Source organism: Channa argus, chromosome 2, assembly GCF_033026475.1.
Source record: "Channa argus isolate prfri chromosome 2, Channa argus male v1.0, whole genome shotgun sequence".
Taxonomy (NCBI): domain Eukaryota; kingdom Metazoa; phylum Chordata; class Actinopteri; order Anabantiformes; family Channidae; genus Channa; species Channa argus.
In genome coordinates this window covers 11,877,517-11,948,420 of record NC_090198.1, presented here as the reverse complement: position 1 = coordinate 11,948,420, position 70,904 = coordinate 11,877,517, and the positions used below count along the sequence as shown (strand labels likewise).

Below are 70,904 nucleotides of genomic sequence, written 5' to 3'. Positions count from 1 at the left end.
ACACTTAGCCTTTTACACCCAAGCTGGAAAACTCAAAAAGCACTATTATTTGTTATCGGGTACTGTTCTCTAGTCACTTATTAAGAGTTTTTGATGGAATTTTCAGATTTTTTATCCGATTTAGTGCTTAGTACAGATAAAGTCATTATAGTGGGTGAATTTAACATTCATGTAGATGCTGACAGTAACTGCCTTAGCACTTTGTTAAATTCATTATTAGATTCAATTGTTTTTCCCCAAAATAAACCCACTCATCGTTTTCATCACACCTTAGACCTTCACCTTACGTATGGAATTGAGGCGGATAATCAAAAAATATTTCCTCACAACTCTCATCTGTCTGAGCATTTTCTGATAACATTTGAATTTAAAATAATGGACTATACAGCAGTTATGGAAAAATTCCACTATAGCAGGTGATTAAATGAAAAAGCTGTAAACAAATTTAAATAAATAATAATTTCATCATTTGCTTCACCATATGTCAATACAATTTAAAGTAGCCACCTTAATGTTACTCCTGCACAAGTTGATTATATTGTTAGTGAGGAAGATTTTACCGCAGCCTCACTACGTTCAATAGTCGATAGTGTTGCCCCTCTGAAAAAGAAGGCAGTAAACCAGAAGAGGTGGTCTCAATGGTATAGTTCGCAAACAAGCAACTTAAAAAAAGCCACACAAAGTTAGAAAGGAATTGGCGTTCCAGAAATTTAGTAGAATTTCATTTAGCCTGGAAAATCAGTTTAAAAACGTGATGCCAGAACAGCATATTATTCATCATTAATAGAAGAAAATCTTCTGTTCGGTTTCTGTTCAGCACTATAGTCAGGCTGACTAAGAGCCATAGTTCTGTTGAGCCTTGTATTCTCTTAACTCTAAGCAGCAATGACTTGAATGAAATTGTAGCTAATAGAGAAAGAATTCACCAGATGCTCCCCCCAAATATTACAGATAGATCTTCACGTACAACATTGCTAGACACATCAATAAGGCCCCAATCCCTCATAGAATGCTTTACATCCATTGATCTCGCTGAGCTCACTTCAATTATTACCTCATCTAAACCAACAACCTGTCTGCAAGACCCTATTCCAACTAAACTGCTCAAGGAAGCTTTACCCTTAATAGATACGTTCCTATTAGATATCGTCAATCTATCTTTAGAAACAGGCTATGTACCACAGGCCTATAAGGTAGCTGTAATTTAATGACTACTTAAAAAACCTTAAAGGTGGAATGGGAGGCAAACCCTTTAGCTATCAAGCTCCTCTCCTGTGGAACCAGCTCACAGTAGGTTTCTTCAGGAGGTTTCTTCCATTAAAAGGAGTTTTTCCTCTCCAGTGTTGCCTAGGGTTTGCTCAAGGGGGAATTGTTGGCATCTCTCCATACATCTTTATAGTCTTGATTTTATTCTGTAAAGTGCCTTGAGATGACTTTGTTTTGAATTGGCGCTATATAAATAAAGTTGAATTGAATTGAAAAGATGATGGGAGCATTTTTGCAACATGTAAATTGTGTGCAGGTATTGGTGAGATTCTTTTCACTGCATAAAATAAGGCCTCAAACCTCTAGAAACACTTATTGAAACAGCACAACAATGTAAAGCTCCTGAATAGAAACCCCAACAAAGATGATCGCTCTGTAGCTGTGGAGGTCAGTTGCAGCCCTAAAATTGGCTAACCTACTAAAAGCAGACAATAAGATCCAGTAATGTTGCTGCATTCTCTGAGCCAGAGCTCAATTACAATGGAAAACCTGTCATCTGATATGTTAGGAAACAACACAAAAGCCAACATCTATGATGGAACTACACCTTTTCGTAATAGCTAAGTTGTCTTAAATGAAACTTGGAATGATCCTAATCATCACCCTCTAAGCACAGCATAAGTCTTCTTTGGCTTATGTGTAAACACTTCCATTTGTTTTACCTTATTTTTACAACGGAATCAATATGAATGTTAGTCTGTGACTCAAACCTTCTTTGTATTAACTTTGTATTATGTATTATTATTATGTTCCCAGCTGTTCCCAGCTGAATAATACAGAACATATGCAGTGTAGTCTACTGAGTGTGTCAACTGGTTTAATTAAGATCCTCATAGTAGGTCTTGCGTGTCAAAGACAGCTGCGTGCAGAAACGTTTTTGTTTTTTTACAGTAATTCAACAGAAAATCTAAAAAAAGTGCAGTTGGAGAGTCCAGAATGTATTTGTTATCTCTAGGAATATTTACTGGTGTATTATGTATTTTGTTATCTATTGTGTAGTCACTGATTGAAAGAGTGTAAAAGTACAAGTTGCGTTGTTTGAGGGATAAATATACTTAAGAGCACCTTGCAAACAGAAATCTGGTTCGTTATTGCCTAAAGAGTTAACCAGAAGGTAGGAAACAGTACTCTGAATACAGGGAATGGGAGCTTATATAGGACAGACTGGACTTTGTTTAGTAGCTTTCTTGTAAAGAGGTCTGACAGACTGCTTAACTAAGTACCTATGATTTTACTGCTGACTCTGATCATCCCATTTGATGATTTTCTTTTTATTTAACACTGGATTCCCGACTGAATCAATGTTGCTGACTTTCATTACACAGTATGTTTTTGTGTAGGAAAAATGGCAGTTTGTTGTTGATAATGACGGCTAAATATTCAACGGATATGACAGAACCCGGTACATTAGCTATAATAAATACAAGTTCTTGGTTTTAGATAGATTTAACTTGAGAGAGGATTCATGGCACCTTTTTAAAAAGTCAAACACCACATGACCATGAGGAGTTTCATTACTGTTCAGCATACTGCCCATGCACAACATTGGACACAGTATGAGTAACCTGCAGATCTGTGAATCATAGATACAGTTTTGTAGAAACATATGCCATCCAAATGACATCTTCGTTACACAAGACCTTGTTGTGTGTCATCGACACAAGGCCAAACCATTTAAAGACAAAGGTTCAACAACGAAGTTGTGGAACTGTTAAGCAGCTAAATTCCTATATCAAGGAAAAATAGAAAAAAGTTTTGCCCTCAAAATTAAAGTAGTTTGTCTTATCAGTTCCTGTGAGTGTCTTTAAGAGAGATCATTAAGAAATGACACAACTCAGAGGTAAACAGGTCTCTGTCCCAATTGTTTTGAGATTGTTTTAAGAAGTTCAGAGGAATAAAGGACCCCACAAGCTCGGCAATGTGGTGAGGAATTTATTATATGGTATTTAATGTGACAAGATAAGTGTGGTGAGGAGCTTTGCCTACCCGGGTGGTGGAGCGGCTTCTGTGGGGAGAAGAGCGAGGGCAGGGAGGGCTGCTGGACGCTCCTAATAAAACAGAGCACAGGATTAATCAGAGTCGCACTAGAGGAAATGTTGGCAAAAATGTAGAACATAACGAATTAATACTCAAGGAGGTGGATGATGTAGAGGAGGGCTGACTGGGGGCAAAGACAACCAGCAGTGTGTCGCCAATGAGATCTCATTGTTTCATTTCAAATTCAATATGTTGGTGTACAGAGGACAAATGTTTGTCATTGTTTAAATATTTATGACCTGACCGTAAATGTAACAAAAAATCCACTTTTACTTTCCTCTTATAAAATAATTGACAGGCACCCACATGATCACTGGAGTGGGCCTTGAAGAGATGTTTCTTATGTAGCCTTAAGTGATGAGCAACAAATGCATAGTCTTTCCTCAGTGCTAAGATGAACTATTGAAAATTGTCTTTGTTTATAAGGATTCAACCTTTCAAATTAATTATCTTATCAAAGTTGCAGCCTTCTTAGTGTCCATTTCCTTTTTTCCAGCATTTCTTCACTTGTGACTGTTCAGAGAATTACTGTCCTGGAAAACATTATGAGGGAATTTTATACTAACAAGACTTACTAACTTTGGAAGACATACTCATGCCTTGATTACCTTATTATCTTTAAAAACATATTTGAATACATTTTTGCACCGATTGTGGATTTTACCAGACTCACTCAAGATCAATACTTGACCGCTTCAAAAATAACAAATAACCATTGAAAGAAACAATTCCCTCATTGTTCAAAAAGGAACATAAGACAGAGCAGAGAACGCTGTGAAATTCCTTCATTGGAATGGCATTACTGATAATTGAACCTTGAGGAATGTCTGGTATGTGAAAGACTCCCCAGGCACTGAGGTATACATAACTCATTTGCTGGCACAAGGACTTTCCTGCCGTGGAATGGTGGAGGGTTTGTTTTTGTCCTGATTAAGGAAATTAATTGGGTTAAAGGTATTATATGCAATACTTTGTTGAATATAATACCTGTATGGGGCAATTTGAGATAAAAAACATCTCCAGTTGTGTGAAAAAGATCACTGAGGATGTCCCCAGAACTCTGGCATCTTGTCTGAATATTCAATAAAAAGGCCCATTTCAGTTAGCAGGAATACATTTTTGAGTTTTTGAGCAACCTGTTTGAATTGTATTCAGACAAACAGGTATTTTTGTAAATAAAACACAATGTAGCTTATGTAGTTAATGTGTGTGTATGTGTGTCTGAAATGTCTGCATAAAATAACGAATTACTAATTTGCATTGTGCCCACAGAGTAGGAGTATATATATATATATATATATATATATATATATATATATATATATATATATTCATAAATGTGCAGGTAGTCTTCTCCACATCCCAAAATGAACATTACACTACTTTTCATACATTATACATTCATAGTTACAAACAGATCAGTACAAAATATTAGTGAAAATATTATATGTGAGAGCAAGGTGTCCCTCACAGGGGTATCTATAAGGATTTGTTAATAATGGGGACCCAAAAATGTGCCAGACACAAACTGCTCAGTGTAGAAATAGTTCATTGAGAAGACGTTGAGAAGCAGGTGAATAGATGTATTTGGTTAGAGAACTTGCAGGGGTTCCTCCATCTCACTAGATGGTACTGTTGCTAATATCTACAGAAGAGTAGACAGACAAGTCAACCGGACAATGAAGTTTGTCTTCACTTGAATCAGATTGTCTAGATAGGAGGTCAACTTTACAATTCTTAGAATTAGGGCAGTAAACAAGTTCTCATTGAACTCATTGCCTGGAGTTGAGGTTGCACCCTGTAGATACTCTAGGTCTTGTGATCAGTCAATACAACAAAGGGATGCTTATATCCTATATCATAGTTCTTCGCAGAAGAAGACAAGCCGTAAGAAAAGAAAGCACAGGGATGAGTTTTGTTCTAATGTTTAGAATGTTGAGGGAGAACATCCCCTACTTCTGTGTCTAAGGAGTCAACATTAACAATGAATTGTTTTTTCTACATCAGGTCAGGATGGGTGCCAATGGGAAGTGTTTTTTTAGGGTTGTGAGTAGGACAGAAACCTCAGAGAGATGAGCTAATAGTGTTGGGCTACAATGTAGCTATATCCTCTAATGAACATTCTATAGAAGTAAAACCCAGGAATCTCTGAAGCAGTTTTTAGTTTTCAGGGGTTGGTCAGTTCTTAACCACCTCCACTTTGGCAGGATCCATTGAAATGTTGCCAATGGATAGGACAAAACCGGGGAAGGAAACAGTGGTTGCATAAAACTCAGGCTTCTCTGCCCTCACGAAGAGCCTATTCATGAGGAGGCCCTGGAGGACTACTCGCATATACTGGACATGTTTGGTCTCAGAAGATCAGGATATAATCAGAATACTCACAAATTTGTTCAGCATATCTCCCAAAACATGTGAGTGTTTTACTGTGACACCTTAGTTGATGCGTGTACCAAGATAGTTATACCCCTTACTGCTTAAATTTGCTTTCCCACAAAATGCCTTTTTTCATTTTTGTCAAGAATACCAACTTCTAAAAAGCACAAATTTTGTCATACTTAGATTTACTATCATACTAGAGTTCAAAATGTTTCCAGATGTGCAATTTGTTCCTGTAATCCCTTAACTATGTCTGCTATATCAGTCATAACTTCATCAGTCTCCCCTCACACATGATTTCAGTTGCAGTTGAAAATACGTGGACTTACAAGCAATTAAAGCTTTAAACAAACACCCTTCTGAATAAGAGTCAAAGACAAAATGCAAATGCTGGACACTGTCAAAATCTGTCAAAAGTGTTCTCTGTTATATAACAAGATCACTCCGCATTTCTTCCTAGCAAACAAGACTCATTTTCAATCATCCATAATTTTACCCCCCAACCTGTCGTTAGTGTAAAAGGCTAATTATGGCAGCATGTTGTGTTGTGTAAACAGAGAAAATCTTAGATACAAAATTAGTTTTATGACATGATGACAGTTTCACTGGAAAACCCCTTTTAGTACCAAGCATTTCCCTTTCTAACTTCCTTATTTGTAGGCCTGAAATCTGTCAAAAAAGTAAACTCCCCATTGAGATTTTCTGGCCTTTTAAATCATTTCATCACCATAGTTAATACTGAAATAAAGTTACTTGACACTTTCTCCTACAGTGGTTCCATCATGTTGACATTTAAGTGTTGTGTGCATAGCTCAACAACCACTGGATGAATAATCATGAAATGATTAAATCAATCAATGTTCCCTTAGGGAGTAACTGTACAACCTTTGGTGATTCCTTTACATTTCATCATCAAAAACTGAGAAATGTGTAAAATGAGCGAGAGAAATGGCCCACTGTAGTTATATTTAATCATCCTTTCCTCCTGTCCGCCCCTCCGAAGCTAAGTTCAGTCCCACAGCTCGGCCCTTCACTTTCAGTTTAGATTTAAAATTTTGTTAAACATATCAAAAGCTTTAAGAAATTTAAAAACTTTAGAATACAAAAAATAACACTGGCTGTTATTATTATATATGTTTTAGAAAAAGATTATAAAATAATAAATGCAGATGTTTCATAGGGGTTAACTACCTGTCAGCACGTACAGTCTTTAAAATCAGGTCCACCTTTACCAACAGTGACCTTTGACCCTTATTCTTAATTAGTTCGTGAACAAGTTTTGCCATATTTCCCATAAGCAATAATATTTAAAATACATGGTTTTCTTTTACTTTGTTACTTTGGGTAAAATGTTGATAATCTGCTTAGTACCTTTTCTTGAGTAAAATATTTTAAGTGACACTTGTGGTTGAGGACTTTATAGGCAAGTACTTAGTTTGTATTGAGTTTGTGTACTTTTACCACCTCTGCACATAGTGTATAACATTTTGTTGTGTATGGGGCTGGTTAACTGTAGACTGCTCAGAGTGTCCCAAGTCATCTATGACATTGTTGAGACACCTAACATAGTTGTTGGGACTGATAAGTGTAGGTATGCATCTGTCAGAAGTAACTCTGCACACAAAAGAGTTATTTACTTAGACCTAAAGAATGTTATTATAGAAAAATGTGGTAGGACTCAAGTAAAAGTGGTAATAGCCCACTTTCCTAAAAAATGTGCCCACTAAAATTAGCCTACCACATTGAATGAAAGTACTGAGTACCTGCTCTTAAAGTATTGAGTATGATTACTGCAGTAAGAAAATGATTTATCTGATTGTTTTAAACACTGATCAACATGATGCTGTTGATAGCTTGAATGTACAAGTCTACTCAATAGATTAGATTTTAAGTTTGATTAATGTATTGTTTCAAAGAGAAAACCACTTCGAAAACCTTATTTCTATTTACTGTAAAGACTCATTGGTTCATCAGTTCACTTCTATTATTTACTATTTCATCCTTTAATTGGTAGCATTTAGAATTAAAATGCTGGAGGCCACAATCATGTATCACTAGCCTACCTCAGATTATACTTAAGATCAAAAGATCCAATAAAGTTGCTTGTAATGTTGTTTTACTGTCCATTCAAAATTGTAATCTCCTAACTCTAAATGTAAATTAGAAATGTAAATTAGTAAATTAAAAATTTGATAATTGCAGGTCATAGCAACTTCCCTATGAATGTTGATTTGTGTTACTGAATTTTGTGGTTACTTTTGAGACTCTAGCTGTATCCCACTTTACCAATTGCATCTGGGGTAGGCTCCAGACTCCTGCAACCCTGCAGCGGTTAAAGATAATGCATGGATGGAAAAAGTTAAATATCAAATATACAAGTAAACCTTAAAGCTCAACACATGTAAAAAAAGAAAGTTATCAGAAAAGAAAAGGAAACAAAAACAAAGAAATGAGTTTCAAGTACAGAAAACAAAACAAAACAGAAATTGTATATTGTATTTTTTTTATGGTATATTATTGGTGGTGCCCACAGGTGGAGATGGTTAACAAATACACTACTAACCTTTAAACACAGTACATTTGCTTAAAATGTTAGAATCATTTGATTAAATGATTATGTTGTGGTTATACATATTAACAAGGACAACTATAGTATAGTGTGTAGTATTACTAATTACTTACTAATTAAACTAATTAAATTGTACAGATATTGTTAATAAAAATTAAAATCACGAGTTCATGTTTAATTTATTTCACAATTTGACTTTGTTAATAGTTTAACCCAACATAATAAAAAAACCTCAATCTCCATGGTCACGCCAACGCAGACAAGAACAGTCTTATCTACCAAGGGGCGGGGAACATTGATGGTTTTAGCATGATTTCGGCCAATCAATCTGTGTAGTTATTTAAAGGAGCTGACATCAGTGTGAAGTGCAAATCATTGTTTTTACAACATACATTCTCAAATTATGCTGACGTAAACTACATGAGTAATAGGATTGATGATAGAGAATATTTTTATCTTTAACAGTGATTCCCAGATGAAACACACCACCCAAGTTGTCAGGGCGGGATTCTTTTTCCTTGTCTGATGCAATTAATTCGTAATGGGAAACATAAACGAATCTCCCATAAAAAACCTGCTGGCCTTTATTTAAATAAACACCAAATATAAAGTGGGTGTTATGGAGCGGTCGGTCACAGTCAAATCTTTATTCGTGGACAAGATGAAATGGGTCTTTCTGCAAAAGGTAATGATAACTGTGAAGCAGAGGTATCGCACTTCGCTCAGAAGAAGTTTCATGTACCCACAGCCTGGTGTTCTTTTGAAACTTTGTTTTATTTTTAAATGTTTATAGATTTTCCTGCTGGTCTTCTATATCCAGTTTTCTTCAATTCCTGCTGCTAAGCCATTGAAATGCATCAGCGAGACCGAGGTGAAAAACCGCACCGACAAGTTTCTGCGGAAAGGCTGGGACAGGCTGAGGAACTCCCAACTCCGGCAGCCAGCGCCGCCGGACACGCGCAAGTGCGCACAAATTGCCAAAGAAATGTACGGTAACGTGAACAACAGATCCCTGTCACCGTGGAAGTACGAGTAAGTGAATTAATTATCAATCTAAATTAATTCCGATTTTTATGTTGGTTTATCTGACGGTAATGTGGAGGTGATTATAATCGCTTTATGTTCTGACGCCTAAAAGAGAAACATTTGTTAGTTGATTATCTATTGATTGAAATATATGTATGATTATATATATTTATACGAATATATAATCGTATTATATATTTATAAGACTCTACATTTGCAAAAGCAATCATGAACTAGCTGTAACAAAGCTCTCATGTGGATCAAAGTAGGCTTCAACGTCAAAGGCGCTGATTTGTAGTCAAGTTGAAGTATATGGAATTGAACTACTCCAGTAAAATACAAAATGGTACTTGAGTAAATATGCTTGGCTACCATCCCTGATTCTAATTTGCAAAAACTCCACTGGTTCTGTCTTCTCAAATCTGAATATTTAATTCAGCCTGGAAAATGAAGTAGACTTCACTAAACAAAGTGGAATAGATGGAGAAAATAGACACTTCTTCACAGAAGACAGGAGTGTGTAGTGGACATTGACAGACCAGTTTCATCAGTAATGAAATAAAAGTATTTTTAAACTTGTCAGCTTTCAGTTTGTGACACTAAGACTTCCTAACCCATCTTCATCCAGGTGTGTGTGTGTGTGTGTGTGTGTATGTGTGTGTGTGTGTGGCTGAAAATGTAAAAACCTGACTCAATCAGAGTTTCTGTTGTTTCTCTTTGTCTGCTTCAGGCTAAACCTCAATGACAGCAGGTACCCTCAGATTATCTATTTCGCAAAGTGCCTTTGTGAGGGGTGCATCATCAATGGGCGTGAAGACAAGACATACAACTCTGTGCTTGTGTTTGTTCAGTTGGTGGTCATGGAGAAGACCGCCTGCCGTACAGATCCAAAGACATACGAGGTCAAAAGGAACGCTATCGATGTCCCAGTGGCTTGCACTTGCGTTGTGCCCAAGTATGCTAAGAAATAAGAGAAAATATTCTAATCTCACATTAACATCAGTGCTTTTTTTCTCAAGTTAACTAACATCATAATCTATCTTGTAGCTTGAGTTTCTCAACATAATAATGCAAATGTTAAGTAAATGCTTAGATTGTTACATAATAGCACAGTGGTTACTGTAGATTTATTTTCACGGTCTTGGTAGTTTCAAGGTTGAGCCATAGACAGTGTTTCCCCAAGAATTTGCTTATACCTAAAGTGGTGGTTGACTGGGCAGAGGGAGGACAGAGGGGGACACAATAGACCACCACAGCAAATTTGCATTTGTGCAGTATTGCACAATATTTTTGCCAAAGTTGCTAAATGTAAATTAAACAAATATTGACACTGATACTGATATTGGTGCCACATGTTTCATGGTATTTACCTGACACCTGCATACTTCAAATAGATTACTGAAGGTAGTAAAGTTTGTTTTGTTTTTTATTTATTTATTTTTTATTGATAGGATGTTACAATGTAAACTGGGAGATTCTGAAAGTGATAAAAGATCAGCTGATGGTTTTACTAAAGAAGTTGTCTGGTGGTTTTCACAAAGCTCCACCAATGGCAGATAGCAAACACTTTGTAAAGCTCGTATCATTTGTCCTGTCATCAATTTAAATCATAGATTAATATCACTGACAGGTGAGCTGAGCTGCTGTTTGAAATGTTAAAAAGCAAATAAGTCATCTACAGGTGTGGTAGAGTGAGGAGAAGTAGTCCTCTAGATGCTTGATTGTGGAAAATGTCTTTGTTTGGAATAGTCCAGAAAAAAAGGACCAAACATACTTGGGCAGCTGTACAGTAGTTCAAATAAGATTCATTCATAGCATTCATGATTGAGCCTCTGGGCTCTTCAATAGTGCCACCACAAGGTTAATACCTGTGGTATTTGGTGAACTACTGATCTAAATTGTTTTTAGCTGTAAAAATACTGTGAAGTTTTAAACCCCTGTCTGAGTATTACACTGTGCCATGTACATATTATATAAAGTAAGCATCATTAAAATAAATGTCAGGATCCCTTTAGTATTTATTTTTAATATTGGGTTTACATTTACATTTATTTACACTTGTAGCATTTAGCAGACTCTTTTAATACAAAACACAATACAAAATATGATCAGCACATTGAGTTGGGTTGCATATTCAGAAAGGTAGAATCTGATCTTTCTAATGTCGCAGACATCTCTAATTGATCCTAAGCTTGGTTTTATTGTTTATTGCTTTTATTTTATGTATTGTTGAAGCTATATGTTTTTACATTGTTTTGTAACCTTTGACCTTGAGTGTGTACGTCTATTATTCGTAATTATATGTGAGAGCATCACGTTATACATCCAGTTATAAAATTATACATCCACTGAATCACACTGATGGTTCACTGTCCATCAAAGTTTTAGCTTCCTTTTTTGTTTTGTGACCTGTGAAAAGCATTGACACACTCCTTGCACTTTTACAGTGTTTTTTCAAAGTAAAGGGTCTCATTTATTTTTTGAATCATTCATCATTGTCTTTTGTACTGTAACTGTATCACCTTACCTCCAATTAAATTATAGCCAAGCAATTGGATTTTATTCTCTTGTATTATGTTTATGTATGAGCTGTAGTAGTTTTGTCACAAACGTACTTTATTAATGACACAGTAGATATTGTTTGACAAATCCGTTACATTTATGCACACAACGGCTTGGTTATGGATAGGTTTGGGATAGAATTCTACTTCATTAAAGGTAGAGATGACTGTGGGGTTAGAGTTAAGGGTTAATGATTCATGATTGTGTCCCTTTCTGGATGTTGTGGTTTCATGGGTGAGGTATTCTTTTGGCAACTTTTTTTCCAAAGGACAATATCAGTCAGTTTTGTAGCATTTAGGTGCAGTGCAAAAAAATGCCACATGGTGTCGTTGCATTACAACAGGAAGCTGTGATAAAAAATGAATATTTTCCCGACTTTTTTATAGTAACGTTTACAGTGTTATGTCAGTTGTTGTTTCAGCTGATATTAGTGAGACCATGACAATCCACAATTATTCTTTTATTCAATTATAATTACTCAATTATAAACAACAGCTTCCTGTATTTTTATTTGTAGACAAGCTGCTTGAAAAATTAGCAATTAGCATAAACATTAAAATTCTTGGAAAAGTGTATATCTTAATTTATAGAAACAAGTAAAGATCTGTTGATTTACAACATAAAAGCACTTATGAAACTACCTCTGTTTATTTACCCATTATAAGCAATATACAGTTGTTATACTATTTATGTTTTTCTATCTTTAAACTAGTTGTTCGATGCAAACACTGCTGCTTGCTGAATAACCTGTTGGGCAACAAAAACAGCCTCCAGTAAGATTTCTGAGAATAATTTGCATTTTTCTTACTTCATTTTTAATTTTAATTGTGGAGCACTGTAATGTTTGTCAATTTAATTCAAATTAATTTCTACTTTATTTCTACCATTTACAACAATAACAAAGTTGCCATTTGATGTGTTGTGCTGGTGTTAAACTAAAACCAATTTTTACCTGCAGACACTTGGTCGGTCAGATTTAAAACCAGAATCACAATGACAAAATACCCTTTATTTATCAGTTAACATTAAAATACATAAAACACACACAAAATCCTTTTGGCTTGTATCATTTCTATAAAGCATAACTTATAAAACAATATTTTTAATAATATTTTTTTATTGGTTTTCCCTTTGCTTCAGCAGACTGTACATTGACTTCAGATAACCTATAGCATACATTTTTTTTTCACAGTACAAAGATTGTGGATTTTCACTTACATTAAATACATTAGGAAGTGATAAGTAATTTACAGCAACACAAAAACTTGTTATTTTTCAAATTTAAGGCATATAGTGAACTTGTCTTTTAGTGTTTACATCCAACATTCAGACCCAGATTTGAGACACTCAAAAAAACTGACAGTAATACCTCCAGCTGGATTCATGTTGCTAGTTCAAATAAGATTATTCAGATAAGATCGGGACATACTATTTTCAACCCTATTCATCTAATCCTACTTGTCAAATAGGGCAAAAAGGCATATAGTTCCAACACCATTCCGGTTCTTGTGACATGTTGTAACACGTCTTGCAAAGACAATGGGGAAGGAGAAGAGGGTTCTTTTTTGCCTCAAGATTGTATAAAAACTGAACTAATCTACAGGAAGAAATTATGAAACTGTGCAATGTACATTCATTGTATTTCAGTACTGACAATAGTTGTAACATTTAGGCCCTTATCTGTTTGGGCATGGTAGCTGCATGCCTAATGTTCACTCGGTTTAACTAAATTAGTTTGTCTACCTCAGCTACTCATTAACAATGGTACTCTACAGCTTCTTGTTGTGAGCTCTTGTTACATAAATAAATGTTCTTGTGTTGCAACCCCTTACGTCCCTGTAACACCATTCACCATACATGAGAGTCTAGGATGTCTCATTCCGTAACATCTGTGTAGTCACTGACTGTGTAACAAATGGGGTGGGTGCGGTAACCTGAGAACAGAGTCCTTCAATCTTTCATGATCCTGGTGTGACTGAATTTGTTGTTCTCTCCAAAACGTTCATATACCTCTCAAATTGACAGTGTCATGTTGATAATTTAACCCTTTTTTCCTTCTTTACCATTTTTAAAGGATATTCGGTACATTTGGAGATATGTTTGAGAAACTCTGACATAAAGATTTAGGAAGAAAATTCCTAAAATGTAGTCAAATTATGTGCATATTTTACCCTTTTAACCTCTTATTTTTTGCCTAGGATTTAAAAATGTGCACATTTACTACATTTCTTATTCTAATATTCTTAGCTGCACTAGAATAAGGTATTTGATGGCTAGAACAGTATCTAGTTTTGAGCTACAGAGTAACAGGATGAGTTTAGCACATGTTTAACACTTACCAGGAATTAGATATTTGTATTTTTTTTATAAATATAATTAATGGAAACTACCAAAAAACAGACAAAAAAACAGTAATGCAGATCAGCAGTATTTGCCGGGTTTTGTGAAGTCTTGCCAAATCCACATACGATCATAGTTTTTAAAAGTTGTGGTGGCTATAAGCCTGGAGTAAGCACAACGACTGTATGTCACAGGAAAGACATGAAAATAATCCCAGTGTGGGGGGTCAGTGGGGGGGATGCCCAGGTATTGCATACACAACCCTAAATACACGTCCTCAATGTAAAGGGCTTTAATATGTTTGGATGCCTTAACAAGTTTTTTAGGCAGGTCCAAAGAAACAATGTAGCCCAGACCCAAAGCATAACGTGGGTACTGTGAGTCTGGGTAAAGCTCTTCAGGTACGTACCACTTAGATGTGTGATCTCTCAGGACTGCACCTCCTCTTGCCACGAGTCCTGTCATGTAGTTTGTCTTTGGAGCATTTAACAGTAAATTGATGAGATTGGGCACGTTTAAAAACATGTCCGAGTCAATCTTCATGGCATAAGAAGCCTCAGAGCAATAGGAGTCTAGCCACTCTAACATCACCATTGTCTTGATGGTAAGGTTCTTGTAGCAGTCAAGAAAGTTGCTCTGGATCAGGTCCTGATGCTCTTTGCTCTCCTGCAGCAGCTGCTGTTGGAGCCCCTCTGCTCCCTCTCCAGTTTGCTGCCCCAACAGGAAAAACAGCTTTACCACTTTGCCCTGTATCACGCTTTCAGCTCCCCAGGTGTTACGGATGATGTCACGATGAAGCCTGTTATTAGGTGCCAAAGGAACCATCAGAACCAGGAACGGCGTCTCCTGCTCACATTTCTGTGGCTCGTTTATACTAAAGTGATACTCATAGGGGTATTCCACTAAATATGGTCCTGGAGATACATAAGGGGCCGGTGTTGGTGGCATCATTTTGCTTTGTGTTGTCTGCTGAGTCACCATAATAACTAAACCATTTCCAGTCCGGGTAGTTTTATTCATGTTTGTCTCCTCTTGGGATGTGAAATTCGTCTGATGAAACATAGAAAGGTTCGCTTTATTGGAATTTGGAACATCCGTTTTCACTCCAGCATTGCTGCTGCTGCCGTTTTTCGTATTGGCAGAAGCATCATTTGGGAATCGAATCCACCATTTAGGGTTCCATACCGGTGTCATTTCCTCCAAGTTTATGTTGAAAAATAACAAAACTACTGTTGACAGCAGAACGAAGAAAACGCAGAGACGCCGTAAGAATCTACACCAACTCATACTTTTTGCCAGTTTGACACCATCCTTCATTTCCTGACTGAGAAGAGATAAGACCGTGTGACAGGTCAGAACGGAGAGTTAAATCGATTATCAACATGTATTATTTTAAATTACCATAGGTGTTTATTTAAAAAAAAAATACTATATAATAAAAACTACAAAATGTTACTGGCTAGCATAGGATATTAACTGAAGCACAGGTTCTCAAGGATTATAATACTTAAGGATTATTTCACAGGTACCACATAAAATGGTGCTTTAGCTTCTTATCTTTTTAAAATAAATGAAATTCTAACTATAAGGTTTTGATTACATTGAGCAGTGCCTTTCTTCCCTATTCTGTTTCCTCATTAAACAGTAATGTTGTATGAATCCAGAAAATAAAAGCGTTAAAAGCGTACATACCTTTGTCGTTTCTTGACAAAGCCACTTTCTACCATGATGATGTTCCTCTGCCTATAGATATAGGTGTCTGTCTTTTTCCATATGCAGCAGAAAAAAACCTACACCATGTTATTCCACTGAAAACTTAATAACAGGACCTGAGAGTCAGTTGCAGTTAAGGGAATGCTTTCCTGTCTGTCTCAGACTGGAGAAGCACAGAGAAATTATTCCGAATTTTTCCTGGATCATGTCTCTCTGTAACATGTTGTGATAGAAGCTACTCTAACTGACTAGCACTATGCCCTTCTTACCTGAACTAAAGCCACACCTGTGTTTGCTCCTCCCCCCTGGTTTGCAAGGATTTTTTTTTCCACAGCAAATGAAAAGGTGAAAATCCCCAGAGGCTTTAGAAACAGCTTTTCTTAGGTGAGTGGTTGCTCCTTTATCATATAAATGACACGTGTTGGTTGAATCAGAAGCATGTGTGTGAAAGAAAATTTTAAAAATGGCCTATAAATCATATGGATTTATTCTTACAAGTTACAGCTGTGCTCTCTACAAAGATTCAGGACTTGTTACCAAACCATTGGCTATTGTTATGCTTCACGTGTATTTTTTGTGGTAATTGTGGGCAATTGTAAAAATAATCCTCCTAATCAGTGGTTTGAAATTAGTCTTCTGCCTAGTCTTCTGGGTAAGAAAATATAATAAACGGTGTGCTTAGTTTATTTAAATTCGTTATTAAGCAGAGCACCGGGTACTTTGGACATGCATGATTGGTGACTCCATTCACAGCACCATGTGTCTATCTCTTTGTGTTGGCCCTGAGATAGACTAACGACTTGTGCAGGGTCTACCCTGCCTCTTGCCCTGTGACAGCTGAGATAGGCTCCAACTCCCTTTACTTTGAAAACCTGTGACATAATCAGCCTAATATAGCTATCTGACCAATCTGCACACTCTGTATTTGGTAACCTTGTCACCTACGCATCAACCTGATGTAAAGATGAAAACTTAAAGCTGCCACAATGCCTTTTTCCTTTTTTTGGAGTATGTTTACTCTTACCAAAACCGTATATATTCAAACCTTATTAAAACTGCAAGCAATACATACTAACAATCAAGTGAAAGTTGGCTGCATTACCAACTTTACCTGGCTACTAAAAAAAAAACATAGTCACAGGATCTTTTTTGAGCATAGGTGCTAAAGTTCTGCTCAAATAAGTCTCTGAATACAAGCAAACAGCTTTGACAAAAGGTGATTGTGTCACCTGCTCAGCTCATATAAAGACAGAATTATTGTCTTTGTAATTATAAGTTATTGTCTTGCCTGAAAACCCGCACAAACCACAGTTACAATTAAAATAAACACTGCTTATTATTTATTAATAGCAAACTCCAGTCCCTCACTACCTGTCTTTTGTGCAGGCTTGAGACAACAGCTCAGCCAACCTCGGCCAAGAGCATTATACAACCCAAGCCCAACACACTAGTGTCTTCAACCATGAACATCATCCAAAGGTAGTGAGCAGACTGAACAGTGGGAAATTACACAGCTTCACCATGTGTCTGGTTTACCAGTTTTTACCTCTGAACAGAAACATGACAAACAGGCTTACACAACCAACAGAACAGATAAAGAAGGAAAAAGGAAATAAAGTGTGGAAAGCAGAATACAAAAGACTGTATCTGTAGAATGTGCAGAATGACAGAGACACACACCTTTATACTATATTAAACAGCTGGTACTGGTTGTTCTGGACTGACTTGTCTGAGTTTCTGTAAACAAAGAGCATAGGCACAGAAATATAACAGTATACAGTAAATGAAACAACAATGTTTTCTCTTAGTGAACTATAAACTAAATGGAAGTAGTTTGCTAAGAGAATTTTCTTTTTTAATGTCCTTGACATCTCAGTGATCTCTCCCACAGCATTATAGAAAAGTGTGAGTATCAAAATTCAACATACAATGAAAGGTGTTATATGTGATATGAGATTCTCAAAGGTGTTTCTATACACAAAAGCAACTAATGCCACTAACTGAGATTAGTGTATTGTGGGGTATTTATTGCCCAAGTTGGTGCTGAAAGGTGAAAAGCAATGCTTGACATTGAAACTCTACACTCTCTGCAGACAAAGCTTAAAGCTGTATTCAGACCGTCTCACTCTTAATTGGAAAGATCAATTTTAATGGCATGAAAGTGTGAAATTGTAAAAGCAGCTCTGCTCCTCCCAACCACTGGTTTGCTAAATCCCTGCTCCACACCACAAGCATGTTGAATGCTTCTTATCCAAAAAACACAATAGCAAAAAGTGCTATGAACAGTTAACACTATGTGTGTGTTGGCTCAACTGTAAGCTGCAAATGGTAGCAGGGCAGACTGGTTTATCATAATATTGTCATCTTTTTGGAAATTAGGGAAATCTACACTCTGGCAAAAACTAAATATCACATCTTTGAAGCATTTTCAATGAAACATGGTTTTTGAAAATAGAATAGCCAATGACAGATGGTCACTAGCTATATCTGCAAATCTGCTTGAACTCGCTGTTTCAAGCTCCTTAGATTACTCAATAATATTACTGTGGCGGGGAAGCAAAATGTTTGCCACGAGTGAAGAAGACAAACATGTCTGATAACCTTTAAGCATAGTCAAATTGATCTCTCTAATTTACATGGCCACAACACCTAAGCAGCTTCTATGTGGACAATACTCCAAATAGCGCTGCATATAACTGGAATGATGGGGGGAGACATTACTGGTCAATTGAGGTTTACAATCCGGTTTTCTAGTTTGAAAGTTTTGGACAGGTCAGGACACTTCAGGTTTGTCTTGATTTTCTTGTACTATAACATTTATTTTACAGCTTTAGGAGTATTTTGTTGTTACAGTGATCATATGATAAACAACTGAAACTCTATAGGCCTGTTCCCTGTAGGCCTGTTTAATAAATAAAGAGATCACCTTAACTAATAGGTTATATGCCTAGGAATTACTGTATATGGAGCCAAGCTGTCGGGTAAGAATAAGTAGATTTCCGATGTATCCCAAATTAGGAGATTAACAATTGACAAAATATACAAAACAAAGTTCTGGACCCATAAATTAAATACATTAAAAAGAACTAAACTGAGATCATTTAAACAACCCAAGAAGTAAAAGTCATTAGACAAAATTGGCACAGCAAAGAGAATAGATGAAGCTGTAAGTGAATGTGTGACTGAGAGGAAAAATTCAAGTAAAACGTAAAAAGTCCACAAATCACTCTCTGCTGCTTATAAAACGTACATGCTTAAAAGGTATTGTGTTTAATTCCTTGGTTTATCAATTAAAAAGGTCTTAAGAAGTCTTTTTAAAAAGTCAGGTTTTTTATACTGCTAAGCCAAGCATCTCATAGCTTTCCAGGTGTCAAGAGTGGCCTTAAAATATTGACAGGGCTACATTTCTGAAGCTAATGCCAGTCTATATGTAGGCTTCAAATTTTCTCTAAATTGTGTTCTAAAATATTTAGATAAATAACGCTGTCTATAGGTAAATGCTCTAGATTTAATCCTTTGGGCAACCAACTAAAAACCTCTCTTAAATTAGCATGAAGAAACATCTGAGAGCCTCCACCTTAATCTGCCAAACACACTGGACCATTAATCAGCTGTGCAAAGGTGAAATATTAACTATACTGAAAGCCAGCCACCAACTCCTACACCAGTGGGATTTGAGGAACAAAGTAACCACTAAGCTACAAAGTGCACAATTTCTTGTGAAAAAATGTGTGACATCTGAGATCATTAGGTTTGGGTAACACACATCCACAGGTGCACACTCTCAAATATTTAAACCAGGAGACACGAAGGGTTCTTGCTGCTTGGTCTGAGATGATTGGCTAACCTTACAAGTTGAAGATTAGAAGCTGAGTCACCTTCAACTGAACTCAAAAGTTCCCACTCAGTTAAATGATCTGCACATATATAGCACTTTTCTACCTATTGGTACTCAAAGTGCTTTACACAGTGCAGAATTCACCCATTCATACTCACAATCACACACAACAATGGGGGAGCTGCTATGCAGCTGACCAACACTCACCAGGAGCAACTTAGCTGGGGTTCAGTTTCTTGCTCAAGGACACTTTGACATGTGACCAGAGGAGCCAGGGATCGTACAAACAACTGTAGGAATAATGGACAACCACTCTATCTCCTACACGTCGCCCCAATGGAAAAAAAACACTACACATGTATTTTGTTTAAAAGGTAAATGTTTTGCATGTAGCCAAGGCGACCTTGTGTTCAGATACAAGAATAAAACCAGATGAGTTAGAAATGATTGTAACCAGAGGTCAATAGTGTAATTTTTAATTTGTCTTTTTATTTTATTTTTTATCTCAATTCATTTCCTAATTGCTTTTTTATTCTGTTGTATTCCTTCTTGATCTCAACTATTGCTATTGTTTTCAGTGTTTGCTTTCTTTACTTGTGTAAAGCATTTGGAATTGTCTCTGTGTTTTTAGCACAGAGGAATATGAAAGCAAAGGTAAAAAAATAATCTACGTGTGCATGTCTGGCAGTATTAGGTGGTGTTTTAGTTGGTAAAGTAGAGCAAGAGAGAAGTCTTTATGATATCATCATCTTAGACTAGACCAGTTTCTGATCCCAGCTAACATTTTTACCATAGTTTAGCACAAGTCATTAAGCCTAGCAGATCCTAATGCATCTAATCCCATAATCCAGTATCTTAATAGTTACATATCTGACCAATAACCTCACTATGTACATTAATTTTGATGAAATGGCAAGTCTGTTCTTTTGCCCTGGTAGTTACAGTTTACTTTTACTTACTCCTTCCGTCTCTCTCCTCCTCTCCACTAACAGTAGCCCAATGTCCACCAGCACCATGTAGATCAACAGCACTGGTGGGGGTTATTATTAACCCAGGCATATATATATATATATATACACACACACACACACACACACACACACACACACACACACACACACACACACACACACAGGGTACAATCTAATGCAATCTACTACAGCTTTCCGTTGCTCAGCTGCCACCTTTCAACACACCTGAATCTCATCATCCATGTATTCTTGTTTTGTAAAGACTTTTATTCCCATTGTTTGCTGCTAGTGTCTCTCCCAAAATTTTTTATTACATAACTGTTATCCCTATTCTTATTCATTTTCCCATCAGTTTTAGTATCGTCCTAGTGCCTTAGTTAGTCTTGAGGTTCTGTTTTGTTAATTAGTCATTTGAGTAAGTTTGGTTAGTTTTGTTTCTAAATAGTTTATTATTCCTCCTACTTTCAGTGAGCATTTTCAGTTTGTTTTATTTCCTTTGCCTGCCTGCTGTAAATTCAATTTATATTCTTTTGTTAAATCCTTTTTGCACTTCCATGTCTCATGTTGGCTCTTGCACTTGAATCCCCGTGTGTGTTGGAATCTTACAATGTATGAAAAACTTCGCCATCAACATCAGATTGTTAAGTACCATATGACTTTTCTTATCCTTTAGATTAATACCAAAATAACATTTTCCCATTTAAGAGAAGTTCAATTTTGCCAGAGATCTGGTTTTGGAAGTCTTCAGAGTACATGCAGTAAAATAAATAAATAAAAAAGTTTAGTTTTTTTGACAATTAAATCTGAAAATATTTGGATTATGGAGTTTCTATTTGTTGTGATTGGGGAATAGTTCATTGTTCAGATTATTGTGCATCCATTTATTTAAGGGTTCCTTCTGATAATAAATTTAGTCAATTAATCAAGTTATGAGATTTTTAAAGGTCAAGATTGTTTGTTTTAACTGAATCAATAGCTTTGATTGTCAGGGTTAGTTTTTAAGGTGGCCACAAGAGCAACAAGGCGAGACAGGTTCGGTAAGTATACATTTAGATAGATAAGCTTTATTTAAGATTATCAACAAGACAGGGAAAAACAACAAAAAACTCGCTCCTATAAAAAGGAGGACAAACGGGCACAAACTCGGAGGGAAAACTACAAAACTAGGAATTAACTCGGAACGAGGCACTAGGAATTAAACGAGGGCGGAATGGGAGATGAACATGGAAGAAATAGGTGGTAACTAAAAACTAGAGACAATGACACTATCAATCAAACCTTTAAACAAAAACATTAACCAGAGGAGTGGATACCAAGAATGATCTAAACAAAAACTAAATCAATGACCTAGAAAATAACAGAACACCCGAAAACTAGACATACACGTAACCATCAACTAAACCAAAGTACACTAAGAAACAATTTATACCCTCACCCGACAAAACCCACAAAGAGGGAAAGACTGACACAGAGTGAAAACCCAAATCAAAACCACGAGTAAGGGGAACTAGAAGACCGCCTGTTGCATAGAAACAAAGGGAATAACAAAGATAATGATCCGACGGGGGGAACTAAAGGGAGAGTCTTTTAAAAGGGGACAGGTGAAAACAGTTGTGACTGTTGATGAGTGGTGAAGCTGTAGAAATTAACTGGGAACAGGAAGTGGAGAAAATGAGGTACAAAATAAAAGTCAGGATGTGAGTTTGAGGGTCAGCTCATGAAATTAATTACCCCAGCAAATTCACTACGTGTGCAAGCTAAGTCATATTTAGAGCAGAAGTTTTCATAGGTTAACCAATATCCCTGATCATATGGCAAGTGGCATATTGATCAGACATTTTTATCCATCCACTTTTGTAGGTACAGAGACTTACCATTACGTAAGACACATCTGTTGCTCCAGAGAGGTGTTTGATGTGGTGTAAAGTTATGTGTGTACTTGAGTTTCCAGCATAACCACACTTGTTTGTGGAAAGAGGACAGGTTGACAGGCAGTTTTTCAACAAGGAAATCACATTTAAGAATATACTCAATACCAGCTGTATGAGCCACATACTCATCCTTTAAGGGTCCACAGTTTTATGTAATGTGTGTTTGTGATGTGTCTTTGTACTGATGATCATTGATAGTTTGCCTTTGTAGTTTACCTTTTAAGTTTGTTGACCAGGGTCATGGAAACAATGCATGCTAAGGTTTTGTTAAAGAGAGATGCAGTTCAGCTCAGCTACTGCAGGGTGCTGACGTGACACGATAGCTGGAGCAGAGGAACTGACTAGAAGAAAGGTGTGGACCGCAACAAGGTAGAAGAAAAAGACTCTAAAAACTGTGCCAAATCGACATGTGGACAATGATCCGCAGTGGCGACCCTGAACTCACGGGATAAGCCAAAAAGGACTAAAAATAAAAAATTTTAAAAAGTGATATGATACCTAGATATTCAACTGCTGTTTTGATTGGAATGTTATAAGCTTCTGTAAGGCTACTTTCATGTATGGGCATTAACTCACATTTATTGAGATTCAATGTTAAAGCAGATGCTTTTGAAAATATGCTAATTAGTTCCAGGATTTGGGGAATTTGATCTAGATGTTTTAGGAAGATTGTGGTGTCATCAGCCAGCTGGCTGGAGATAATTTGCTCATCAAAAACATTCAGTTTGTCAAAATTGGAGTTTTTAATAAGGATGGACATCATTTCTGGTGCCAAAATAAACAGAAATGGCGAAATGTTGCATGCTTGTTTGACTCCTCTATATACTGTGAAACGAGGAGAGGTGGCTTGGGGAAAGACCTTCTCAACTCCACTCCCTTCCGGTCGTACGTACATAGAGCGTCAGTCACGGCCTACGTATTGTTGTACGTACGGCGTACTTCTCGCGTCATATCTTCCAACTCAACCGCCGCTTCCTGGCCGGCCCAGGCAGCTGCCTCAGGCCCCGCTACTCTGTGATCCGCTATACAGATATTATAATCATTTCCCGGTAAAGACACAGCCCCTCGGTCTGTGGAGCTGCTGTCGACATGAGTGAAGGAAGAGGCTGAAACCTCGAGATCCTCAGCAGAAGTCCCGGGACTCGCTGCTAGGTTAGTGTTTGTTTGAGTAGTTTTTGGTTTGGGGAGTTAAAGGGCTCCTCATAGGAAACGATGAGTGAACTGATTAGTTTGTCTTCAGAATGAATTACTACAGTCATCTCTCTGCACAGTTGAACCCAAAATCTGCTGGTAGTTTTTTCATTTTATGTAGTTAAATGTTAGTTTCATGGAAGGCGCTTTGGATGGAAGCTTTGTTCGGACAGTAGACACTTCAGCTGCACTATTGTCTCGTATCATTAACGCAGACTGACGCTACTAACCAGTCTCTGACGGGCTCCCATTCGGATTTACAACTCTAATCCAAGGCTGGATTAATCGCCCAGGGTGACCCAGGGCACAAAATGGTAGTTGGGCTCCTAATAACTTCCATTATACAATGATTGATGAATATTCATAAGTATTTATGGAAGATAATCTTCAACTTGTAATTAAGATTATGGAAATGTTATTTGTTTTTAATTTATTCTTTAGACATTTTGCAATAAATTGAATTCACTAAGCTTTGTTAATAACTGGACACTGTAAAAATAAAAGAGCCATTGGATAAAATAGAAGTCAGTTACTGATGACAGCACAGCTGGATCAGATATTAATTTGCAGGTGCAGATGCCTTAAAATTTGTATGGTGACAGACAATGTATAGTACTGTTAAAGTAATGAAGAAGATAATAATAATAATTATTTTTAATAATAATATTAATATTATAATATTGTAATATATAATAATATTACTATTATAAAATAATATTAAAACAAAGGTTCAGTGTGTAGCTTGCCTCCACAACTACACACTGAACCTTTTTTCTTCTACCTTGTTGCGCGCAGTCCACACGTTGTTTTTTTTTAATGTCCTTTTGGCTTATCCTGTGAGTTCAGGGTCGCCACAGTGGATCATTGTCCGCATGCCGATTTGGCACAGAGTCTTTTTCTTCTACCTTGTTGCGGTCCACATCTTTCTTCTAGTCAGTTCCTCTGCTCCAGCTACCGTGTGACGTCAGCACCCTGCAGTAGCTGAGCTGAACTGCATGTCTTGTAACAAACCTGTTGCTAAGCATTGTTCCCTTGACCACTGGAAATTAAAATTAAAAGGTAAACTACAAAGGCAACTATCAAAGATACATGGTGTCACTAATGACATCGTCAGTACACATAAGCATAACACAACACACAATACAGTACAGTTCCCAATACACAATACATACTACATGAAACAAAAAACAAAAACTGAGGAAACCCTTGATTGGCTCATACACAAAACTTAATGATAGGGGCTACAACTATGGGCTTTCGGGATCCTGCTTTGCCTGGTCGGGAATTCCGCCTTGATCTGATTACATCAGCAGCAGAGAACAACAACATACGTTTTCTTCTTTCATGCACAGCAGCAACATCAATAAACACTATACATACAGTAAATCTGTTTGTTCTGTCAGCAGAGTTGTGGCCGGAGTGAAGTGGAGCCTAAGGTGTAGTGGCCGTGGTGATGGTGTTAGACTCAGGAGAAGTCTTCATGGATCAGGTTGAGGGTGCAAGCATTGGGTGCAGCAGGGATCTGTTGGAACCAGATGTCCGAACAGATCCCCCCAAAACCAACTACAGCTCTGCTGTGATAACTGGACAGCCACCCAAGAGAAGCAGTGTTGTTAAGAAAGAGAAGGTGTCCCACAATGGGCTACAAGCCCAGACAAAAAGCTGCCAGGTAGAAAGGAGGTCATCATCATTTAAAGGTGGGGCCATGCCAAGACCACTGCTCCGTCGCCCCCTCAGCCTGGAGATAACACCACAGCGTCTGCGAGGGACTCAGGAGCCAATGATGGACAAACGGATTGTGCAGCCTCCTTGGCGCAGTGGTTCGGCTGCTCCCTCGCCCCCAGCTCGCAGCTTGACCAGCCCCAGTCTAGGAGCAGGTGGCTGGATGCGCCGCAGTGAAAGCACCTGCTCGGTCAACTACTCCCTTGGGCTACGGGCCAGCAAGGGCCAAATGCGACCTGCCACCTCCTTGCCACACATAGCTAAAGGGGTGGGGGGAACTACACTGCCTACATCATCCCGGCCTTGTTTGCTTGTCTCCCTCAGACCTCTTAACTTGGAACAAGAGAAGCAGGCTTTCTTCCAGTCTGACTACAAATACGAGCCTCAGTTTGAGTACATGCAGCCTGAGCCAAGGAGTGTACTGGATAAGTACAGAGAGGGCTCAGGCCTCTTCCTCGAACAGGTAAGTCAGGATCAGATTAAGAATCTACGAATCAAACTTTGAGTTTACATAGTGATGATTGTTCTGTCTTTCTGCAGGCCATTGGAATCATGGAGTGTGTTCTGAGGAAGTTTGGATGCTATGAGAACTTTGAGGAGGTTACAGGTGGCGTCATCCTCCCTAAAAGTCAGGTCTGGGCTGCTGTACGCAAATATCTGCAGAAAGAAGGCTGTGTGGGAGAGGTGAGTGCAATGAGCAACATGCAGCAGCAACTACCAAAGCATTAGGCAAGATCAGAAACCATTTGCCCCAAACATTTACAGTGCAGCCTTATGTGATCCAACCCTTATATTTACCTTTTGAATAAATATGCATCAGACACACTGAAATAACTGCTGTGTCTACCTAATGTAATGTTACTTTAAAACAGCTACTTAATTTGATTACTATTTTTCACATCCATAAACTCTCGTGCAGCAGAGTGCAGCACTGTCTCATCTTCAAAGCCTAGCTGTGAAGGTTAGTAATTCATGAAACAATTTCCTTGTCTTGTGACAAGGAAATGTGATCTAACTTTACACGTTTTATACATTTTTACCTTTTCATCAGCTACTCTAATAATTATCAATAATGAATTAATGGAGATGATTCTCTTCACCGTGGAATAGAAATTCATCTATAAAAATAATGTATTAATTAAAGGGCTGTAAATGTAATTATTTCCCTTATTAATATATAATATGAATGTATATATTACAAATATATTCAGGTTCAAAGAGGGCCTTTGCTAAACATCCAGCAAAAACATTACAAATAATGAAACAAATGTTACTATTAATGATGTCGCTGTGTTTAAATGATTCCAGGTTGTGGTGCGTCTGTCTGATGAGCTTCTGTCTCAGGCGGTTATGGTGGTTGAGAGCTGTCGTCCGACTCTGACCATCAACCTGTCGGGAGCTCGACAGCACTGGCTGGAGGGGATGCTGAGACATGAGATAGGTGCGCTGCAGTTCAATTCTCACACTGGAATAAGACAAAGATTAGAAGATAATACAGTATTACAAGGTGTTTCAGGTGAAATCTATTATATGAAGCAACAGTTTTTCCTACCATGACAGTACTCGCAAACATTCAGTTGCTTTATATCAGATCTCAATCGTTGCTGAATCTGGAGCTACATTTGATTGGTTAATCACCTGGAAATTAATCAGCAACTGTTGATTGATTTTAATTGTTTTGTTTTTTGTTGGTTAGATAAAAACAAACTATTCAAAAGTTTTCACCATGGGCTGTGGGAAATTAAATAGGGAACTTGTACAATTTTTGATATTTTATAGATCAAATGGTAATTAATGTTCAGTTAGTTAATGTTAATAGTAATTGCAAACCTAGTATTTTTAACATGTACTACATTTTAACATAATAACTTATGTTTAATCCTGTAAATACAAGGTAAGCAAACTGCATTTAAAGTTTGCTTACCTTGTTTCCTTAAAATCAAATTCAAATTTGTAGAACCTTTTCAGCTGCACTATAATGATCCTTTTACAAATGTTAACATCACCTCCAAAATTACAACTAGGATGTGAATGTTTTAATATTATCCACCAGTAAAACTATGAAAAGTTATTCTTCAGTTATTCCTGTGTCTTAATGTGATTACAGTAGTGTAGTGTTTCGGTTCAGGGGAGCTGATTCACAACTATCCATCTATCAACTACCTAAACTGCTTATCTTGTCCCAGCTGTCACCGGCCAATTGGAAGGATACACCATGGACAGGTCACCAGTCTACATTAACTATCACACACAGCCAGAGAACTCTTCAAACAGTTGAGTCACAGCAAGAAAAAGACAGGAAATAGATTCTATTTGGAGATGACGATGAAGTAACTGATGAATCATAAAGGTGGTAACATTAGAAAAAACGGGCTTTGGTACCCTAATGGAATTTTGAACTTCTTCTACTGTCATCTTTACAAATGACTACCATGGTATGAATAAATGCTCCATCTGGCTTATTGAAAACAGTTTTTGGGACTTTTGGGAACTTTTAACATTTAACATCTGAGGAGTTGTTAACATGTCAATGGTTTTTGAGGTCTGATATTGCTTTTTGGGTAACATGAGTCAAGTATTGGCTGAAAAGCAATGTCAGAACTGTCATGATTGTGGTAACAGCTCCACGGTAGCCAAATGCCTCTAACTCCCCACCTATTAGTTGCACTGCTTTTTGGATGAGGGTCCAAATGTTTTCAAGATCCTTAAGAAGTCTTTTTGCCTAACCTGTGTGAATGAGAAACTTCAGGAATTTGTGGTTTTACTGAAATGTCTAGACAACTGTTGTTTTCAGAATTGTGAAAGAAAGAATTGTGGTGCTCTTTGATTTCATCCAGTGGCACTGTCAGGTTAGTTTAACTGTACGTTCTGTTGATTAAGGCTCCAAATAACACATAATAGTATGCTAACAGTCTAAGTTGGTAAATAGTATAAATATTATACCAGCTAAACCTCAACATGTCAATTTTGTCACTGTCAGCATGCGGACATTTGCATTTAGCTCATAGCAATATACTTGTGCTTCCCCAAGTCACTAGACAGGTTGTAGACTTGTATATTAGAATAACTGAAAGTGACACCCCCTTGTTTGTCTTGCTCCAGCCATAATCAGGAAACAATGGACGGGCACAGTGCTGAACTGGTTTGAATCGTACAGGACAGCAGCTACTTTGCGAATTATAGGAAACAATAAAATAACGTAATAAATACAAAGACATCAAACATATTGACTTAGTATAAGGATATTAGCATGTGTTGATTTAAGGTAGTTTAGTTGCATGGTTACAAGTAATAAGCCTTGCCAGATATACTTGTTGTAGCCATGGAATCAGATCTAAATTATAACATACACATTATTACGGTAAAACAGTCAGCCTATCACCTTAAGAATATGTCAAGCATTGAATGCCCCACTATATGTCTCAGCAGGGCTAAAAAAATAACATTTATTTTGACCATGCTTGATTACCGTTTTTGTCTTGCACCAGCCTACTTGTCTGACAAGCTTCTAGTGTACAGTGCATCCAGAAAGTATTCACACATTTAACTTTTTCAATATTTTGTTATGTTACATCCTTGTTATGTTACATCCTTATACTAAAATGGATCAAATTTATTTTCATCAAAATTATAGAAACAATCACGTCATGAGAATGTGAAAATGTTTGTTGGAAATCTTTGCTGCAATCTTTGTTCAGACTTGAACCCAATTGAACATCTCTGGAGAGATCTGAAAATAGCTGTGTACCGACACTCCCCATCCAACCTGATGGAGCTTGAGAGCTACTGAAAAGAAGAATGGGAGAAACTGCCCAAAAATAGGAGTCAAGCTGGTACCATTATACTTAGAGACTTGAGGCTGTAAGTGGAGCTAAAGATGCTTCAACAAAGAATAAAGCAAAGGCAGTGAATACTGTACACTGTACATGTGATTTTTATTTTATTTTTTTAAGGAATTTGCAAAGATCTCAAACAAACGTCTTTCACGTTGTCATTATGGGGTATTGTTTGTAGAATTTTGAGGAAAATATTGAATTGAATCCATTTTGGAATAAGGCTAAAACATAACAGAAAGTGGAAAATGCTGTGAATACTTTCTGCATGCACCGTATGATCCAGTCCCTGCCCTTAGATCCTCTGACACGAGTCTTTTAATTGTTTCAAAATGCAGGACAAAAACATTTGGTGAGGCAGCTTTTAGTGTTTATGCTCCGGGCCATTGGAACTGTCTGCCTGTGAATCTCTGAACAACACAAATTGTTGATGTTTTTAAATGTAGATTTAACACCCACATGTTTAGCCTGGCCTTTTAAAGCAGTGGTTTACGATCAGGTCTGCTTCGCCCTTAAGTCCTCTCAGTTGTTTTGGGACAAGTCTGCTTACTGTCCCAAAGTCGAAACTAATAATGAAATGGCAGCAATCAGTTTTCAAATTCAAGGGATTTTCACAAAGGTGTTAAAATGTGTTAAAGGTGGATTTACCCTTGTGCAGGTTTGCTTGTAAAAATGCGTAGCCTCTTTGACCAACGGAGTCACGTTTCTCTTCTCCTCAGGCACACATTATTTGCGGGGGGTAAACAACAGCCTGCAACCATGGGCCACTACAGAGGGCAGGAAGAAGTTCAGCCTGAAACCTGCAAATCCCACAGAGGAGGGCCTAGCCAGCCTGCATAGCGTGTTGTTACGGAAACAGCCCTACTTGTGGCGTGCAGCTCTGCTGTACTACACGGTTTACCATGCCATGAGCATGAGCTTTAGCCAGCTCTTTAGTCATATTGCACGCTTCGTCCAGGACCCAGATGTCCGCTGGGAATACTGTCTGAGAGCCAAGAGGGGACAGACTGACACCTCACAACCCGGTTAAAACACACACACACACACACACACACACACACACACACACACACACACACACACACACACACACACACAGACACGGGCATTTGGTGTGTGATGTCTGCTTAATGTAATCTAATACAACCATTCTACTTTTATGACTTCACATTTTGATGACACTGTCACACAAGTGTTCCATTGGATAAAGAATTATGCAGATGTTTTACTAAAAGTAAAGCGAGGAAAGTTTCAACAATAGTCCCATGTATAGTTGTTATTAATCTGGTAACCTCATAGAAACTGTGGTGAGAAAAATAGTAACCCAAAATAGTAATTTTTGTGTTCTCCTTGGGACACTTGATGGGGTCTAGTCTTTCTCAGTGTATTCATAATCCCAAGCCGACTCCCACATGCCACTGCAGCTGTTGTGCTGCAGAATGAATTTACCCAGATCAGAAGCCTTCCTGATGGTATTTGTTAATGGATAATAATCTAAACATCTTTTTCACAGCCAATACGGGCTTTGATGTTAAGGTCAGAGTTTCTGAAGATCTTGAACTGCACTTGAACTAAACACACTATGTTCAGATGTGTTTCTAATGTTCTGATAAAAAAATTTAAATGTATTAAACATTATTTAGTCCAGTACAATACAAGATTTAATCAACTCAGTGGCATTCAATTTATATTTTACACATTTCAGATGTCGTCATAAACAGAACATTATTAACTTTTTAGAGGTACAGATTTGCAGTGGTTTTTACAGGAGTTGTTTTCCACCTCTACAAAAAAAACGGTGAACTACAAATTAGAAATTTGTAAAAAGCTGTGCCATTATCATAATTCGCTTGTAGCAGTGATGAAGTGCAGGATTTTCTGAGCTGTAGCTCAGTTGGTAAGGCAGTTGTCCACGGACCACAGGGTCAGTGATTTGATCCCCGGCCATATGTCAAAGTGTCTCTGGGCAAGACACTGAACCCCTAACAGCCCATTCCCCTCCCCAGCTGTGCCGTGCTGGTCCAAGCCCGGTAGAAATTGGGGAGGGTTTTGTCAGGAAGGGAATCCGGTGTGCCAAATCAACATGTGGACAATGATACACTGTGGAGACCCTGAACTCATGGGATAAGCTGAAAGGACAAAAAAAAAAAAAAAAGTGTGACTGTCCTGAAGGAGATCAATGATGTTTTGGTGTGTTTTTAACAAATCACCTTAAATTTTAAGTGAGACAGAAAGAAAATAAACCTTATATTTGTATATTTAAATAATATCTTTTACTGAAATATTTTAGAATATTGACAGTGAATAAAGTTATTGATTAAACATTTTTTGACCTTTTTAAACTGAATGTTTAATTATGAGCCCACGGTAATAATTCAAAGCGGCCTTGAGGATTTACAGCTTTTATATGAGCTCCTCTCATCTGCCATCCTGATAAGAACAGCTTTTTAAAGTAACATTTGTAAATCAAACAAACTATAAAAGCTAGGGGAAACAATCTACTCCTCCTCCTCCTCAGTGTAAATGACACATTTGAAATCTTATAACACAACGGGTTAAACAGCGGAACATTCGTTTTACAGGAAAACAAACAAATTGTATATTTATGTTCCTTTTGTGGTGCTTCTGTTCCAGGTTGCTTCAGTAAAGATCAGGTTTATCTAGACGGGATTCTCCGGATTCTTCGGCATCGAAGGACCATTGACTTCAAGATGTTGACGTCTTTAGGCAAGGTTAGGGTCATAACCTCCAAATAACAGCATTTCTTATCAGTGCAAACTCCACTGTGTGTTTACATGGGAACAAAAGCAGGTACTTTCCATGTGCACATAAATAAAGTCACAATCATAAAGAAAGTAAACTAAATAAATAGATCAACACACATGGTTTATTAAAACACAAAAGTTATCAAATTGCTGGTAAAATATGTTATACAGAAAGGCTCCTGAGTTACAGTTACTTATTAACCTAATATGCATGTGTTTGGACCATGGAAATAAACCAGAGCACCTGGAGGAATCCCACACAAGAATGGGAAAAACACGCAAACTCCACACAGGCCACAGTTGGCCGGGAGTACAAACCCACAGCCTGTGCTGGCGGCAGCACTAACCACTTTACCTCCATGCTGCCCACCTATAAGTACAAGTAGCGTTTCCACCCCTAATGGAGACTCTAGACTTCATGAATTTAACAAAAATAACATGTTTTTAGTAAATAAATATTTACAAGTCAAGTACTAATCTCTCTAACATTTGTTTTTATTTTTCTTGCTGTTGTAGTCTTGAGGAAAGGCGGCACTGTCTGGCAGAACTATTTTATTTTAAAATACAACAATTAGTAAAATTCAGTGAACAGTAAATGTTGTGACAACATATACTTTTTATATATTTTGGTATATGAGGTTTGGATGCCAAAATGTAGTAGAGTAGTAGAGCATTTTGTGTTGGCCATTTTTGCAGACTAAACTGAGTTGTGAAGAACAGTTGTGAAATGCTTAAACAAACGTGTGGATTTTGTCTCAATGTTGGGAGTTGAATTAGGAAGGTAGGTTCTCAGCGCTAAGATCAACAAAGCTAATATTTACAGGGATCATTAATTTAAGACTTTTCCAAGTTACTTTCTTGTGACTGTTCTCATGCAAAGCGACAGATGAAAACAAACAGCTGAGAAGTACATTTTAAATGTCGGATGTTTTTCAGCTCCACACAGTTGACTACTCTTTGACCACTCAGTGTAAGAATTGGGTTTTAATATGAGACCATCACGTTTGGAAAATTACAAACCTACAATCTCCTTAAAATGATTTAATCCAAAATCACAAGGGTATTGGAGGGAGGAGGTTTCTGATCATTTGATAAAAGGAGCATACTGGTCAGTATTAACACTGCTAAGGTAAGCAGAGATGGGACTATGTATAAATGTTTTACTCCATATACTCCATTACAAGCAAAAGCCCTCTATTGTGCACCTCACCTTGTTTGTGAGTACAGGTGTTTTCCACATTTCATACACTGAAGAGCCTTTTCCCCGTATAGGTGTCTTTCGAAGATGTGGAAAAGCTGTGTCCTCTTGCAGTGCTCTCCAGAACAAGAATTCCACACTTCATGCGAGATCAGGAGCGGTACCTGCAACATCTGGACCACATCGTTGCCGTCAACGAGCTGGACGATTCAACGCTGCAACACCTGCTTCCCTGACCGTCCCTGCATCACCTGAAGCCAAGAAGAACTGCAGGATGCTGGTACAATGAGCGTATCATATGGTGCCCTGAATATTATTTAAAGTATCCAGTATAACCAATGCTTTATTTGAGCAATTTTTTTTTTTTTATAAAACTTGAATGATACAAACAAAAGGGATGGAAACACTAACACCTCTATCTACATTTTCACTTTTCTCCGATGCATGTCTCTGTGGCTTTTTCACAGTTCACGCTTAAAGTGCTCCCTCCCCTCAACTTTTACTCCCAATATGAAATTACCTCAGTATTGCAACTTTGTAACCAACATTATATATGTAGAATCATACATAGTCACTGCAGCCAGCACCTGTACAGGACACTGCTGACGTGTCGTTTACAGATTCATTATCACATGCTTTATTTATGCAATTATGTATGTTTTTTGCTTTTTTAACTTTTGAGAAAACAGGCTGAATGTTTCTGGTATTAGCTTTATGCATTCTTTTCTTAGAAAACAGTGTTTTGCCTTACATCTTTTGCATTTTATAAAGATCACCAGGGACACTTCATTTCCAAACCCTGGGAAAGTGGTAGCTGAGGCCATGATTCTTTAAAATATCAAGTGCCAGTGGACTCACTCAAGCATTAAATACTCCCCAGGAAAGTTTTAAAATATCAGTGTTATTAAGAAGATGAGCTGTGTTGTTTATGTCTTAACTTTGTCCTTGGTGATCTTTGAATATCAATATGCTACTGTGATGTGACCTGCCCCTGAGCTACCCCCTCTGCGCCAGCAGGGTTAGAGGAACAGTTTGGCAATTTGGAAAATTAATTTAGCATTTGCTTTCTTACAGGTAGTGAGATGAAAAAGACTGATTCCACCATCACATCTGTATGTTTAATATGTAGCTTGAAGACTAGTGAGAGGGGAAAGAGTCTGGCTCTGTCCGAAATGTGAAAATGAAAATTGATTTCTAAACCTCTACCCTAAGAATCAGCGGTCTAATCATAGCTTAAAAACAAGTATCTTAGGAGTCCTGTTATTTAAGATGTTAAGATTTCTGATGTTGAAGCAATAGTGAGCTGAAATGTCACTGACTTTGGTAATAACTACAAATCCAGCTTTGCAAAACAGCCTTTCTCAGTAGTTTACAATGTGACATTTTTTATTTGGAGAAAAATATGTTTGTTCACTATGAATATTTTTCAGGGTCTTCTAGCATACACCAATTTCCAAAAGCCAGAGGAGGTGAACACGAGTCAGTCGAGGCCCATGTTTAGTTCAGACACGTTTGTAATTACAAGACAGACAGGTTTGAACTATGTAAATGTTTTTAGAGATTAGAGATAGGATATTACAAACTAGCTTGTTGAGTTTTAGGGATGATGAAAGAAATACTGAATGCAAAATAGCTACAGAAACTAGGGACATAGAAACTACATAGTATGTTTTGATTTCAGCTCTCTACGGTAACATTATACTGTATTTTTTGTTTGTTTTGTCCTTTCGGCTTATCCCGTGAGTTCAGGGTCGCCACAGCGGATCATTTGTCCGCATGTTGACTTGTCACAGTTTTTTACGCTGGATGCCCTTCCACTGTTAACATTATACTGTATAAAGAATCTATTAAATATTTAAAATTGTAACCCAATTTATGGAACCACTATTAGCTTCGCTAGATAACTACACCTCATAGTTTGTCAGTGACAGTTGTCTGCTTTTCTTTACCTTGGTCTGAAATTAGTGATACACTGTTAAGCATTGAGAATTTGGACAATGAATCTTAGTCATCACTGAACTGTAAGTGCTTAGCATGAATGGTAATCTTCGCTTAGCGAACTGCTGATTCACAACTATAGAGCTTACGCTTGAGTTTTTGGAATGCAAAATAGAAAATATGCATTCCAAAACAAAATGTAAACTTTTTTACATTGTAGACAGAGCCATTCCTTCTCTCCAGTCTAACAGGCTGGTGGAGCTTCCCTTCTCATTGAACTCTCAGCAAAAAAGCACATAAAATTTCCAAACAGTTTCATTAACATCTTTCAGTGGCATATAAAAGAGGCATTTAATACACTGGGCCTTTTTGAAGCAGCCAAAATTAGCCAACCATTGTAGTTCTACATCCAAACATAAGAATTGGCAGGAGGAAGATAGGGTGTTATGGGCGTGCCTTCGATGGGTGTGGAGCTCATCTGCTGTAGCTAGTCATGTGTGTTTAGGCTGCTTTTTGTGTGTTTGACAGGTAAATCTTAAGATGTCAATCAGAGCATTCATTTTGGGTCAAACAGTCTGAGGAAAATTAGCACGGAGAGACTAAAAAAAGAAAAACATACTTTGTTTGATATGGGCTCAAATCGTAACAGCTGGTTCAGTTGTCCAACTTTTTAAACTTGAAACAGTATAAGAAAACACAACCAAAATGTAAACACTACTTAAATGATGCTTTTTAAATACTTGCATTTTAAAAGGTTAATGTATAATTGAAATTTACTGCTGTATACAGTTTTAGCCATTTGGTAACCTTGGCCCAAATTTGCCTAAATGAATGCACCTATTTGTAATGCACGAATGTTGCACAAGTGTTTTATGTTCTGGAAACACCTTGAATTTCCAGTTTATTTATTAAAAACATACACATACATACTGACTGGTTTGTTGATGATCCATTAAAACAAGCACTGCTGCCCTGGAAAATGCCAAGAGCCTCTTTGGACAAGAGCTTCTTTATGAAGAGACTAAAATGACTTCACAGAGAAGATGAAAACTGACTACAAGGGAACATAAAACAACCAAATACATATGCAAAACAGGCCCAAATAGACACAAAATTAAACAGTCAGTCTGTGGGGGGAGTAGTCATCTCTTTCAACCATCTGAATTATAGGTCTGCATTGCCATTTATTAACAGAAAAGGTAAAGCTTTTTCTCTTATCACTTCTGAAACAATAAAATCCAACACACTTTAATGCTTTAAATAAAAATGGTTTATTCTCTTTCAATATAGTTTTTGTTCTATCCGTAACAGAAAAGAGCCTCCATGCCACTCAGTGCTAAAACCTGGAACTGAAACTCAGGTGACCACAGTGTTGCAAAGACAACTGTCTTTACAGCAACAACACTGGCTTGATATTGATCCAACAACAATCAGTTTGCTCATTTTAAAAACACATTGAGGGTGATGTTGGGAGGGAGAGGGGAGAAGAGGGGGCTCAGATCTGATTTCAGATCTGATTTAGTTGTGACACGGGCCAAGCAGCGCAGATTCCCCGGGTTTTGTTTGGAGATGTTAATATCTGTGCACGTTTGTGTTTGCTGCAAAATTGACATCTTGCTCCAGTATGGCTGTTGATGTGGAGGCAGAGGCTTCTGCCACGAAAAGGTCACAAGTTGAGGTAACAAAGATTCTTCCTGAATGGACAGAGGATAAAAAAATTCCAACTGGTATTTATAATGATTCATAATGCTGGGTACAGTAATAAATAATTAGGGATGTCCTGATTAAGGTTTGATATCTGTCAAAAGAGTCCAAACAGATACTTATCCGCCTGCAGCAAATGTTTAGGAATCTCTATAACTTATTTCAACTTATTTTTCAAGAGCTTGTATATACAAATATTAGAAGTTTAGACACTTAAATTGTAGGGCTGTGCAATACAGACAAAATATTAATAAAATATAAATATTGCCATTAAATTTATCTTTTTTTTTTTTTTTTTTTTTTTTTTTTGTACTTTTTACTTATCCTGCGAGTTCATGTTCGCCACACCGGCTCATTCTCCGCATGTTGATACCAGTGACTGATACCAATCCTTTAAATAACAATTAGATTGGTACAGATCCCCATCATGTGGATAGGCTTAAGACCACAAATATTAACTTAGTAGGATGCTTCCATTAGTCAACCAGAGTTGCAAACATCTTTTCATTTCTGGATTCACACTATGGCACCTGGTTGCCATGTGAATTAATGGCATCACATCTCAATTACCTTTAATTGCTATAAACGATGAAAATTGGTCCAGGCATACTGTAAAAAGGCTAATAAATTATCTTTAGTGACAAGAAGAAAAACAAATAGTCCTGCAACAGCTAGCTCGGCCGTAACAGATCCCTGATCGACGATGGCCAACAAGGTTAGAAAAACTGACCTGCCAAGCTGAAAACTGCTTGTAAACCTCAGAGAAGGTGCTGTTTTAAAGGCAAAAGGGTTTTCACAGCAAGCTTATTTGGTTTGGCTCAGGAACTCCTTACTGCACATTGCAGGTGGTCATTGACAAATAAAAAATACTGGATTCATGCAGCTGGCTTTATGCAGCTGGCTTTGAATGCCTAAATGTTTGCACAGTACTGTAAATAAAAAAAATAAAATAAAGAGTGGATGCTGTGTGTCAGGTACCTGCTGTCTGGGTATCATGTTGCATTGGAGCTGCTTATTGCCTTTGTGCCATCTGAATTGGCATTTGCCTGTTCCTTCAACACAGGATCTGAGAAACAAGACACTGTCATTTTATCTGCATAAATACAGAATGAGGCAACAAGAAAAACAGACAGAAACAAATACACCTTAGGTGATGTAACCGGACCGTTAATGAACCGACTTTTTTTGCATGTTCATTTAAGAAAGAAAAAAATAACAGGCACAAAATTGGATAAAAACAATTTTAGTATCTGTTTAGTAATTTACTGTTTAAAAAATCTGATCATGTAACATTTTTACAGGTCAGATTTTGTTGGTAAAACAAAGGAGATTCCTCACCTGAGAATCCATTAACATTTAACATTTAAGTCTACTTGTCTCAGAGCCTAAAATAATTGGCAAGTGCAAGTGTCACAGCTGTATACAATTAAATAAATTAAAGCCTTTTTAATACATTTCAAATTAAATTAACATAAATGTTTCATGTTTTTAATTAGGAAGAAAAAAAGAGATATAATAAGTCACAAAAACTTTGATTTATCACTTGCTCACAAAAAAGTACTTTGTCCTGTGCACAGAAAACAACTGAGCCACGATAGCATGGTACTTACAGAAGTATGGGTGCTGCATGGCCTCGGCGGCCGTCAACCTCTGCTGATGGTCGTAGCGCAGCAGCTTGTCCAGAAGGTCCAGAGCTTCCGGACTCACCAGATGCTGGTTCTCTGACTGGATGAACTGCTCCCAGCGTTTCCGTGTTTGTCTGGAAATATATCACCAAAATTAATATATGACTGAATATGACACCCCATTCTTATTTAATACACAAGGTAACAGCACTGCTTGACATTTATGATGACAACCAGGCAAGTTGCATACAAATCGTCAGCAAAGGCAGCATGTTCTATTTTTGGCTGTTCTGAATAAATGTCAGTTCCAGTTTATAAAAGGATTGGTTTTAAAAATCCATTATTCTTTTGCTGATACCCACTGTCCCAGCAGGTCTTTGAAGCGAGTGTCCAGTTCTATGTGATATTTGTGCAGGTAGCCAAAGAGCTCATCTGTGCCAAGAACCTTAGCAATGCGGACCAGCTGAAAAACAACATACATTAAATATGTTACCTACATACAGCAAACATTATGTAAACATTATGCAGAGTATATAATTTTTGCCAATGGCCCTAAGCTTAAAATTGCATCACCATTTTTGAGGAAGATATGTTTTCACAACTATTACCTGATCATAGTTGTCTTGGCCATGAAAAAATGGCTCCTTCAGAAAGATCATGCTGGCCAACATGCAGCCCAGACTCCACATGTCCAAACTATAGTCATACATCTGGATGAAACAAATATCAAACACAAACAGCAAATTCTTGATTCATTATAACAAACCATCAGAGAAGTGTCTTTTTTAAAGAATTCTAAAGCAGAGTGAAGAACAGCTTGTACCTGATAGTCCACTAGCAGCTCGGGGCCTTTGAAATAGCGAGAGGCCACCCTCACATTGTATTCCTGAGCAGGATGGTAAAATTCTGCCAAACCCCAATCTATGAGTCGCAGCTGTGACACAAAAAAGAAAACCTACATTCATCTGCTTTGCATTTTCTGATAAGAGGATATGCAACACAATTGACACTTTTAGTTGTACAGTTACTTTGTCTTCCCTTTGTTCAAAATTTTATTTAAAATTAAGCTGCAGTGACAGTGTACTAGATTAAAGACGCATACTTCACTTAAAAGCGATTCTGAGTTTTAAACTGCTTTTACTTATTTCATCACACAATTTATATAAAAGTGATCTTTATTATTAGCCATATGATTGTAGTATATTTCTAATTGTGTTACTGACAGTTAAGTCACTGAACTGACCATGCATTTTATTTACAATAAGTAATGTAATAATAATAATAATAATAATAATAATAATAATAATAATAATAATATTAATAATAACAATTTGATATTTCTCAGCTTGTTCTCTGTAGGATGTAGGAAACTACTATCACGCAAACATTGAGGAAAAACTGTGACTTAATATTTTAGGCTGCCAGCACAAAACTTCTCTCCATATTACAGATTACTGCTTTTAGCCTGCACTTGAAATACTAGAAAAACATCTATATTTTTGAACAACTATAATCTAATAACTGGGGTAAATTATTTTCTTTATGCCATTAAAGAGCCATTTGCAGTAGTAATATTTTAGACTCAACTGTCAAGTTTCAGATGTGATCAGCCAAGCACCAGGCTACAGTTCCAAATTTCCTACACATACAATATACTTGGGCAGCCTGCCCAATGATATTTATTCCCGCCCAAGTATATTTGGCCATGCATTTTTTTGTTTTATCTATCAGAGGCAACAATGGCAGCTGCAAATCAATCAATTAGAGCACTATTTCTCTGTAGACAGTAGACTACTTATTTGCTGCTCAAAATGTCAAACAGCAGCTCAGCTCACCTGTCTGTAAATTTAATCTGTGATTACATTACTGACAGGACAGACAAAGCAAGTTGTCGGTGTGTTTGGTCTCTGCATGTTGGTAGAGAAGCAGGTTTTAACAGTGCTGTTTTTGATTGAGTCAATTTAAAATAAATAAATGCAAGTAGTAGTATGCTACAATACAAACCTATAAAATACAAATCAACATCTGACTAAATAAGAATAGAAGAGCTGATAATTTACTGTTTTTAATAAACTTTTGGTAAACTGAATTTAGCAAACCACTAATAAATATTACTAAGATTGTTTTATTGCAAACATAAGACAGTGGGACCATAAAAATCTGCATACTGGTGTGACTGCATTAAAGGTGTAAATTGAGAATTTTTCAAAATGCTTTACCGAAGATTTTTAAAATAATGGAGATATATTGTGTATCGTGAAAAATACTGATCTTATTTATAGGCCATATCATATCAGGCCATATTTTCTTTCTTATTTCCATAAATGTTTAACATTTATGGAAATAAGCTTTGTTGTTTTCTTGCCAAGTTGGATAAGCACCCTGATAGTATCTCATATCTGTCTATTCAAAAAAGCAATCATCGGGAGCAGAGAGGAATGGCTACTGTAGGTGGACTGTGCTCGTCTGGCACATAGTATTATATTAAACCTTGTCTGATAATGGATCAGGATTTAAACACAAGATAACTAAGACATACATATGTCATTCCTTCACAAGGCCACAGACTTTTGTGATGGATGACACAAACCTTCATCTATTTTACTTTTTATTGGGCCCTTGTTGGGCACCTGATTTCAGATGCTGAAAGAAAGACTTGACATTTAAAGGAAAAAAAAAAATTATCAAAATACAAATGTGAGCAGAACCTTTCTCAGCTGGTGGTCGATCATCACGTTGTGGGGTTTCACATCCCTGTGCATGATACCCATGCTGTGACAGTAGTCCAGAGCCTTAAAGAAAAGTCAGGCATATTCAGCACTTTTAATAACCATCATCTGTTCTGCATAAATTACTTTAACTATTTATTTTGTAATTTTCTTGATTAAAAGAATTTTGTGATAAGATCATCAAAACTATGTATTTTATACCTCCATTTAGTTTAGTTATTTTTGGGTTGAATTAAATTGTTTACATATGAAAAACTAGATTTTGGTCAGAAGAAAAAAATAGAAAAATATACATTAGACTTTAATCAAGGTCAAGGAGACTTCTTCAAGTCCCCAGTTTTGTCCAACAATCAGAGGCATAGCAATTAATACATTTATTGCTAAGTTAACAAAATAAAAATTAGGACTGTCATGAGAATTGACTAATCTTTTTTCAAGCACATATGGCACATATTTACTGATTCCAGCTTCACAAATGTGATTTTGTTTTCCTTGTACCATATGCAACAGTAAACGCAAAATCATATTTAAGAACATGCTGGATAATGGATATTAAACAATTAGCTGGTTAATGAAGATAACAAGAAAAGTAACAAACTCTCATATTTGAGAAGCCAGGAACAGACTGATTTGGCTTAAAAGATTATTGTATTATCTGAATTGTTGTTAATTTTCTGATAACCAACAAAGTTGGTTTAATTAAATCTTCTGTTTCTTGTATATTTTCTTGGATTTGTCATTTGATTACACTTTGTTTCTTTTCATTTAAAGAAAATAACCATTCAAACCACGCAACTGTATAATTATTCATGTAATAGCCACATCCCTTTAGTCATGGTAGCAACCTACTTCACAGAAATAAAGTCTGGACACAAGAATAGGTTTAGTGTAAACTAGATGTTTTTTTTTACCTTAAGCAGCTCGTACATGTAGTAACGTATATCATAGTCCGTCAGCTTCTGGTAAAGCTCCTGGTGGAGAGATGGAAACAGGTTTATGTATAAAAGTATTAGTTACGTGATATTAACAGTTCAATCCCTCTCTACACATGTATAACATAACTGAAGGGTTATGCATGTTATTAATAATGGATAACAATGGCTTTGCATGGATGGTAACTGCTGCTAGTACGTGTATAATGTTGGCCAAACTCAAGTACCTTAAAATCTGTGTTATTGATGCACTCAAAGACAAGCGCTGGTGTTCTGGACTGCAAAGAGAGGACAACACAAGGCTTAACTGAGGAGAACAGCAGGTAGGTGGAGATCATTATCACTGCATGGACACACACACAAACATATACGCGGACACACACACAAACATATACACACACAAACATATACGCACACAAACATATACGCACACACATATACGCACACACACGCACACTTAAAAGCATGATTGGATTATCACTGCTGACATACTAACATGCAGCAAAGGGACTGCAGATTTCTAACTCACCACAGGATCTTTGACTGTGTCAACCAAGCGAATGATGTTGGTTCCCCCACGCAGATTTTCAAGAATTTTGATTTCCCGTTTAATCTTCTTCTTCTTCACGGGCTGTGGATCAAAACAAGTGCTTCAAAATAACAGAAAAACAAATACATTTATTCAAGACTTACGTGGAGATATTCAAAAACACACCAGGACTTTGCAGCACTTACCAAATTAAGTTTTTAAAGATCTTTTTAGGACAGCAGAGATTGCAATTCAATACATTTTTATTCAAAAAAAAAAATCCTTTAATCCTTTTGCTCACATTACCTGACAGCTCCTTTAAAAATTAAATATGCATATGGAAGTCTACAGTCCAAGTTAAAACTAAAACCTAGTTAAAACTAGTGAAAGAGGACCAAATGTTTCACAAACCCAGTTTAATTAACTGGAAGTGGAACAAAGTTAGATTAATTTTCATGCCTGCAGGAATAAAAGGCAGGGTTCTTTACACTGCTGATTTAAGACAAGAGGATTTCGTTCCCAACCATTTTCTTAATAGAGACCCTGCTATTACCAAGAAAATATTACCAAGAAAGTGCAAAAATATAAAACTTCAGTTTTGCACCTCTGCAACACAAATTTAACAAACTCACTTTTTTTGTGTGTGAAATGAGTTCATCACTATAGACCAGTGTCTCTCAATCCTGGTAGTCAAGGACCCTACTCTGCCTGTTGTCCAACTATTTCTAGCATTTTTCCCCAAGGTGGAGGATACCATCTGAGATCAGGGTGGAGTGGGGAAGACAAAGTGAATTTTTTTTTTAGCCTTCTGATTGATGAAAACACCTGATTCAGGTAATCAGCAGTGGGTACTTCAGGGTTAAAAAAGGGGTCCTAGAGAAACAGCTTAGAGATCTACTGCTCTACACGTCAATCGCAATCTACCCATCAATCGCAAAGGTAGAGTGGGTAGATCGCATGGAATTAAGAAAGTAGACGTCAGCCCATCATCCGTCCTCACTATGAAATTTGTCACTTGATTGACGTACAAGGCAGCCAGTCTGACATCTGACTTTTTCTGACACATGGGTCACCGTTCATGCGCATGCATACAAAGTCGCCAAGTGCTGCAAACCTCTAGCAAGCTAGCGAGATAACCTCCGGAATATGCATCCCTGGCTGATTCTATTCAGTGCAAGTCATCAGAGTACGGTAATGACAAAAAATGTACAGAGTTGTATTGTGAAATATGGATTAATGTAGTTATGCTACACCAACATATATTATGCACATAAAGAATTCACAATATATTAATAAATAAATATAGGTTTTGTATTTTGCTAGTAGGTAGATCATTTTGACTTGGTCATTTTATAAGTAGCTCAAAAGACAAAAAAGTGTTGGCACCCCTGCGTCTAGACAGTACTGTATTAGCCATAAGTGGCCACCAGATGTCGCTGACATTTGAAGTAGAATTTCAGACATTGTTTAGTAAGTTCAGACATGTAGGAACATTTGTGTCTATTCTGGTATTTATTTAAATAACAGAGCTATATTTAATGAGCATATTCTACTTTCCGTATTTTACCACAATGCATTTTCTCCCTCCTTAAGAATATGAAAAGCTTTTTCCTGCTCACCTGCTGTTATTGTCTCACACGATTAAGCCTATCAGCAAAGTCCCTTGATATCAGTGGGCACAATAAATAGCATCTGTTCAATAGTAGGTGCAAAATGGCTTTTTAAAAATTGAGTTTATATACTCATATGATGTTTGATTATTTTCAGGCAGAAATTAACAAACAAAGTAAAAAGAGGGGGTAGGTTCTGAGAATAGATTTCTATCAAATGTGGGGAAAAAAACTAAAACAACAAATGCTCATACAGAGAATAAAAACTCAATAGTAAACAAGGGCTCACCTTAAGGATTTTCACCACCACTTTCTCATTGTTGGTCACATTTATGGCCTCAAACACTTCACTGTACTTCCCTCTACCCAATTTACGCACCAACTGATAGTTGTCCTGATTGCTGAAGAAAATGATGGAAAAATTAAGCAGGAATAAAAGGAAATAAGCTCTCTGAACAAAACACATGCAAAACAACAAAATGACTCATTAGGCAATTAATAAGTGCTTAAGTGGTATAATAATTAAGCAGTTAATTTTGAGAAGAGGTTACTCATTTAAGTTATTCATGAGGTAAAACCCCCCAACCATTCTTTAATTCCAGAACAAAGTTTCAATTTGCAAAGGATTTTATGCAAACAACCAAACTGACTCACTATTTTGGGATCATCAAATATATAATAGTGCCTTTAAGGAAAAGTGCTACACACTAAATTACAAGTTGTGTATTCTTAGAAAAAACCCTAAAATATCCAAGAGGAGCAAGATTCCAACATTGTATAAATTAAAAGTGTTAAAAATAATTTAACACTTTTATTTTAAAAATACTTACATATAACCGTATATTTAATTTTAATATCTATGTTGGCAGGCCTGCAGTATTGCATGCTATGTAACATTAGGATTATATTACTATTTAGAAGGAGAAGCTTTGTTAATTAAAACTTTTGAAAACTTAGCAAATATGATAATGCATATAATACAATATATAACAGATTAACAATATAACAATTGAATTGTACCTCCAGTTTGGCACATGTGCATCATAGTCCCAGTACTCTCTGTTCTTCTGTGTGTTGACATCGGTGTAAACCCGAGCCTTGCTGGTAGCCGGTGTGGATCCGGGCATTGCTAGCTTTGGGGCCCCGTGTTGAGGACTTTCACCTCTCGCACAATATTTGTTGGCTTGATACTGGAAGGAAACACACTGACTCTCCAGAATATGTGGCTCTATGTGGATCCCTGTGCTGTGTTTACCATTGGCTCTGGCTGCTTGTGCCTTTTGATGAAATGAGTCTGATGCTGCTGTTGTGCAGAATGACAGAGCAATGAGGACAGAGTGTGGGAAGCCTCTGAGCAGAATATTAGGCAGAATGGGATGAAGAGTCGCCAGCTGCAGGAAGACCGGGGAGAAGAAAAAACAGACTGAAGCAGAGGAGAGAATAAAATCAAGGGTGAAATCAAACTGAGACTAAACTTGGCTTCAAAGAAGGGCTGGGCGATAAGACGACAATAATTACCGCACAAAAACTTTTACTCGATAGAAATTAAAGACATGGTCAATAGAGCTTCAATACAACTTATTTACATCAGGTTTTGACAGACAATACAAAACAGCCAATAATAAGGGAAAAGGTGCTGCACCAAACCAATCATGTGGCTGGAATCTGTTGAGAGTTTAGGGTAACAGCAAGCATCGACACGAGTGCTAATCTTTGGGCTCATGCAACCGTGATCACCAGCACGTCAAGAGTGGGAGTGAGTTAAAATAGAAAATGCCAACAGAACAGAACGTATCCTAGCTCAAAAGACAAGCTTATTGTTGAAATAGGCTCTAAGCAATTCGGTAGCATGGAGATATTTTGGCTATTTAAAGTCCGACAATAACCAGACTAGCGTGCATTGCCAAGCATGTTCCCACAAAGACAGCTAATAAGACAATTTTTTTTAATCATATACTGCCAATCATATACTTTATCATATCATATCATATACTGCCAAAAGTTAAGATTTGACCAACAAATTAAGTGTTGTCCTAAACAATCTAAAAGGTTCTGAGGTCAGAAATTAGATTTTAGTTTATTATATATTCTTATTTTTAATATTTGAAATAGTATAATGTTCTGCAGTGCATTTGTCAAGTTCAAATTATGACAGAATAAATAATATTACACCTAATAATATTAATTAAAACTTATACCTCCTCATCATACTAAAAAGGAAAATTTAAGGAAACACTTATTTTATGACTGGCTTCTGACTAGTTCATCTATTACATTTGAAGATAAAAACATAAAATCACTTTTTAAACTAATATAACATAAACCTTAAGTCTAAAAAAAAAAAAACAATCACAACATATTTTCCTAAGAAAAAAAATCCTTCCAGTTTGTGAAACCTTTAGCCCGTTTACGTTGTGAAAACACAAAACATGGACAATACATGTCGCTCATTATACTGGAGAAAACAGGCAAAACAGAGATTTCAGTTTTTTTGATCTAGCTGGCCACCTTACACCAATCAAAGTTAAAAAGACTTGTGAGCTCTAAATTAGATAAATACAGATACTTTACACTTTGCCCCAAATCCCTTGTCAGAAATAACAGCCAGTTTGTAAGATATGAGCCAGTATTGTGGGAAATGTATCCACATGAGAACCAGTTTACCTGCCTCTGATGACTAATATACCATCGTCCTCTTTTACAACTTACACCCCAATCCTTCGGAGAAAGCAGAAAAAAGTCAACTTATTGCATTTTCTTCATCCACATCACATTAGACCTGAGCCGTCTTAAATAAAGTACATTTGAACTGATCAAGCCTTAACTACATTAACACAAAAACACGAATATACCCTGGCAGACATCACAAACAGCAGAAGTGACAGGTGTAAACGCTACTGCTTGTTTTCTCGTCATAACCAGTTTCCCCCAAAAAAACCCAAAAAGTGTGTGGAGACCGTCACGACACGGAATCTACGGGGCCTTTTCACCACCACCACGAATACCTGTTATTGATAATTTCTCTAAATCTAGAATACAATAAGTTCGCTCGTTAATATAACACCATTTTAGCATTTAAACCAATCTGGGAAACAGGTCAGAATTATTTACGGTCATTTCATCTAACGCTAACTAGCTAACGGTAAGCTAACTGCTAGTTACGCTGACCAAGCTAAACGTTGCTTAGCAAATGATAAACCATACATTCTAAACCTAGAATCCCTCAAGATGAACGCACATACATCTTAATATTCACATTGTTACGTAATCGACAGATTTATGGACACCAGGCAATCGTTGGCGACATTAGTAAAATATGAAATCAATAATGGGGCTAATGTTAGCAGGCTAACCTCGTCGTAGAAATATCCGAGCTCAAAGGAAGTCCGGCCGACATGAACGGTAGCTCGTTAGCACCGGCAGGACGTTTCTGTCTGTACAGCGACGAGGATCCTCCAAATCTGAAGATACCGATGGTGTGTGTAACATCAGCAGGATGAGGAATTTAATAATGTTGTCAGATGGGTGGTGTAGGTTCGTTAGCAGAAGCAGGATGAGCTTTGCGGTAAACATCCCCCGGAAGTAAACCATGAGACTCAGTGACCTGAAAATCCATCACTGAACAGCTTTTTTTCTCCCTCACTGAACAGCTGTCAGGGGTAAGACTGGGTCAGTCAGACGTATTAACAATAAACGGTAAATTCTATTACTATTATATTGAATTGCAAACCATTTCCGTTTAAGTAGGTTAACAGTAGATCTTCGATAAATGCAGCACAATAAAAGCCCGGCACATCGACATTTTATAACTAAATTGATGCTTACTGTGACATATTAAATGTTACCAAAAATGATGGATTTTGAATGGATAAAATTAACTTTATAAGTAAGTTTTTGGACAGTTACACTTCTATTTTCTTCTTAATAGTCTATGTTTCATCAAGTTAAATATAAAATAATGGATAAGCTACAACATTAAATTGCCAAGTCTAAACTTTAATTTGAGTTGTTTAATAGCTTTTTTAACACAGTTCTAATCTTGCTCCAAAAAGGAAAGTGTGGAGAAAATAGAACCCATTACACAAAGCTCCACCTCATCTGTCAAATGTGTTGGTGTAAGGTCATATGTATGTTTATTTGCCAGCAGAACTGCACAGCCAGTTTGAAACTTTAAAATCTTACAAAATTACTGGATACATATGAAGAAACATTTTTATTGCTTTTACTTTAGAGAATATAAGTGTAAAACAAGTTCATGTGAACAGAAAAAAATACTATAAACTACCTAAGCTACTGTACATCAGCCGGGTGAGGCACAATTAAAAAATACCAGACCTCTTACACTAGCAAAAGATACATTTACATTTGGTCATTTGCCAGACACGTTTATCCAAAGTAACTTACAAGTGAAGGTCAAAAAACCAAATCATTTCTTTAAAGCAAAGAAATGATTCTGTTTCATAAGATGCAAATGCAATATAGGACATGTAGGAATAGTTTTTTTTTCTGTTTTTACCTTTCAGTGGATAGGAAGCTATGCAAGAGTTGTGTTTATTTATTGGTAGTGAGGCTGCTGAGCATGCAGAGTTTGGTAGCTCATTCCACCATTACAGGACCACTGAGCTGAAGAGCTTTGTTGGAACCACTAGATGCTGTTCGTTGGCAGAGAGCAGTGGGCGGGAGGGATTGTGGACCTGGATAAGGGAGTTCAGGTGGACATGTATTTGACCACTCTGTTGGTGAGAGTCAGAGCTTTGAAACTGATGCAGGCAGCTACTGTAAGCCTGTGCTGAAATCCATAGAGTGGTGTGACGTGTCCTGTTTAGCTGATCAAAAATAAGATATGCTACTGAATTTTGGATTATCTTCAGGGGTTTGATTGTTCACAGTGATAGCCCTGCCTGCAGGGCATTGCTGATGGGGATACCACCCTTTATTCCCCATGTACATCAGTGAGCCTTGGTAATTGGTGGTAGGCCCTGACCACTGCAGATCAGCAATAATAGCCTTGGCACAGTGAACTAGTCATCGCAATTTGGCCCTTGTCAAAGTCAAAGCCTATTTTCTTCTTCCAACATATCAAGTTTAAGGACAAAGTGGTAACGCTGCTTTATACACCGATTAGGCATAACATTATAACTACCTGTGCAACTTAATGCAATCCAATACAGTGGCTCTGCTATGAATTCTACTTTTACAAGTTTATAATATTTCAGTTTTTAGGTTAAAACTGTCGTTATTTCAGATGCTCATAATATTATTCCTGGTCAGTGTGTATTCCTCTTGCTTCCAGTTGCTATTGTAACTAAATAATCAATGTTATTTATGTCAATATTCAGTAGAAGTTCTGGCTGATCGGATTAATTGATGTAAAGCAAAATCAACAGCCATCTCTCTGTATACAAATAGCACATTTTAATGTTAACACACTTGTTTTTTTAAATGTATAATTGTGACATATGCAAATACTGTAAAGGGGAATACATTCCTAAGTACTGACACAGTATGGTAACATGCGATAGTTATTTTTTATATTCTTGAAGAATGACGAAGGGCCTGTTTTATCTTTTTCTGCTTCCTAAGATGTTTTAATACTTCTTTTTATACATAAAAATAGACTTTTAAAAACATTGTTAACTGACTCTCTTTGGATTTTGGGCCGTTTTTAAGACTTAAGTATGAGGAATTCACCAGATAGTGCACCTTGGACAATGTTTTCTAGGTTTGTTGTTTTTACCATTTTTGACCCAAGGACACATTGCCTGTAGTAGAATTAAATGCAATGCAATAAATAAATGAAGATACATACTTGTTTTTATAAGGGTGGTTTATTGTAATTGTCTGTATACAATATGAACAGGAGTCTATATTTGATATACATGTGTAAATCAAACGCTTCATGACACTCGTTCATGCTCCTTGATGAGGTTTTGAAGCAGACTTACCAGGACTTAAACCATACCACAGTCCCCATCCATCCCATCAGTTGCCCATTACTCACTTTGTCCATGATTTATAAACCCCTAAAACCTTCTTTTAAATATACTGCAAAGATTGTACAGAATATAGAAATCCACAGTTAACTAAAATACACACTTTTTAACTTTATCCCCATCATGAACCACACATAAGTTGCAACTTTGAGGCTACTCTGAATTATCTTCGTAATGTCTGGCCTGCACAAGGAAGAGGCTAGATTCATGTGAGGATATTACAAGGCCAATTTTAGGAAGAGGAAAAAAAACCCCACACATTAGTTTGTTAGATCTAATCTCACACAGTAACTAATGCAGCTAGTTTGTGGCAAGTGACTACTATACTGTCTGGAAGTCTCATCTGGTTAAATCTTGTGACAATCCATCACGAACTGAAACTAAGGTGCCTGCAAAATACTGCAAGCTCATTCATAGTGAATACAAAAGCAGGTAACATAAGCACTATACAGTTTTCAATGTTTACATAAGCGTATACACACAATCTATAATATAACAGAGTAGACTATGCCATGAATCAGTAGTCATAAATATTACATTGTGCATGTTCTATTGCACATGTCAAGTGTTTGTATGACAAGGTAGGTATTGGTTAGTTACCTAGATGTCATTTGTTTTAATACAAAGATGCAACAACACAGATTTTGTAGGACACAGGCTATACATTTTCACAAATTTACTTGTTTTTTCCTTCTTCTTATAATGTTTTCCTAAATAAACCAAAGCTATAATACAACAGTGATATTAAAGTGTGATAAATATTCATGCACAAACAGATGATTCTACCTAAGATCTAGTATGTGAAAAGATACTGCTGCACAAGCCAGCCGCTGAATATGGGTGGGTTTTGGCTATACTGGACATGAAATGAACAAAAATCACAAAATGAGTGATCGGTAAAAAAGGCACATGGATTGCAGAGGAGCTTAACATGAGCACACACGTATCTGACGACTGTCTGGAAGTTCTTGTCATCTTTCTCAACAACAGACTACAGTTACAAAACAGACGATCACATGCACAGAATAGGGTCCCACTCTCAGTAGACACAAAATCAAGATCTTCCCAAGACTTCTTCATTCTCCTTTTCCATGTGTTCCAAAACAATAGGAGGGATCCTAATCCCCTTGGTTGTTTTAGGGTGTTTTGCCTTTTACTCAACGAAGGATGAGAATGAATTAAGTCTTATTAATACTAAAAACCATTAAACATAATTAGTAGGTGCAAGTTATAAACTACGAATGGGAAAGCAGATGCTGGCACACATTGCTTTGAGGGCAAGTGTCATATTTGCAGCCCGAGACCAATGTACAGCTGTTCATGGGATGCAGGGAGCTTCAGGGAAACTCTCACCCTCAGCCGTGTGCTGGACAGTGTGCTCCTGTAGAGCTGTGAGGTCAACAAAACGCTCTCCACACCACACACACTTAAACTGTGTCTCCCGTGAGTGCACACTCTGGTGCTTGGCCAAGTGCTCACGTTGCTTGAAGCTCTTGTCACAACTGGCACACTTGAAAGGCTTTTCCCCAGTATGAACTCGGCGATGGCGCTGCAACTCAGATGAATACCTGAAGCGCTTTTCACAGTCAGGACATTTTAGCGGCTTCTCTCGGGTCGGGTCACAGCGGTGCTGAACAAACTCCGACGATGACACAAAGCGCTTGTCACACAGAGAGCATTTCAAGGGCTTCTCTGTGCAGTGAGAGTTCTGGTGGCGTTGCAGCGTGGAATTCTTTTTGTAACCCTTACCACACACGTCGCATTTGTAGGGTTTCTCTACTTCACCCCCACATTTGTGCCTCAAGAGTTCTCCTGATTGGCTGAAAGACTTCTGACAGGATGCACATTTAAACAGACTTTCCATTCCATGAACCTGCTGGTGGTAAAGCAGGTGGGATGGCTGAAGGAACCCCTTATCACAGAGGTTACACTTAAAAGGGCGATCAGCTGGATTTTTGTGAGTACGACGGTGGCGCACAAGAGCATATTGCTGCTTGAAGCTCATCTGGCACTCCTCACACTGGAAAGGTCTCTCCTCCGAGTGTGTGCGTTCATGCTGCCTCAAGTCAGATGGGCGCTTGAAGCTCTTCCCACATGAACCGCAGCGGAATGGCCTTTCCCCTTCTGGCTGGCATTGATGGTGCAGGAGTTCAGACGACTCCTTAAAGTGCATCTCACACAAATTGCACTTGAACAGGTGCTCGCCCGAATGAGCGTACATGTGCCGCACAAGGTGAGAGCGGTGCTTAAAACTCTTCTCACATACAGCACATTTATATGGCCGCTCAGAGCTGTGTGTACGCTGGTGGTGTGCCAGATGTGAAGACTGGCTGAAGCTTTTATCACATGTGTCACATTTGTATGGCTTTTCACCAGTGTGTACTCGCTCGTGGCGGGTAAGCTCTGACAAATGTCGAAAAGACTTATGGCACACTGAGCACTTATATGGCCTATCTGGTGCAGAGGCCTCAAACGCAGAAGGAGACGAGGCACTGATTGCTGCACCACCACTGGATGGCTCACCAGTGGAGGGCTGCTGGGGGTTGGCAGCTGACGAAGTTGGGGTGGCGTTTCCAGAACCTGGCCGGTAGGTTTTCTCACAAATGGAGCACTTCATCGGGTTGTTTCCATTGCCGTGAGAGTTGTGATGCTGAGCCAAGGAAGTGAGCAGTGAAAAACCCATCTTACACACGCCACACACAAAAGGCTTCTGCTCCACCTGCACACACTGATGCTCAAGCAGGTCTGTGGCCTGGCTGAAGATCTTCATACACTGCGTGCACTGAAAGGATCGGTCTTGGCTCACCATGCACTGGTGCTCATGAGGGTTGGCCAGGTGAGATATGTCATGGCCACAGGCTCCACACTTGTGCCCTCTCTCACCTCCTACTTGTAAGGAGGGTTGCTGGGCTTGGACAGAGTGCTGCTGGCCATGCTGGGGCTGCTGCATGGAGGCATCTGGCTGCAGGACGACTCCGTACACAGTGCATCCCAGAGTGTTGTCCGCTCCCTGTGGGAGCGTGTGCACAACAGAGGGTGGAGCCACTGCATGTTGCTGCTGCCACGCCTCTGTCATCCTTCCAATTCGCATACAGGGATTCAGTGCTCAGTAAAAGGTTTTTTTCCCAGCACCAAACCGAGAAGGTGGTTGTAGTTTGAGAAATGCTAATCAATACACTGAGAGCAGCCGAGTGATTTGTGTCTTTATGCACGTCCTCTGAGATAGGTGGCAAAACCTAAAGTGAAAAAAAAAAAGAAAAAAAACCAAACAATTTTTAAATGTTACAGAAATTGCAAAATATATAATATGAGAGCACAAGGATGGGGAGTTACCATAGTTTCCAACATCGGCCATTATAAATATCCATGTTCAGGACAGAAACACAAATTTGCAAGATTTATATTTACTGCTTACATAAATCAGAAAAGTAACGTTATTTCACTATATGTAGTATCCAGTTAAAGAATGAGTATGTCTATCTAATCAGTTGACAGATAACTATTTAATGTTTTTATACGTTATTCATTGCTTAATGAAAAAATGTTTCAAGAATGCAAAACATTAGCTGAAACAGTCAGTCTATTAGCCCACTCAAATATAATCTGCAACTAGTTCGTTAACTAATGGATAGTTCTAGTCATTTATCAAACACAATTATTTAAGAAATATGAAAGTTTCTGTAATGAGAGGTATCATTGCTTTTTGTTGTTTTACATCATTTTCATTTGGACAGTTAGTTTGACAATTCATAGACATTTTATAATTTTACCCGTGGTTCAGCTAAGGTGTTGGGGAACTTCTTCGTTCTTCCATAGACTACAATAATGAATAACTGAGAAAATTAAAGTAAGTGAATATTAGTTGCAGCCCTGACCGGTGGGACAGACTAGAACTGTTGAGGACGTCAACTGGAACACCATGATGTTGTGATGGGCGTCTATCACCATCTCCTTAAGTTTTATTAACCCATTGATTAACCGATTAATCGTGAAAACTACAGGCAGATTATTCAATAATAATATTAAGAAGAAGAAGAAAAAAATAATGCTAACGTTAGCTGCAGTCCTAACAGAAACAAACCGCCTATTTGCAAGGCCTAAAGCTTGTTCATTGTTTCTTTAGGAAACAAATATAAACGTACACGGTGAAGACCGTTGTCTGTGAGACAGATAACATGGTGAGATGTTACCTACACACTTTTCCCAAAGGGAAAAACTCCCAAAAACGAACATTTAAAAAGAAGAACGGGGCTCGGTCTATTTCCTGAAGCGCTACTCGGACACAAAATGGTTCAATTCCCCAGCTAATCGTGTATTTAAAACATACATGATGCACATTTTCTTCCGATATACAGTTTGCTCTATTCCGCTCATTTTGCTGGAAACAACTTATGATTTACCCAAAAGTGTTATAAGAAATATGCTTATGTAGCTGGCTGGGAAATGTTAGCTTGTCAGCTGCGGCAGCGTAACATTGGCTAACGGCTAACCGCTGCTGCTAACTAACGCTACTAAACAACTGGACTTCCTTTAAAATGATCACCATTTAAAATCTCTTATGCACAAATACGTATTGCCCATCTTTCCCTGTAATATTTTGCACATAACTATAACACGGCATAACGCGAATAAGGCAGCACACTCAGTAAGCTATCGTCGCTTCGGTCGAAATGCCGCTTAATGAAAGGCCACAATAACAGGTTTAGCGTTTGATACGAGCCTTCCTTCCAAACGGACCCCAAATCAAACTAGGCCTCCCCGAAGCTGCAGGGGAAAACCCGCCTCCTGCAGCCGAGACTCACACATCTGCAAATAACACCATTTACAAAAAACAAAAACAATTCCCGATAACTTACTTGGGCTTCTTATCGACGGTTTTCACTCCCGTCTATAGCCAGGGGTCGACAACTTTAGCTAACGTTATATTTAGGACTCGGAGGACCGGCGGTAGAGGGGATGCGGTTGAAGCCGGACGCCATCCTCCTGCAGACGGACGGACACCGGAAACCGCCACGCAGCGAGCTGCCGCCGCCGCCGTGCTGCTCCCGCTACACACGATCCATGCTGGAGGTTCAATGGAGAGCCTGAAATAATACCAGGTGGAGATAAAGTGCTCCTAGAGTTCCCTTAAATAATATTTTTACACAATGGCGAATACGAGCTTGTTAGGATTAATAGAAAATATGTTTCCTCATTAGAACAGCAGGGGGAGTGTTTCTCTCAATCTGTCAGTAAAAACATTGAGCTGCATCCAGGCCCTGGCTTCCACCAGAAGTCTTAGGATTAGTAAATTTTTTTTCTATGTATATATATATATATATATATATAGAGAGAGAGAGAGAGAGAGAGAGAGAGAGAGAGAGAGAGAGAGAGAGAGAGAGAGAGAGAGAGGAAACAACATACGTTTACCAAAGTGCTCAAAAGAAGAAATTAGATTTTTTGAACGGTGTTTACAGTTGAATAATAAAAAAACACAGGAATGAGGATATTAGTAAATGAATAAAAGCAATGTGTGTCTGCATAAAACCATAAAAACATGACAACAGAAAACAAATCAGTCTGACCAGTAAATTCTTCACCTATCCCAAGGTTGATGGAAGTAGAGGCCTCTTAAAGAAATGCCTATAGAGGGATGGTGATGAGGTAAAGAAAAGCTTGGCGAGAGGTGCAGGACAATAAAATTCAGAAATAAATGAAAAAATAATAAAATTAAAATACATATCTTCAAATTTAAAGAAAAACTCCCAAAAAGATTATTGCAGCTTTTTGACTAATAGGGTCTTTGTGCTCATTAAAGTTTGGAAATCTACTTTAAAAATACATTCAAACATTAGTTTTGTATTATATTAGTAATTAGTAGAGAGGCCAGTAGTTCTTACAGTTTTACTTCTATCACATAAAACTGTCTCTTCATAGTACTACAAACAATATCAGGAACTGGCCAGGGCATTTAGTATTCTCCTGTTTTGTTTTGGAGTATCCTTTTATTATGAATAGACTCATGCAGATGAAGTAACAACATAAACAAAACTTTGATCATTCATTCATCTCTTATCTATAACCACTTAGCCTATTCAGGGTCACAGGGGGGTGGAGACTACCTCAGCTGTCATTGGGCAAAAGGAGGAATTAAAAAAAAATAAAGTAAAAAAATAAAAATAAAATTAAAAAAACATTTAACAATTTTGGTATAAACTGGAACCAACTGTGATCTAAACAACTGTACTGTTGGAGCTCACTTGTGCAACATGAGAAAAATTACCTGCAGTCAGGTTCAGAAGTCTGGTGGGACGCCTGGGACTGAAAGAGAGATATTTAGGCCATATTGTAGTGTATGTATTGTACTGTAAAATTAAACAATTGGAATTTTTTAACGATGTTGAATGTTACACTTAAGCAGCAGAATTTTTCTAATCTTTTTTATACAACAAGAACAATATCATTAAAGAAATTGTTTCATCTCAGTTAAATTGAGAGTCACAGAGAAATACTGTATATACTCAAAATATCTGCTTTTCTGCTTACAAGAGTAAGTAATTTAACAAAAACTAAAGATCAATGGATTGCTGTCGCCATAGCAGAATGTGTTTTGTGTGTTTTTACGCTGGATGCCTTTCCTGGCGCAACCCTCCCAGTTTATTATTGGACCATGGCCTTCTGCATCCCAACCGAATGCTCTACCACTAAGCCACCAGACCCCCTAAGTAGTTTAACAAGAACTAATGTGGACTAATTGTCAGTGAATATTATACTATAAAGTAAATTAAAAAAGAAAGTGTAGGGAAGTTAGGCTGACTTTTAAAGAGCAAATGCAAATAGTTTCACAAAAATGCTATGTCCCATTGTACTTACCTTGTCACATGTTCTGATTTAATTTGAATACAGAATATAGGAGCCAATCTTCTTGAGAGATGTTGAGATGACCAGATCACACAATATCATCTTAGAAACACTGTCTCCTTCGCATAGTGCTTTACTCAATTATGACATATTTTTACAGTGCATGATACTATATCTACAAAGAACTAAAACCACCTCAACCATAGGTCAAATGGATAACCATTAGGATCTATTAAGCACTGAATATATTTATAGGCTGTGCTGTACTTCCAAAAAGTAAGTTCCCAGGTGCTTTGTAAATTATATACTTACCCACTGTTTGCATATTATTGAAATTAAACTATAATCCTGAATGCAGAATAGCTAATGAGAGAGATGCAAATATAGCCATAAAAACGTATTATCAGACTCAGTACTGAGACTCTTTTGCTTTCTCCAGTCTTGTTTAAGTGGAATAGCTTTCGAAAATGTAGTTAGATGACTACCAAGCAAAATGGATAAAATCCTTTTTAGTTCATGTAATTTTATTTTAGAAGTAGAGTGTGTACTATACTGCATATTGATATTGTACATAAAGTTAATCCATAATATATATATTGGAAATGTGGGCTGTTGGTTTGTATATGAATAACCAGAATGAATTTATTGCATTATTCAGTAAGTTGGATAGGCTGTCTTAGAACGTCCTTGAACAATTAAAAATAGTTTGGTAACATTTTGGTAAATCACATTTGTGAGTTAACTTGCAGCTGGTTAGCTTAAGACTGTTAACAGGATAAGAGCTGTAGCTCTGTCCAAAGGCAACAAAATCCATACTCCAGCACCACAAAAGCTCACTTATAGAATGTCCTCTTCATCTGTTACAAACAAGATGCAATGTAATGTAATCTGAGTTTGCAGTTATCAAATAAATATAACAGAATACTTGTGCAAATTGCTACTTTCACTTAGGTAGAATATTTTAGAACAGAAGTAATAATGACACCAAAGCCAATCATTTCAAACATTTCATTATTTTCTCCACATTAACTTCAAAACAACCTCATAAACCAAAGAGTAAGAAAGAGCATGCTCGGGCATGCAATGATGTCACAACATGATGATGCCACTGGGTGCGAAGTATAAAACATACAGTAGCAGAGAGTTTCTTTTTATATCATTCATACACTCAGGACATTTCAGTATCCACTGAGAGTTAAAAGCTAGCGTTTATTTTACACTGCTCTCCATGTCTCACATTACCTTGTGTTGCTGGATAAAAGAGACGAGAGGGAGAAACTCACAAACTGACACCAGATTGAGCAGGCTTAACAAACATGCTGAAAGAAATCTCGTCTGGCCCAAAAGTGTCTTGAAATGACACCATAGAAACCCCAATTTTCCCTTTTTGACTGGTCCAAAAGGGGGACTGGGAAAGAGAGACAAAACAGCGCATGCCATTTTAGGGTGGTGAGGGAGGTTTGTGTGTGGGGAGTGGAGGGTCACCTTTCTTAATGTCAAAGGTTATCCACCTCCTCTTAGCCTGCCCACGTGGTGTGTTTTATCTAGGGTCGGTGTTAAATAAATTCAAGACGGAAAATGAATAAATACGAGGCACTCAGCATTCTCTCTGTCTTGCAAACTGCAAAAAGTAACAAACTTGGATAATAATGACACATACACATATATAGTAGAATTAGTGGTTATAACATAACAGTCTCAAGGCTGTACAAAGGGGCAAGGCTGAATCCGCCTCAGTATGTCAGCAGTTAAATGCATTTTATGTTTTTGTTTTGTTTTAGCGTGCAAATGTTTCTATGGTTTGACATAAAATTACACTTCACTTACAATAAATTCAGAAAGTTCCGGGAGGATTAGACTCAATGGGACTTGGCATGTTCTTGGTCGTTGACATTTGATCCGGGAATCAAACCTGAATCTGGTTCAGTCAGATTCTGTGATTTAGTTAGATGAAAGGTGATTTCCAAATATTTGCTGACAGGTGCAGTGACAAGAGGTGATAATTGGGATGGAGTGCATACAAATGAAGACTGAACAGTGATGTTAAAGGGATAGAAAATGCACTTTTATAACCCACACACCCTCATGCAATGGTTGCGTGTGTCTGTGTAGTTCGAAGTGGAAAAAAGAAAAGAATAATGACAGAGCCCTTTAAAATGGATCTACTCTTGCAGCATAGTTCTGTATATAGCGCATAGTGCGAATAGAGATTAAAGTCTGGGGGATTGGACTGAGAGGGAAAGGGTTTAAAGGCAATGGGGGGTTATTGTCTGGAAGGGTGTGGGCGGTTTGTGTCATGCTCTTAGTTAGCATCTTTCTCATGATAACCAGGAAACAAAGGTCTATATTCTTGTCTAGAGTGATGGTAAAATGGGCAAAATTGCCTGTGTCATCTTCTGTCCATTTAGCAGTAGGTTATGGACACCCATGCATGTGTGTCCCAATATATCACACTTGTTTAAAGCTGCACTTTTGGCTTTCCTGTGACTGACTTCCAATCAACATTTTCCTATGGTTGCAAGCTTAAAATAAGCATTTCAAAAGGAATGGTGCTCTCAGCGAAACTGAAATGGGCTTTAACAAAGTTTACAAGACCAGTAGCATCAACAGGAAGGCTCAGCTGTGTCCATCACTCGGGCAGCGGGTTCCAGTCGAATAGGCAGAATGTCCATCTCAGTAAGTAATAATATACCATAGTTAATAAGTCTTAGAAGATCATACCTGTATATGCTTAAATAAAGAAGTGAATGAAAAGAATGGCTACTCCAATATTGAGTAAAATGACCATAACCACCAGAATAGAGCTGGAGCCCTAGGAGACAAGAGAGGAGAAAAAAGCAGTTAGTCAGGTTGTTGCAAACAGTGACAATTCATACAGTTGGACTCAACTGAAATATGGAAAATGGAAATAAGAGTATAGGCTCCACATTGACAGCTGATCACACCATAGAGGAAACGTCTGTTATAGGTTGTAGCTCATTTGATCATTTCTGTAATTCGAGCAACCTAAAGACCAAAAGAACTCAATATTATGGAAACACGCTGCTATGCAGACTTTGTCCAGACCTGCTTGTGAAGATGTGAAGACACCTCCTGCAGCAGGATTAAATGAAAAAGCTTGCTTTGTGTGAAGTAAAGAAATAATACGGCCTTTTGCATTACCCATGTTTTAATCAATATCTTAAAAGAATAGTTCTACTGTATGGGGTAAAAAATTGTGCACTTACTTACTTTGAGTTAGATGACTCTGAAGACTGATGTAAGCATACTTCCAAAACTGTCAAACCTTTCCTTAAAATAATTATTGATGTATCAACTGAGTACTACTGTATCAATGTGTACTACTATAAACAAAGATGCAGATAGACTTAAACATAAATTTAGGACTCACTGAGTTTGATTTGAGGGTGAGATGCTCTCCTTCCTGCTCCAGAGTGATGGGCTGAGACTTTAAGGGGGGGGAGAGAGTGAGGTCCCTGTGCAGTGGCCATTCCTCCAGCTCTGTCGCCACATTCAGGTTGTCCAGCATCTGTACGGAGTCCATGGACCCCTCTCTGACTGGTCGAAGGCCTCGAGATCGCAGCCTGTTGTTTTTGGGGGCCGGAGACTCTTGGCCCAGCCCCCGAGACGTCTGTGAGTCGGGACACTGAAGCCCCATGTCAACTGTATAGTCATTCATCCTCTCCTCATCCTGCTCTGTCAGGCGAGAGTGGGCAGGGCTCCACCTAAGGGTGCTTTCAGCAGTCCAGCCGCCAGTGAAGCCATCTAGCCTTTGGTCAATTACACCATGCTCGTTAATCTTGTGGTTGGAGGGGTTGTGCTGCTTTGGATGATGGTTGGAGTACACATGCTCTCGAGAGTTGTAACTAGAAGATACGTGGTCCTTTGCATTGTGATTAGAAGAGATATAATCTTGGGACTTGTGGTTGGAAGAAGCATGCTCAGTCTTATGATTGGACATGTTATGTTCCAAGGCCTTGTGATTGGATAAAATGTGCACCTGCGGCTTGTAGTTGGAAGAGGCATGCTCGCAGGCCTTGTGATTGGTGGAGGAATGATCCCATGTTTTGTGATTGGAGGACGAGTACTCCCTTGACTTGTGATTGGAAGAGGCATGCTTGGAGGGCTTTTGGTTGGACAAGGAGTGCTCCCAGGTTCTGTAGGAGGAAGCATACTCCCGGGACTTGTGATTGGACAAGGATTTCTCCCCTAGTTGGTGGTTGGACAAAGGGGCTTGCTCGTGGCCATTGATTTGGCCCTCCTGCTCCTCCAGCAGGGAAGGCGTGGTAGAGCGGCTGCTGCCTCCTCGATCTGGGTACATGTCATCAGTCCATTTATTAGCCCCTCCCCTCGGCAGATCCACCCCACGCCCCTCCACCAGCACCTGGATCTCAGCCCCACCCTGATCATCCACGGCACTCTGGCGCATGAAGCAAGCATTTCGTGGACGATGACCGTGCTTGGGTGGGGTGTGGGGGGGTGAGGCGGGTACACTCAGCACAGGACTGAGATCAGGTGTTATTACAGGCGGCGTGGTGTCCGGAGTGCACAGCTCCGGACTGTCTGTTTCTGTGGAGATGACCTCATGGTCTTTGTCCTTGGCATCTTGGTGCTTGGGCCTCTGACATTCGAGCCCTACAAAACAGTTGGTGTATAACACCAATGAAGTGATTTGGCACTGAACCACAGCAAGTCCATCAGACTTTCAGTGTGTCACTGTTATTAGCATGCAGAGTAGCACAAGGAGTGAAAAACTCCATACAGGAAGAATTTTGTGCAGGCAATCACTGTTGTTTAAAAAGTATACTTGTTTTGATTTAAATTCCCAAAAGCCAGTTGGTGTTTAAAACACTTCAATCATACACTGTAAATCCACATACACAACACAGATATGGATTTATCCATAGATGTGCCAAAAAATTAACTATAAAAAGCGGCAGGTAAATGTAATTATTTATATTTGCACAATTAATCCATGGATTGTTTTGATTGTTACAAATATGAAAAATGCCCCAAACACACAAGTATTTATTCAGATTACTTTTGTTTTGTCTGCAAATCACAGACAATCAGTTCAAACTCCAGGTCAAATAAAAGTATCCAGAGTAAAGTATGTTACTGTATTGTGTCTGTAGGTGTTTTACTAATTTTTTATTTCTTTGTAGTCGTAGAAATTTTCCCAGAAGGAATATCATCAGTCATGGCCTTGCAGATCACAGAATAATATTAATATCACACAAGTCACTGGAATATAGTTGACACCTATTGCCAATGAATCAATCTGGGTATGAGGCTCTGTTTACACAAGTTTACTGGAATTAAAATTTGTTACACAGCATCTATTGTCCTCTCACCATTCCCATAGATGTGAAAAGAAGGAGAGAGCTCTTTGGCAGCTATGCGGGCCAGTCGACACTCCTCCATGGCCTTCTGTGCCACTCCTTCAGCTGCTTCCGCCTTCCCACGAGCATGGCTCATCCTGAACAGGTCAGATAGAAACACCGATATTTAATAGGCTTTATATATATATATATATTTATTTTTTTTTATTGCTTTTGGCACCGTTTTATCCTAAATTGTGCCCTACTTTAAAATCACACATCAGAGAAAATCACAAGCAGAGACATTGTAGGAAGGATTAATTCACCATTGTACTGTTCAACAGGTTGAAAAGCTAAAATATTGTTTATGAACCTTTGAAATTATGTCCTACCTTGACATGGCTATTTCTGCTTTCTGCTTGGCAATGTCTGCGGCCTTCTCAGCAGCCTCCACTGCTCGGTCCACCTTCTCTCTGATTTTGCTGGCCCTCAGTGGAATCAGGTTCTTACGTTTTCCACTCACCAGGACATTCTGCTTGTACTTTCCCTCCTCCTTGGTTCCATCAGGGAAGGTGGTGCATCCATATCCATGCCTCTTGTTCCCTGCCCATTCACCTGCATAATGCAGACCGTCTGAGCGCCGACTCACACCCCAGCCAGCCCTCTGGTCAGTCCGCCACTCACCTGCATACATTTCAGTGACAGTGGCATCCACGGGGGCACCCTGTTCACTTTCACTGGCGTTAGAGTGGATGTCAGATGCAGCAGAACTCACAGTGCTCATGCCAGCCTCACTGCAGAAGGAGCTCTGCTTGCTAAGCTGACTTGCCAGAGAACTTTTTGACTCAGAACGTCGAAGCTTCAGTCCGCTCAGGATGGACTGACGGAAGCGACCCTTCCTCTTCCTCTGACGCTCAGCTTCACTTGGAGCTGTGAGAGCAAACCCACCGCGGCCCACAGGGCTTCCAGCCAAACCAGCCACCACTCCATCTGTGGGTGTAGTAGCGGTGCCATCCTCCAGGACAGCCGGAGGGCCGTGGCTGTGCTCAGAGCGGAGGGAATTTATGGATGTTCGCAGAGGGAAAAGGATGATGGCCGCCATGCCGTATGGAACACTTTGTCGTACGCCATAGCCATGACGCATCCCCGCCAGCCACTGGCCTTGGTAGGTTCCTGAAACAAGGACAGAGACAAAATAGCGATGTGAAAGAAATCTGACTGATTTGCATTGCTCATAGTCATTCAGTGGGCTCTAAGAATCTGTTAGTTTGGTCAAGACTGAGTTAGCTGAATAATAATTGGAAAAACTGGCTTAAAATTTGGTACGAACATTCATTGTTCCCAGAGAATGAATCCTAATGACTTTGGAGAGACTCTGACTTTTCTTCTAGTATCACCATCAAGTTAAATTAATTACATTTTTAAATTTCTTTTGGAACAGTTTAGTTTATGACCAAATTCCTTCGAAACTAATAACATCTCCATCAGACCCAACTGTACTGTTATGTTCTCATTGTGAGAATGTTAAGATGCTAACATGACTAGATGATTGTCTTGTTTCAGTAACATTATTTACACAGAATTCCAATGAAATTTACACTTTAGGCTTTACCTTAGAAAAACTCATGTAGAAGCAACCAGCAGCACATACATCACTCTTTTGTCCCTAGAATTTCATGTCATGTAGTTGCACAGCAGGAAGGTTTTCCATGGCCATGACCTTAGTAATTCTAAAAGTGGCAGTGTTATTACTAAATATATGCATATTTGTTAATACAGTCAAATATTACATGTCTTGTATAAAACTGCAGTAAATCTACAAGTTTCAGTCTCAATTTCCATAACATTTAGCTGAAGTTCCTTCTAGGCGCAAAATGTGTATCATTGTTTAATATTTAATATAATACAGTGCTGCAAATTGTCTAAAAATGTTAAAAATTTTGTTACAACTAACAGATATTTACACATTGTGGGTGTAGTTTTACACATTATATGCACAGACAAAGGGAGTGTGCGAAACAACATACTACTACAGTACAGGAAAAAGTACTGTGTAAGCTAACCACTTGAACTTTAACATTTGTAAAGGTCTTTAAAAGGTTTGTTATGCCATAAATTCTCTTATTATAAGTCTTTCTTAGAAATAAAGGGTTCAAACCATCAAACTGGTGTTAGCTGCAGTTCCCATATATCATATCTTCTTCTCATCCTTCTCTCTATACACCAAGGAAATATATCAACTGCAATTGATACTCCATGAAGGGGGAGTATTCCCTAGAGAAACTTTAAAACAAAGCAGGTCTGCTGTATGGAAAGGTCAACATTCTTCCCTTAAATCTCTGAGGTGGTCAGAACAAAAGGTGAGGCAGAACCAGCATTTCATATTTATATGGACAGGAAACTCGACAGCCTCCTGTTCGACTTGTCAGTTTCATTTACAGGAGAGCTCAGGAGCAGACGTTCCTGCTGACAAAGCTTGGGAGGTTCTAGGCATGAAAGGCATTTTAATATCTGTCTACACTTCCTTAATGCAGTCTGGGCTTAGCCTCAGTATATCCCAATACAACTGACTCAGTCATCAGTGTGCACAAAGACTGATTTTTTAGATCACAAAATAATATCTTGAAATTTTGTTTAATTCAAGCATCCAACCATCCATTAACTAGGCCTGACAATGATTACTGCTGGTTTTGAAAATGGTTTTCTAATGTTACAAAGGACGCACACTTTTCAGTGGCTCTCTGCAAATTAAATTCAGGCAAGATGATTGGTTTCTAAAAAGCATGACTACTGTTGCACATTTATTAATCAGTCACAGATATTTGATGTTGCTTCACCCAGAGGTCACTGCAACATTCATTTCCTGATGGTTTGTATTTATGATTTATATGTGATTAAACAGTAGCTCTGCTCTATTGGAGAATAGGAAACACATAATTGATGCAATAGAATAATTAATGTGGTGATTACCTTCTGGGAAATGACATGGTATTGGGTGTTGTCCCTATGGTCTCTGGCTTTGTAGTGTTGAGTGGATTGTTTATTTTAGAGTCTGATGACTTTCAGTTATATAGAACAGCATGAATCACTTTAAGAATAAGACATAGATTTTCTCATGGAGTGAAGCGGTTGTAGTGACGGGGAGACTTAAATCATGCCTGTCAACACTCGGCCATTGGAATTACTTACAGTACTTATTTGCTGCAGCATCCAGGTGACATTTACTTTGGAGTTTACATTTTGGTAAGTATATTTTCAATGTTTTCTCTGTGTTTTTTTAATCTTTCTGATGGTAGGCTCTTATTTGACTGGGAGAACCAATGGCGAAAAAGTAAGTAAGATCAAAGTAGCAATACGACAGTACAGAAGCACATCACTAGGTAAAAGTCCTGCATCTAAAAGGAAAAGTCCAAACATTTTAGCATCAAAATATACTTAACGCCCCAAAGTATTTCCTTCCACACAATATCTGTAACTGCTTATCCTGTTTAGGGGACCAGACAACCATTCACACTTACATTCACATTTACTAGCAATTTATAGTCACCAATTAACCCAACATGCATGTCTTTGGACTGCAGGATGAAACCAGCATACCCAAAGAAAACCTATGCAACCACGGGGAGAGCAGGCAAACTCCACACAGAACGTGGAGTTCAGGGTCCGACAGGCACCCAAATTGCAACCTTCTGTAATGTAACAGCACTAACCACTGCACCACCTCCCAAAGTATTTAAAGTATTTATTATGTAGAAAAGAAGTGGACTATTGTATAAAGTTGCATTAAATGAAAATGCACAAAAATTACCCAAACATTGTACTTAATAGAGTTTTTGTAGCTATTATAAGTACTGCAGCTACTGTTTGTTGCTCATTACTGGAGCTGCCCATGGTGCTAAGACTCAGTTTGACCATTAAAGAGTTTCAAGGTTGTAAGCTGTATTTTCTAAATATACTGTACGTTTTCACCTGTTTGTTGGCCTCTTTGTATCATCTTAGTTAGAATCTGCCTCAGTATGTATTTATAGTATTTGTTTTCCTCCTTTCCTAAAAGTTCTGGGCTCCAGATGCTTAATCCAGAAATCACTTCTTATGTCTCAGCTTCATAAATGCTAACAGAGAAATACTATTAAACTATGGAAGTGCAGTAAGTGTGCAAGGATTTCTTACAGCAAAGTTACATAGTGACTACATATAGGGGTACTACTCACATAAGTAAAAACCTTGTCAGACACTGTGTAAAGCAGGAAGACTTTTAGCGAGCAAGGCTTGTTGCCATGTAAATAAATATAGCTAAGGTTTGTATTAGGACCAGCTTGAAAAATCTAAAACTATTCCCTATGGGTGAGACCTGCATTATTATGCAATCTGGTCTCAGTCTTTATTCTAGTTTATATTATGAGTCCCCCCCCAGTGGGATAATTCAGCCATGTTAAGTGTGAACACACATGCATACATACATACATACAATACTGCACATAATTAGTCGGCACCAAGAAACTAGGTCACAGACATTAGCTGGACTGAATCTAAGCAGATGTTACGCATGTAGTACTTGCATATGGAATAAAAACTTTTAGTATTTCTAATGTTTTAGGTAAAATGTCTTCAAGAATTTCAAGCAAGTCTATTTGCCACCGAGTAGAAAATCCTAGCACTGATCATATACAAACCGTAAAAAAAACAAAGCAGCATTTGATTAACATTTTTACACCCATCTCCCTCAACCGTAGTGGTTAGCTACTTCTAATAAAGTATATGTTTTATAAGAAGTAACAAATTGTATTGGCATTGTTAATTCTGTGGTTTCTTCTCATGCATTGATTTGCTAAGCTTTGCTACAGGTAGCAGGTGGTATAGGAAAATGATGGTGTCTTCTGCAGTTGCTGATATCAGTGTTCATGAGCCCCTGATTGCTGACTCTCTACAGTTTGCTCAAGTTTTCTGAATAAGACTGTTGGAAGAATGTGCTGTAGATAGGTGAGATAAAAGTGGAACTTTCTAACTTGAATCAGAAATACTATGTTCGGTGACCACCATACACTTCAGCAAAAGAAACTTAACTGTGAAACATGGTGGTGGAAAGATTTGGGCCACTGGACCAGGATAGGTTGCCAACATTAAGACCATAAAGCACCACTGTATACTACAGTTAATATGAAGTCTGGATTGGCACAGCAACTTGCATAAATGCAGCTCTCCACCTGTGCTTAAATCAAACCGTCTGGCACTACTGGCCAACCGAACTCCACTCTATTTTTTTTTTTTCCTCAGAGTAGTCCTTGTAATTTTGTTTTTGTGAATAACCCTTCTGATTTCTGTGTGTTTTAGGCTATTGTCAAATATTTTCCCCTGGCTTTTTAAATATCCAGAATTTTTTAAATGAAGAATTACCATAGTGGAAAGTGTTTACCAAACTCAAGTACTGTACCTAATTATAAATTTGAGCACTCCTTTAAAATAGTATTTTCCAGTTACAGTTTTATACTTTTACTTACTTTTAATATATGTTGAAAATTAGCCTTACTTTACTGACTGACACTTACAGTATTCCATCATGTCATTAGTACTTCTGAGAACTTCCTCCACCACTATTGACGGTTTTTGGATCAGGAGCTGTCTGTGGTGCTGAAACCGGACTGTCTCGCCCTCGGCCGGCCTGTCTCCGGGTTCACTAGTTTTAATATGGCCCATAGTTTGGTTTTAGTATTGGGTTATTACCACTTTTAATAGGCTCTTGCTCTGTTGACAGGCAGGTCTCGTGTGTGTTGAGAAAAGCATCGTCCTGCACATTTATTAGGTTGTGGAAAATGTGTCAGCTCGTGCGTGCTAAATTCATCTGTCGGCGGTCTTCCACGTGAGCGGAAGAGAAAAGCAGAACTGTCTCGTGACGCAGTCTTTTTCTCCTTAACGTCCTTCTTTCAATTTAGGTGTTAAAGCAGCAGGTCTGAAGAGGTGGAGTTATGAGGGGTGGTCTAAAAACTGTCTTTCGGTAAACAGCCTCCACCTTTATTGCAGCGCCATAACTCACTGTGTTTTCCTTCCACCTGCATGACGTATTGACCCGGCTTTCCATCATCCGGGTCACGCGCGGTGCTCGAGGACGGGCGTTGGTTATCAAACGGCCTAGATTACAAACCCCCGAAGTCATAGAAAAACGAGACTGACAGAAGCAGAGAGCCATTCAGAGAGCAGAAGAACTGAGACCTGGTCCCTGGTGACACGCTGACCTGCTGTCTCCAGTTACCGTGGAGACCTCCCAGCACTGAGAGGGGAGGGGTGAAGGTGTGTTTATAAACAGGAGCAATGAGAGTTCAACGTGGAATAATGTCTAATATTAGATCCACATGTCCTCTTTCTGCCATCCTCTGCCTGTTGGTTGTTGTCTAATAATCTAATTATAAAGTCTGGTCAGTGGGCCACTGTGAAAGCCATCCCTGTGACTGTCACAGTCCTTCTAATGACTTTATCTGGACATGGATGGATGTTCAGACAACTGATCCCTGGGCACAGAAAAGTGACCCCCCCACCACCACCGCCACTTCTTCTTACCTGAGACCCAAACACACAGACTGAAAGGCGCTCTTTTTGGACACTTTTTATCATTGTGTTTATCCATGACAGGAGAAATTTCCTTTTGTGTGTTACAGAAAATCAGTTTTTGCGGTCTTACCTCCATCAGAGTAGGTTTCAGTGCCATATCCATCCTGCAGACCGTTGCTCCATGTTCCCTCGTACCTGGCCCCACTTGCCGTGCTCTCCAGCTGCCCGTAGCGACCTTTGAACCCCTGCGTCCACTCCCCTCTGTATTCCCAGCGGCCCTTGCTTTCCACTCCGATACCATGCCGCTTGCCCTGTGCCCAGGTGCCCTTGTAGCTGTTCCCACTGGGCCACGTGTACACGCCAAGGACCTCAAACCCGTGGCTCCAGGCACCCGCGTACTCGCCTTGACCCTGTGGCCCTGTGCAGACTCCTCGGCCGTGGGCCTTACCCTGCTCCCACCCCCCGCAGTACGACCCCCCATCATCAAAGTCAAACCTGCCTCCAGTGGACATGCATGAAACAGGTTTAGGCAAATCCTTAGAACGTCAGAAAAAGAAAAAACAAGGGCCTGGTTCAGTCAGAAGGAGCAAGGAGGGAGAAGGCCTTGTTTGAACCAGGTAGCATGGGGCCGCAGGGCCTTGATTCACCCTCTCCTTATAGTTTAGGAAGTAAAACACTAGCTTGTCACTTAAAAAACAGCCGAATATGGCTGAAAGAGCATATTCTTACGATGGAGAAGCAATCTAAGCCCTAGCGATGGGTCTGGAGTGACGAATGCAGCAACCGTGCATGCTGCTTCCCATGGGCATGCAGGCTCAGAGTGCTTCTCATCCTCCTCCGCCTCCACTTCCTCCTCCACCTTCTGGCTCCACGCAGCCTCGCAGCCAGGGAGCTCACTGGCCCATCAGCCCAGGCGTGCAGCGGGGCGCTCCACACAAGCGAGGCCTAGGCTTTTCCAGCAGTCCCAGAGGCCCACAGAGCGGCGGCGGTGGCAGCAGCAGCAGCGACCGATGCTCAGCTCAGTCAGACATTACAGCATCCTCTCATCCCTGCCACACCGGCACACAGAGAGCAAGGCAGACCAGGGATGCTACTGCTGCACTCATACGCCATTCAAAAAATCAGAGGAGCAGAGAAGTTGAAGAAATTTCTCTATAGCATGGCCTGGCAACAAGCAATCCTGGCTAACACTCATATATCCATAACCATTAACACACACACACAGCCTCAGCCTTGTACACACACCTGGGTAGACATATCCGAGTGTGAATATCTGTCCCTGCTCCTCTTATTTCTTCTCTCTTTCTCTTCTCTGCTCTATTCTGATTGAGAAATGAGATTCTCCTCTGAAGATGAGGATGTGAAGAGGAAAAAAATAGAAGCAGGTAAAAATTATTCCTTTCTTTTTCCCTTTGTCCTCTCCATTTCAGCACTCGCCTAAATGTGTATTGTTGTTGTATCCCAATTCCACCAAGTCATCTGTCCTCTCTTGTTTTTCGGGCTCTCTCTCTCTCTCCCTCTCTCGCTCTCTAAAATCTGCTCATTACAGGACTGTTCCACCCCAGCCAATACCCCTCCCCCACAGACGCATGCACACACTGAACACACACTCCTTCTCCAGGCTCTTAAAGAGATAGGGATAGAGGGATGGTGCGAATAGCTGCATGTACAGGGCTTACTGCTTCTTCCCTTTGGGGATACACCCTGCTTTTCCTAATTATCCAGCCTCATTTCACTCTCTCACACTCCTCCTCCCAGACTGAAATCTGGTCAGTCAGCAATCTGTTTCCCTGATAACT

At 38.4% G+C, this 70,904-nt stretch overlaps 6 protein-coding genes across 10 annotated transcripts; 2 read left to right on the top strand and 4 right to left on the bottom strand.

The window, feature by feature from the left end:
* The first annotated feature begins 8,656 nt into the window (after nt 1-8,656).
* LOC137114929 (interleukin-17C-like) lies at nt 8,657-12,150 on the top strand. Its single transcript, XM_067495395.1, has 3 exons — nt 8,657-8,936; nt 9,045-9,283; nt 10,008-12,150. The coding sequence occupies exons 1-3, from the start codon at nt 8,871-8,873 to the stop codon at nt 10,246-10,248; spliced, it is 546 nt and encodes a 181-aa protein (XP_067351496.1). The 5' UTR covers nt 8,657-8,870; the 3' UTR covers nt 10,249-12,150.
* A 677-nt stretch (nt 12,151-12,827) lies between these two features.
* Nucleotides 12,828-16,151, bottom strand: LOC137114887 (beta-1,3-galactosyltransferase 2-like). Its single transcript, XM_067495392.1, has 2 exons — nt 15,872-16,151; nt 12,828-15,503 (listed from the first exon to the last, which is right to left on the bottom strand). Exons 1-2 carry the CDS (start codon nt 15,904-15,906, stop codon nt 14,261-14,263), a joined length of 1,278 nt encoding a protein of 425 aa, XP_067351493.1. The 5' UTR covers nt 15,907-16,151; the 3' UTR covers nt 12,828-14,260.
* Nucleotides 16,152-23,579: 7,428 nt separating this feature from the next.
* On the top strand, nt 23,580-36,212 carry kiaa0895l. Of its 3 annotated transcripts, none has more exons than XM_067495388.1 (8): nt 23,580-23,784; nt 25,230-26,008; nt 26,086-26,229; nt 26,854-26,986; nt 27,732-27,818; nt 30,098-30,403; nt 32,013-32,110; nt 33,416-36,212. In XM_067495388.1, the coding sequence occupies exons 2-8, from the start codon at nt 25,277-25,279 to the stop codon at nt 33,575-33,577; spliced, it is 1,662 nt and encodes a 553-aa protein (XP_067351489.1). In that variant the 5' UTR covers nt 23,580-23,784; nt 25,230-25,276; the 3' UTR covers nt 33,578-36,212. The 3 variants fall into 3 exon arrangements, with proteins under 3 accessions (XP_067351489.1, XP_067351490.1, XP_067351491.1); XM_067495389.1 differs by having other exon boundaries at nt 25,227-26,008; XM_067495390.1 differs by lacking the exon at nt 27,732-27,818 and having other exon boundaries at nt 23,581-23,784.
* An 18-nt stretch (nt 36,213-36,230) lies between these two features.
* Nucleotides 36,231-48,005, bottom strand: csnk2a2a (casein kinase 2, alpha prime polypeptide a). 2 transcript variants are annotated; one of them, XM_067495393.1, is made up of 13 exons: nt 47,762-48,004; nt 45,429-45,799; nt 44,698-44,809; nt 42,799-42,900; nt 42,497-42,547; nt 42,249-42,308; nt 41,317-41,400; nt 39,432-39,542; nt 39,217-39,318; nt 38,971-39,071; nt 38,594-38,742; nt 37,962-38,049; nt 36,231-36,973 (listed from the first exon to the last, which is right to left on the bottom strand). In XM_067495393.1, the coding sequence occupies exons 2-12, from the start codon at nt 45,533-45,535 to the stop codon at nt 37,976-37,978; spliced, it is 1,053 nt and encodes a 350-aa protein (XP_067351494.1). In that variant the 5' UTR covers nt 45,536-45,799; nt 47,762-48,004; the 3' UTR covers nt 36,231-36,973; nt 37,962-37,975. The 2 variants fall into 2 exon arrangements, with proteins under 2 accessions (XP_067351494.1, XP_067351495.1); XM_067495394.1 differs by lacking the exon at nt 36,231-36,973 and having other exon boundaries at nt 37,961-38,049; nt 47,762-48,005.
* A 3,038-nt stretch (nt 48,006-51,043) lies between these two features.
* On the bottom strand, nt 51,044-55,619 carry LOC137114557 (zinc finger protein 319). 2 transcript variants are annotated; one of them, XM_067495364.1, is made up of 2 exons: nt 55,258-55,619; nt 51,044-53,637 (listed from the first exon to the last, which is right to left on the bottom strand). In XM_067495364.1, exon 2 carries the CDS (start codon nt 53,490-53,492, stop codon nt 51,720-51,722), a length of 1,773 nt encoding a protein of 590 aa, XP_067351465.1. In that variant the 5' UTR covers nt 53,493-53,637; nt 55,258-55,619; the 3' UTR covers nt 51,044-51,719. The 2 variants fall into 2 exon arrangements, with proteins under 2 accessions (XP_067351465.1, XP_067351466.1); XM_067495365.1 differs by lacking the exon at nt 55,258-55,619 and adding an exon at nt 54,172-55,145.
* A 2,616-nt stretch (nt 55,620-58,235) lies between these two features.
* Nucleotides 58,236-70,675, bottom strand: jph3a (junctophilin 3a). The gene is made up of 5 exons (XM_067495354.1): nt 69,236-70,675; nt 62,955-63,735; nt 62,596-62,720; nt 60,633-61,876; nt 58,236-60,053 (listed from the first exon to the last, which is right to left on the bottom strand). Exons 1-5 carry the CDS (start codon nt 69,615-69,617, stop codon nt 59,973-59,975), a joined length of 2,613 nt encoding a protein of 870 aa, XP_067351455.1. The 5' UTR covers nt 69,618-70,675; the 3' UTR covers nt 58,236-59,972.
* Nucleotides 70,676-70,904: the final 229 nt, after the last annotated feature.

Excerpts from the sequence above, each read along its gene's own strand:
- LOC137114929 (XM_067495395.1), top strand. The coding sequence starts at position 8,871 with ATGGAGCGGTCGGTCACAGTCAAATCTTTATTCGTGGACAAGATGAAA. Across the intron at positions 8,937-9,044 it reads AATGGGTCTTTCTGCAAAAG|ATTTTCCTGCTGGTCTTCTA; the intron begins GTAATGATAACT and ends AAATGTTTATAG. Across the intron at positions 9,284-10,007 it reads CTGTCACCGTGGAAGTACGA|GCTAAACCTCAATGACAGCA; the intron begins GTAAGTGAATTA and ends TGTCTGCTTCAG.
- LOC137114887 (XM_067495392.1), bottom strand. The coding sequence starts at position 15,906 with ATGGTAGAAAGTGGCTTTGTCAAGAAACGACAAAG. Across the intron at positions 15,504-15,871 it reads TTTGTCAAGAAACGACAAAG|TCAGGAAATGAAGGATGGTG; the intron begins GTATGTACGCTT and ends ATCTCTTCTCAG.
- kiaa0895l (XM_067495388.1), top strand. The coding sequence starts at position 25,277 with ATGGTGTTAGACTCAGGAGAAGTCTTCATGGATCAGGTTGAGGGTGCA. Across the intron at positions 26,230-26,853 it reads AAGAAGGCTGTGTGGGAGAG|GTTGTGGTGCGTCTGTCTGA; the intron begins GTGAGTGCAATG and ends AAATGATTCCAG. Across the intron at positions 26,987-27,731 it reads GATGCTGAGACATGAGATAG|CTGTCACCGGCCAATTGGAA; the intron begins GTGCGCTGCAGT and ends ATCTTGTCCCAG.
- csnk2a2a (XM_067495394.1), bottom strand. The coding sequence starts at position 45,535 with ATGCCCGGATCCACACCGGCTACCAGCAAGGCTCGGGTTTACACCGAT. Across the intron at positions 39,543-41,316 it reads TCGACCACCAGCTGAGAAAG|CTGCGACTCATAGATTGGGG; the intron begins GTTCTGCTCACA and ends TTTGTGTCACAG. Across the intron at positions 39,319-39,431 it reads AGCTGCTAGTGGACTATCAG|ATGTATGACTATAGTTTGGA; the intron begins GTACAAGCTGTT and ends TGTTTCATCCAG.
- LOC137114557 (XM_067495364.1), bottom strand. The coding sequence starts at position 53,492 with ATGCGAATTGGAAGGATGACAGAGGCGTGGCAGCAGCAACATGCAGTG.
- jph3a (XM_067495354.1), bottom strand. The coding sequence starts at position 69,617 with ATGTCCACTGGAGGCAGGTTTGACTTTGATGATGGGGGGTCGTACTGC. Across the intron at positions 62,721-62,954 it reads GCAGAAATAGCCATGTCAAG|GATGAGCCATGCTCGTGGGA; the intron begins GTAGGACATAAT and ends TGACCTGTTCAG. Across the intron at positions 60,054-60,632 it reads TCACCCTCAAATCAAACTCA|GGCTCCAGCTCTATTCTGGT; the intron begins GTGAGTCCTAAA and ends CTTGTCTCCTAG.